We start from the raw sequence: 60136 nt of genomic DNA, 5'->3' as shown, positions 1-60136 counted from the left end.
ACCCACCCCACCCCACCCCCACGCAGGGTTTGCCCAACATTGGCGCACGGCTAGACCTCCTAGTTTCTCCTCACCTTAACCTTTCTGTGGATTCACTTCACTCCACGGCAGGTGGACCAGCCCATACAAAGATATATCTCTGACATGATTCAAAGTCTGTCATGGATAGTGATAAAACTGAGAAACAGTAAGAGAGAGAGAACACCTGTAGTATGATGATCATGTTGACTGGTGAAGTGGAGATTTGGCACCGAAGCCTCGGCACATTCCTTTGAACTACAGCTCTCTTGGCAGGACATAACAGACAACTGATGTAACTCACTCTTCGGAGAAAAGAAAAGTGAGCCCTTCGCAGAGACCAGACCAGCCTGCTGTTTATCTGTAGCTGACCTGAAGGGGTAGTCAGAAATATGTATATAAAAAAACAAAACAAGAAAAGCTCAAATATGCAGCCAATTTCCATAAAAACTCACCAGTTACTCAGAAAAATATTTTATTGAACATTTACTAGAATAGAAACAGAGGATCTAGTTATCCACCGTGGATTGTGCCGCAGAGACGTCTACATCTCAGTCATCCAAAAGCAAAGTTTCCTGTCGCCGCCGATCACGCAGAGCGGAAGCGTCCGGTGCCAGCTGAGGCCCGATCCTACCGGTGCTGATCCGATCATCACTGGCTGTAACAACATCGATATGTGACATGAGACCGGAGCTGTAAAGAACATTAAAAAGATAATGATCTGAACTGTGAAAAGCATCTGACTGACCTGTGGGTGGCCAAGATGGTGGATGAGTAACTGACTACTGATTTTTCCTGGACAACCAGTGGTGGCGAAGAGGTTTTCATTGGCGCGAGACCACCTGAAGAGGAGAATAACATCCGCTTGAATGTCATCACATGCTGTAAAACTGCTTGAATATAATATCAACGGTTAAAGCTAATGATTTTCAGACTTGTACCCGTTGACAACTTAGAAAGATGAATCGGTTTCCTTACTTGAATAACCGTGCTTTATCTATGTGCGCTGGCCTTTTTTCTTGCGGGTAACTGCAAACAGTGAGAACAAGGTTTAGACATATCGCATATCGATACATCGAGCAGCATCAATAACGTACATCCTCCCTCTCCTCACCTGGAACGAGTGATGTCCCAGATGAGCCAGTCGTTGCCCGCCACAGCGCCGACTTTGATGGTGTTGGTGAGGCACCAGTCGGCCGACATGAGCGGCGACTGTCCGCAGTCCAGAGACAGAATGGCCTGCTGGGTGACCAGGTCGTAGAAGCGAATTGTCCCCTTCTTCTCCGCCACCATTAGCTTGGAGAGGAGAGACGGGTCACTTCAACCAGCAGCTGCACGTTTCCTACTGTTCATCCAACTATTTTCAACAACCGCTTATTGTCTAAGGACTAGAGCCTGCCTCAGCATGTAATGGTGGAGAAAGAGAGCGATCATCAAAGGCAGCGCTAACGGCATCGAGATTCTTCAACAGAAGTGCTTGTCAAAAGGTTGGAAGAGTATCTGAAACAGCCTGCCCCCAAACCTTTCCAGCGCCTGGCCAGGTGTGTGGAGGTGAGACAGGAGAGTAGGCAGGGTGTGAATGGACTGTAACATTATGAATACCGTCGTCGTCATCATCATTGTCGTCCCCATTTAAACCATTTGAGGATATTTCACAGCAAAATGTGTATTATGTTTGGCTTATTTGAGCAGTCGCAGCAACATCAAGTACGTTTGATAACAATCAGGACGTCCGAGCTGAGCGAGGAGCATGGGAGGGTAATTACACAAAGCCCACCAACCACCTCGCAAAAGGTGAGGTCACATCCGCTCCATAACGACCTTCTCTCCTGTCCCAATAATGAAAAAGTTATCTGCAACCAAATCCACTGTCCTGACATCTACTGGCTACTTGGCCTGAGCTATAAACACATGCAGACGCCTAACCTCACACCTGACTGTGTTATCGTCATACTGCTGGTGCATGTACAGGGGTTTGCATGTGGACAACCGACCCAAGAGAGTTTGATCTCATCGTATCAGCATGTACCTAAAAAAAAAACCAAATCCTTCCTACCTTGAAGACCTCCTCTGGGTGCCAGCACACGCTGATGCCCGGAGAGCGCAGTCTGAGAGTGGTGCTTTCATTCCCATCCAGGTTCCACACCCTGTTGAGAAAAAAAAAAAAAAAAAAAAAAGGTTAAAACGAGTATTAAAAATGAACAATAAGATACAGCACAGTTGACGAGGCAGGGCAGAACCTTGTGCGTCTCTTACTAACTAACATCAGGCTTTGTGAAGTTAACCATTTCATTAGATGCTGAAAGTTCTGTGAGAATTCACTGCAAAAAGCCTCTCTGGCCGTCTCATTACCGCGACGGGGTAACAAACACAGGACTTTTAATCAGTTCTAATTAGTAATGTTACAGACTGATTCTCCTCGATATGTGAACCGCTCTTGGCCCAAAAATCCGAAACGTCTTAATTAACAACAAAGATAGGGTTTTAGAGCAGACTTCTAAAAATAGCACTGGATTTTGAGTCACCCCTCAGATGCTTACATAATAGCTGAAAAAGAAAATTCACCTCCCCAAAGATTTCTTTCAATGCAAAACATGATGACGTAGTTCCTTCTCCAGAAAGCTTTTGTGTGGTAAATATAAGGTTGCATGTTTCTTCGTTACCGTATGCCAATATATTCTTTTTAAAAAAAAAAGAAAAGAGTTGTTTCTTCTTCTGGTTCTGTTTGCTGCAGAATTCATCCTCAACTTTTCCCCCCGAGTTTGTGGCTCAATGCGAGACACGTGTCTAACGGGCTTTTATGGCGCACAACGGGGGCAATGATAGACGGCGTGTTTTCATCCAAGTTCATGTTTGCTCCTGATTTCTCCAACTGCTGCAAGTTGTGCACAAGTGATGTACGGGGTCTTCAAGCTTTTCCAGGGAAAACGGGTTCTTTTCTCAGATCTGGGCCCTGAGCTGTGAAGACAGACAGACTTATGCTGGATTCCTCTTACAGGGAAAACGCCAGCTTCGCATTACATTGAGCTATGATAGCAGGGGCAGAAGGGGGGAGGAGGAGGAGGAGGAGGTGGTGGGGGGGGGGACATCACCCTCGCCTGACTCGGCGTTACGCTCCACTCACATTACAGCAAATGTTTCGCTGTGGGCGGCCCGCTGCCATTCATTTTCTGTGGAGTACAGAGAGGGCAGCAGAACGCACGTCAGTTGAGGAAGAGCAGGGGAGAGAAGTTGAACAGTATCCTACTTTATGCAAATGAAACAGAGAGGTCATGCAAGCAAACGCAGACCGAGAAATCAAACATTGTGTGAGGATTATGACCGATCTTCATTAAAATAATAGCCAATTCTGCAGCTAAATAAGACATGTGATAGCAAACGCAGCTGAGAAACACCACGGATGTAATGAATCACTTGGACGAAGGGAGCTGCGGTTCCTGAGACCTGGATCTATGGTTAACCACATCTGAACGATCCCTGAACTAGAAGAAAAGGTGGGGATGGGGGAGCAGGGGCAGGGGGTGGGAGGCTACAAGTGTTTCTGGGAATATAAAACAAACGCTTGTGAAGCATGGGAAGGCGCTGACTGATGAGGTCATGCAGAAGACATCATCTAATAAAGCCCAAAAAGTACCTCCAAAGACCATCTAAATGTCAAGTGTGTTGTTGGAGAGATTGATGTCCTCAGTGGTGCGGTGTAGGGGAGGATATGCCCCGTCTCAGATGAAGACCTCAGTAAACACTCAACTTTTCCTGCCTCGTCTCCCCTGCAGCAGGATAGAGCCCTGTCGAAACTCTGGGCTTCTTTCCTTTGCCCATGTGCAGACTCAGCCAGAGCCTCCACCATGGAGCATGAGTGGGGCTGAGAGGGGGGAGGGGGGGTAGAAAAACCCCCAGACCACATCAGGAAAACAACGACTAAACCCTATTCTTTAAGACCACTAGCCAAGCGGAGCTCAATTGCACGCTACACCACCAACGGCCAAACTTTGGTCAACCACTCTGCCCTTCAAATGGAGAGCACCGGCTCCCCAAAAAAACATAAACTTTGCCGAAAGAGGTGAAAGACATGAGACACGAAAACACACGTGACCGCCTCTGATAAAACACTGTATAATTGCATAACGCTATATCAAGCAATAACACTCCGCGTCCATGTACAACAGAGTTGAAAAGGACATCTGAAGTCCCGTATTGTGTTATCTAAGTGGGAAAACATCAAGGCCGCAGCGTTACGGTTTGTCAGTGTTTCCCGTACGTGGAGGAAACGGGAAATGCTGTTAGCGTTGTATGATCCGATTTACTGTAGAGAGCAGAGTAAATAATCGAAGGTGACTCTCTGGAGGGAGAGAACTGGAAGAGTCAAACAATACAATCCCATCCCGGTGCCTGGCAGGGTCGCCCTGGTGGAGGTGCACAATGTCTGCATCAGCATGTATCCAAACAGGACCTGCTCAAGATTTAATTTAGATTTGAAACACTAACATTATCTTTTGCAATTTTACTGTTGAGAGAGTTATTGAAAACCGTTTCATATGTTTTTTGGAGCTAGTTTCCTCCCATACATCTGGTGAGTTCAGGGATCCCCTTATAATGCCTCACAGAGATATGCATTTAAAATGAAAAGTGCCTCCTTGTACCTCAAAGGAGACGTCTATAGCTGCTGGGGTGGGTATGTGGAGTAGCTGAACTCATTTCAAGAAATAGAAATAATTTGATTTCAAAAATATATTCAGATATTTCTGTTGAGGAGGAAAATGAAGACACAAATAATGTCACAAATAGGACTGCACAGTACATATCTCCCCGCCTGAGCCAGTTGTAACACCATGTGTTGCATCTGAGAGGACGGAGGAATAGTGCACAGTAAGCTTAAAGTGACAGATAAATGGTTGTAAAGGATAACTGAAAGTATATGGCTCAACTGTTTAAATAGACAGCTAAAACAAATAGCTAAATAGATATCTAAGAGTAATGGCCAAACAGTTGAAATAGAAAACTGCTTGAAATGTCTAAAAAGGGCTAAATTATTTAAATATGTCTAAGAGTAATGGAGAAATGGCTGAAAAGGATAATGCTACCTAAAATAATGGATAAAACTGCTAAAATGGATAAATGCTAAACCTAAAAACCAGTGTCTATATGCTTGAAATAGCTCAATGTAACTGATAAATGTTTAAATTAATAGCTAAATGTCATTTAAAAAAGGATAAATGGCTGAAACATCCCGCTTCTGCACACAAGGGGTAGTACCCCAAATGCAAGTTTTAACAAACCAACCTAAATAATTCAAATGCATGGAAAAAATATTGTATCAATAGCCCCATTTTTTATAACTAACAGTGTTAAATAACATCCAGTTGTTAATCCAGTCATAAGAACTTCTTCAGAACATGACGTTGGGTGGAGCTGATGAAGGGGATGAAGCTAACGGGGCTGTGGCGACAGGTCAGTCTATAAAAAGGTCAGGATGGATATGTTAGAAGCTTGGATGAGGAGATATAAAGCTGTTGTAATATATTTCCCTTACACAACACAAAAGATCAAGAAACGCAGATTATCAGCGAGAACAGAACAAACGCTCGAGACCATACATATAATGAAGCAGCCGTGGCAGGTGTGCGTTCTCCCGAGTTCATCGGCGAACTCAGTCAACCCCAAATCCCCTCAGGACCCTGCAGTGCTCCCTCGTGATCCCTAGGTGGCACATTTCCCCACAGACTCGCTCCCGTCTATACTGATACCACGAGCTGTTTAGACTACGCGAGCCAAATGTAAACTCCCCTGAGGAAGTGGAGTCTGGCTCCCCACCTCGATGCTGCAGCGTCAGGTTGCATGTTGGCAGCGGCAGAGTTCCCACAACTACAGGGGACAGTGATGACAAAGCTAAGCAAACTTATAGTAGAGGCACAGCTGCCAAACCTAACAGAGTGATGGAGAGGTCATGAGCCTATGCATGCAGACATACACTCCCCCCCCCCCCTTTCTGCGAGGACCAGTTTCTTCCTCTCATATCGAGCCTCAGTTTGTGTGGGCTGACTGGAAGGTCCTCTCCTGTTAACTTGATCTATCCCTTGTTCCGCCTCTGTCTTCCTCCCGCGTCCCATATTTTCTCAACATGACAGAATTTAAATCTTTCAGCAGATGGAGCGCACTCCTGTTTTCTCTGGCTGGTCAGTGGAGGGAGGGGAAGAGGAGAGTGGATGGGAGTGGAGGAGACTCATTCTCTCTGTGTGATCTCAGACGGCCTGATGTGGTAGGACAAGGGCACTGAGCAGGACACGACCATCAGAAAGCCAGTGACTATAAATTCCTAACAACTAGCTTGTCCCTCCAGTGAGGCTGTGGAATCTGCTGTCTGTGCACGATACAGTCGGTTATGATGGGGCTACATGGGCTGCATTCAAATGATTTTGAAAAAATGACAGCCCTGACTACAACCCATTACATTTAAAAAGAGATTAATCAGACAAATCAGCCTAAAGTGCATGAACTTTAACTGGTCGTAACAGTGACAACACAAAAATCATCTGTAATCGGAATCAGAAATGTTATTTTCTGATATGTCAAAGAAATTTACCAAATACAGAATCACAATGGTCGGATCTATTGACGTTACCACCACCTACGTTTCTCAAACAGCCTCAATGGGCAAAAACATAACACTTAAACTAACGTAGGAACAATTAATTACTTCAAGAATTATTTTGATAACAGACTAATCCAACCATTCTCTGGTTCTGGTTCCAGCTTCACCGATGTGATGATCTGTTGCTGTCACGTGACTTTCTTTGGTTTCAGACTGCTGAACAAGCCTTTTGAACATGCCACTTTGGACTCTGGGAAACTCTGTGATGCACATTTTTCTCTCAAACATTGGATAGAGAAAATAAAGATACATAATGAAAAGAATGACCAGTTGCAGCCCTACTCTTCACCTCACTGCAACTTTTGGTTTCAATCTGAAGTATCTATCTAGACATTTACTGCACATGAACAGTGTAAGAACAGGGCCCTGTACTGCAACACGGGTTTGCATGTTGCAAGAGAACCAGCCTGCCGATGTAGAGGGGGTTGTCCCTGCAGTGACCCTGGCTACTGACACACTTTTTCCCTCCTCTAGCATTAATTGAAAAGGAAAATTTGGGGACCTTATTATAGGTCCCCCTTAGAGAGGAAAATCTTTCTGCACCTAATTGGATTTCCATATTTAACCAATTAGCTAGGAAAGCTACAAAGCAGCTCTGTGCTTACGCACAGTCACACCGGAGCATGTTGTGCTTAGCATCAAGTTTCACTGTGGAAACACAGTCAGGACTTTCTGCACCATTAACAGAGAACAGAACTGAAAATCAGAAGCTGGGAACGAACGAACGAACGAACGAACACACACACACACACACACACACACACACACACACACACACACACACACACACACACACACACACATACATGCACACACACACACACACACACACACACGCACACAGAAACAAAACGGTTTGGACCTGCAAGTGTGGTCATCACTGACGGAAGCAATTTGTTTCCCCTCTGTGGGCTCGAACACCAAATGGTTAATGTAGCTGGTGTGTCCCTCCATCACCTAGGCAACGGTATAGAAAAACAATATGTAAAACAGCAAACACATGATCAATAAACATTATCCATAAAAATAGAACATTTTCCAGCAAACCCGGGTTCTGCACTCCGGCTGCAGCTCTGCTTTCTGTGTGCACGGCTACATTTGCTGTATCACTAAGTACCAAATGTCAGTGCTAAGTAGAGAAAGTTTGATGCCAACTGACAAGCGCAATTCTGGCCAATGTGCTCCAGATGTTGCACTACCTTGACTTCATGCCTATCCTGAAGATCAGAAGTCAGCAGGCGTAGCTTTCTGTCAGCTGCAGCAGTGCAAAATCTGCAAAGAGGAAAAGAAAGAGAAGATATGAAAATAAACAAAGAAAGAACATCAAAACAGAGTCAGACTGTACAGACCCAATGACAGACAACATCTTGTTCTGCATACATGCCTGCAACCGCCTAGACTGACACCTCTGGCTGAGAGTGTCAGTGTGTGTGGTAGAAACTTGGACGGCGATCAGTGGAAACGCTGCCAGGGAGATTCTAATTGCAAGCTAAGATAAACAGGGAGAAAAACAAGATTCCTCACGCCATTTACGCATGTCTCTGTTCAAAAACCTGTGCAGAGCCAGGCAGAGGACTTTCCCTCTAATCAGTCCTCGTATACACCAGTGCCTGCAATTATTCACACAATTACACTAACTCACTTATGACAAGAAAAACACACACATATCACCAGAATAAACAGACAGCGGTTCACACATTTTCAGTCGCAGGCACAGATGGATTTGGCATGATGTCACTACAAACACCCTTAACGTGCTTCGGGGTATTACTGCTACAGTAGATTAGATTATATTAGGACGGGCCTTTTGTAACCCTACAAATTAGTGTTGTACTTTGGACTGAAGCATGGAACACATTCTGCCTGTTTTTGCTTTTGTTTTCTATAGTTTAATGTCGAAGCCATTTTCTTGACTGACCGCCAATAACCCTGCATTATATATAAAGGCACCATCAAAAGGGGAAACTACTGAACTTCACCAGTGAATTTTAGGTTTGCTGTTTTAAATCACAGTGATTATTGTTTTTGCACAAGACAGAAATGAGAGGCAAAAATGTCTCCTGCAAAAAAAAAAAACCCTCCACAGAGACCTGAAAACACAAACTGAATGCAAATTTTGTGTGAAACAGGAGAACGTTTTAGGCAGAGGGAACATCTTTAAGTGTGGAACTCTCTCAATTGCTTCAACATCTGAATTTTGAAGCCTGACAGATTGTTTTCTTCTCCGAAACATCTTCCATTGCAAGTTCCATTAGCCGTGAGCCTAATGATTTTTACAATGTTTTCGTTTTTTGCTGCACATTCTGGGGAAATATGCTCTGTTGCTTTCTTACTGAGAGTTCAATGAGAATATGACAAGCAGCAGCCAGCAGCCTGTTGTCTTAGCTTAGCATAAAGGCTAGAAAAAGGGGAACCAGTGGGCATTGGCCCTGTCAGAATTTCTTAAATATGGCTTCGAGCACCTCACTATCATGTTTATGAAATATGAGTGTAAAAACGGCAAATTGTGGTTTTATGGGGAGTTATGCGGTGCAACTTTCTTAGCGACCACTGGCTAGGCACAGTTACTTCCTGCAGTCTCCCCTAGTGGCCTGGCAACCACTACCACGACAACAAGACTCCAGGCAAATTAACGTGTTTCCCAAAAAAGTTGGGGTACACAGTTAGCGCAGGGGTTACGTTCTTGGCCGCCGTCTCGGAGAGGGTTTGATTACCAGTAGTTGTATTTTCAGCTTGGTTTGGCGTTCCACCAAACACTGGTTGTGTAAATGGGTTGGAGGCCAGTGAACTGCCCTCAACCATGTCACGACATGAGTGACCCCTAATGGCCGGTCAAGGCACCTGCACAATGGTGTCTGGACTTCAGGGGGACAAAATAACCCCCCCCCCCCACATGTGAAACCCTCCCGGTGACACCCATAAACATACATTAACTCATCAGTTTCTGGCTTCACAGCTCCAGCTGTTTTTGGACAGAAAGAAAAGTCCCTGCTGTTGTTCCACATCATCTTCTTGTTTTTGTTTTTTTTAAAAACCAAAATACTTTCAAACATCCGATGTAACATTTTCTTTCCACAACAGTTCTACTCTCCTTGTTAGCTTGAGTTTTCCATTTCTAAACTAATTTGCCCTGAGAATCACTGTGATTGGTCAGTCACTGCGCAGGCAGGACATGTGTGCAAAACCAGTGAACAAAATGTAATTAAATAAGGCTGTTATTTGTCAGATGGGGTAGACTTCTTGTCTTTGCCATCACTCATGAGTCATGACACAGCAGACTTTTCTGATGAGCAGGTTTTTTTTTTTGTTTTTTGTTTTGTTTGTTTGTTTTTTCAGTAATTCAAAAAAACAAGGAGAGAGACCTGAGGCAATGAGGTTATATGTTGTGTGCAGTACGTGTGATAGCAACTCAGCCGCCAGGCAAAGCTGGGATTTAAAATCCGTTCCGTGCAAACTGCAACATACATTTGGAAAAGCATATCATTTACTGATGGATGTCCATTTCAGTTTTGGCACAGTCACATGCAAGCAGGATTTTCAGTTTACCTGGTGATGCAACTTGCAATCACAGTCTACCTAGGGGCATCCGAGGTCATGATGCCCCAACATGAACTGCAGTGTCCCTGGCTTGAGTCCGACTTTGCATGTTGTTCCCATTTCTCTCCCCCTTCATTCCCTGTCATTACCTGTTCTCTCTCTACCTGTCATTCAGTGAGTTGTCCACTGTATAAAGTTTGTTTATTTGGGAGCATGTCAATTGTTATATGTGGTCTATGTAAGTTTCAACAGTCCTAAGATTTGTTCCCATTACAAGCTGATGTGGTGGTTGGTGGCAGCGCTGCAGCTCGAGCCCCCTTTCCTCCCCTCATCTCTCTCGCTCTCTCTGGGCCCCTGTTTGAGGCGAGCCTGTGAGAACGTTGTACTTTTCCTGGAAGGCACGGCTACGTGCAGATTGAAGGGAGGGATGGAACCAGAGTGGGTAGTCATCAGCGCAATAACATGTGCGCACGTCACAGGGCTGGCTCAAGGGGCCTGTGGAGTAAACCACAGAAGGCTGGGAATTATCGCTGCCTTTCCTTTTCAATTACAGAAAGCCTAAACACCTCTGGAGGGACCGCGGAACCTTCCCATCCCCTGCTCCAATTAGGAGGAAACTCTTGCTTTCTAACAATCTACAGTTAGGCTACTTCCCTCCTGTCCAAGGCCACCTGAAACAACTTGGCTCACATCCTGGCAGCTGCAGTGTGACAGTGATGACTACTTTCACACAGCGTGGCTGCTGAGCTTTCACTACAACTGCCTGTTGTTCTGGTCAGAAGAAGAATGTTTGCGAATAATTATCCTGTTGTGTTAAAAGATATGAATGTCAGGTTTCTGATGTGGAAGTTAAGCATGGCTTAAGACTTTCTAATCCTTTTCCAATGCTCTGATGACCTCTTATATAAGAGGCACTAGAGCTCCGGCTGTTCCACCATACACACCATCTTATGTTGAAATGCTAATAAGGTCATTAATTAAACTGATTAATTACTTAGCAAACACACTTCATATAATCTACGGATAGTTTAGCTGGTAGCGGGCGTGTCCATCGACTGTAGGGTTGATGGTTTGATGCCCAGCTCGTCCTATCTACATGTCAAAGTCAGCCTGAACCTTCAGTGGCTCCTGATGTATGTGTATGGGGGAAACAAACAGAAGTTGTATTGGACAAAAGCATCTGATTGTCAGATTATGCTGCCTCCATTTCTGTCACAGATGAGCTGATGTTGAAATGATGAAAACATGGAGTCATTTGAAAAGTCTTACAAGGTTCATTGTTGGTGGGAAGCTGCAACATGTGAGATGTGCCAGCTGAAACCCATGGCATTCAAGTTGATACTCAAGATACTCAAGTCCAGAAGACAATCAATCAATAGAACGGATAATGTTGATTTGGTAGCCTCCTGCTTTTAAACAGTTGTTCTCAAGTTGTCTTGTTTTGAGATCTTTTTAACTCTTACCTGACACTTAATAACTTCTGACACAAAGTAACCCTCTGATTAGTGCCATCTTTGGGCCAAAATTAAACCCCAAGTGCTACCATGAGTGCAGCTGTGGCAGTGCTGAAAACAAAGCAGCATTACCTGATAGTCGGTATCCTGTCCAGCCGGGATTCAGGGCTCCAGGCAAGAGCATCGACGCGTAAATCGTGATGGAAAACTCGAAGGACATTGAATTCAACTCCCTCAATCTCCATATCCTCCTCCTGTGGGAACAAGCGTGTCTTCATAAAGGATGGAAATCACAGTGCAACAGGTAAACCAGGTTGTGTGAAGCTGCACCTCTAACCTGGAAGAGGCAGGTGCCCACTACCACATACTGGTTTCCACCGTAGGCCAGGAGAGAGGCAGTGGTTCCAGAGCTGAAAGGACTGAACTCCACCACATGGACGTAGTCCTCGCATGCCACTGTGTAGCTGGGACTGCGGCTAGAGTCCTCCTGCATGTTGTGTGTTGTGGTTTGAGTGGCTTAAGATTAGAGCTTCAACTGTTCTATATCAGAATAAAAGAGGACAGAGGACAATTATTCAGTTGTATGCAGAACACAATTACACATTAGCTTGAGTTAAATTTGAGTAAAACAATATAAACTGCTTAGAGATTTTGTGACAATGGTTATATAGGTAGCCATTCCTTTATCTTGTGAATACTGAAAATCAATTAACATAATACAATTTCCAGATTTTCATATAGAGGCAATTAAGTATTTTGATTGTCAGGTCATTAATCTTCTGAATGAACCAAAAATAGATATTCCTGTTTGGCTGTTTTATCCAAAAACAGTTTGAATTCATTTTCTAAAAAATAACTACTAGTTCATTAAATGATGGAGGGCTTTCTCCATAATTTCAACCCCTAGCTTTAGCAGAGCCACAAGTACTGCTTTTTCTAAGTACGTAGACTATAGTGAAATAAGGAAATGTAGACATTTTACTATATAAATGCCCACACAAAACAATACTCAACTGAACCGGATTGTATAGTTTGAGGACTGGTGTCGATATATTCTCAAACGCAGCATAATGCTGACTGCTCATGACCATTTAAATGGAATTAAAATAATAAAATATATAATGAATTCAACATAAAATACTTCTTCAGCCTCTGAACAGTACAGTTAGACAGTTAAATCAGCCACTCTCACAATGTAAGCATTAGATTTGTCAGAGAACGCCAGACCAAACCTCGTTCAAATATTTACTTTTTTTAATATAACTTTGTATATACAGAGGAATACATACGTAATAGGGCATAATATGGGTATTTTTCCTAAACTATATTGGTCACCCATCAATTCGGCAAACAACAATCACACATAGCAGTGGTTTATTTGCTGTAAATTGAACTCTAGTTTAGAAATAGTCCCAATTTAACTACAGAGGGTACACCGATAGCCCCACAACACTACTTAATAACCTTGTGAAGTAAAGTTACACATGCCAAATATATGATGAGACTAACGACTTGTGAGATGCATAACTCTTAAAGTGTCACCTGTGAGTGACAGAGCTAAAACGTGACTACTACCTGGCTCAGATAAGAGTACACAGCAAGCTAGCAATTAGCCAAACAAAGTGTATCTAGCTTGACTTCTCCATTTACCGCTGCGACCGACAAATGAATAACTATCCCTTAGTTCTTACGGTATATTCCTATTCAGAATACAGTACTGAATGTTTTACTTTACCACCTTAATTTTAACTATTTCGATGAGTCAAAGCGTGCGCGCCTTTGGGATGTTTTCAACCTTCTTCCGGCTACGACATGGAACGTACCACTGGGTAGAGATGAAAAGGGGTGATTTCAAGCAACGTAAATGAAAACAACAAAATTACGTCGCAGTTTACAGGCATACGATTGAGTTTCAAAGTTTAACTGGTAATAATCAACACGTTCTAGTATATTACTCGGAAAACTAAATAAAAAGAAATGTAAGGGAAAAGTACTTTTAATCAGGCAGCCCCCCATTGTTGTATACTACAAGCTGATTGGCCAGGGGGCTGCAGACGTCATCGGCAATTTAAAATTTCAAAACATCTGCCTGTTGTCGTGGACGTGTTCAGTTGGAGACTGCTACAATATTAGAGGTTTGCACCATTAAATGAACATTATTTGTGATTTATTGTAGCCAAATACTTAGTAAACACTTATTTATATATATGCATGTAGTGGGAGCTGACAAAAAGACACGAGTCGTATTTTTGGAATAAATTGATTGTAAGTTGACTCAGCAGTACACGCTTGGTTTTCTTTTCAAGGAGAAAACTATGTCATATAGTACTTTTGAATTCACTTTGAAGTCTAATAACTTTATTTTACACCTTCAAATTTACATTTTTATGATTAAAGTCTGTTTTCTGCAGTAAATCCTTATTTTTTCAGGTAAAATTGAAACCTGAATCATGTAAAGTGGTTATCTTTGTTTTAGGTCATGTAATTCAACCATTTTCCTTTTGTGCTGTTTTAGGGAACAATGGAGGCTTTAGGAGACCGTCTGAAGCTTATGGTGAAAACTGTCAGGAGAGAGTGCCACAGGGTTTTACAGTCCGAGAGGACCACCATTCATGGAGCTGATGGCATGCTGATGGTGCTGCAGCTGGCCATTGCAGAAGTGAACAAGCAGGTAACAATTACTTTGCTTTATTCAAACCACCCTCTATTCAGTTAAATACAAAATATTTTATTTGCCTCTCAAGGAGCAATTAGTGGCAAAAAGTTTGCAAACGCAAATGCACACAAACAATTAATTAACACACATAAAAACTGTCTAAAAATACAAATATGATAATGTGAGGAAAGAGCTGAAATACACCGTGTTAACTGCAATGGAAAATCTGTAGCAAGCCAACAATATCCAACACCACAAAGGCACATTATGTTAGTGCAAGTTAATTCATCACTCAAGACAAGGGTAAACCAACTATTTCTTGTGCTGTGGAAATTGATAATCTTACTTGCCTTTTTGGGGACTTATTATCTGGGAATACATCTGTTTTTTTGTCACTCAATTGTCTCTAATTCGTTTGGCAAACGGACATGAACATGGAGAAGTCAAAATACTTTCAATAAAAAAAAGCAATAAAGCATTGAGAACATTCAGATTTACAGCAGCAGTGTTCTTGCTGTAAATCATATGGTGGCCTAAATACAAGGCTGTACATGCCCGATTCACATCATCATGGCATAGTTGAATTGAACCATCAGGCTGACTGTCATCACATCTATAACTGATGACATTACCACTGGTTTCCGGCTGAGACCGCTCATGGCCTGTTTTTGGGCTGCAGGAGAAGGTCTTTCTGCATTTGAACTGATTGGTTCCAGGCCGTCAGTAATTATGGCTGTTCCTTAAACTGTTTTCTCTCTTCCTGTGACAGCATGGTAGAGAGTTCAAAGTGGCTCTGAGTGATGTCCTGATGGCCTGGAAACACTTACTGTTAGGCAAACTCCACCTGCCACCCCCCAACTCTGCACGCTTGGAGAACTATGATCTCATCCTGGAGGCATACGAATCCTTCCTGAAACGCTCCAACACCGTGGACCTGGTTGATATCCTCTTCATGTACAAACAGCTGAGGATCGTAGACTCCGATCCAGAAGAGCTCGTGAGCCCGGTGAGCAGGAGCTGGTTGAAATCAGACTGATGATGTTGATTGTGGATGGTCAGATTGCCTACTGAGTTAGGGATAAGACCAATTAATTTATCTCTAATATTTTTTTTCTATTCTTTTGCCAAGACCCAGCTGTTTGAGCTCCTATCAGGAAACATGGAGGTCTCAGAGTTGCCAGACTCCTCAGTCCCGTCAACGCCATCTAGTAAAGACAGGCCATGCAGCTCACAGGTAGGCCCAGTCCTGCTCTCATGCATTAATAAAAGGTGTAACTTATATCATAAACTCCCATAAAGAAATCCCCTATTTCCACTTTAACCTCTACATTCATATAAAGTGTTTTTAGTAATAAGAAAAGCTGTTTCTCCTGCTGGCAATAATCCATGCATTTACTTTTCCAGTCTTCAGCTTAATTTCTGTCTGGAATCCATCCTGCTCTTATTGACAGGAACTCTATATCATATCACTCAGATTTAAGAGTGCAATGTGAATTCAATTACCAGGCAGATGTTTAAAACACTGCACAATGTGGGGCTGGACAAGTGCTTCTGTAACGGACTCTCTTTCCTCCACTCTTCTGTCACTTGCAAATTTATGAGTTTTTAGTGGAGGCTTGCTGCTGCACTACCAGTTAGGATGATGTAATTTTTGGAGTTTAATACAGGCTGTCAGCTGCTGTTTTTAGCAGTTTTACTCCGGCAGTAAAGCTACTGTCCCTTTTGGTAGCTGATAAACACAACCTGGACTGGCCAAAAGTTTTATCATAGGAATTCTTTGACACTTAGGGAAATGTGTTCATCTGAGAGATGCATGAGAAAATCATTACCACACTCGTATCTGTCCATTTAAATATAAGGCTACAGCCGGCTGCTAGTTAGCTGAGCACAAAGACTCGAAAAAGGGGGAAACTGCTAGCTTAGCTCTGTCTGAAGGTAATACAATCCACCTACTTGCACCACCAGCTCACTGATTAACGCATATCTTGATTTTTAATTAAATTGATTAAACAAATGAGATATAACTTGTTGTCACAGCTTTAGAAGGGCTGGTTGGCAAATTCTGTTACCTTTTGAGAGAGCCACACTAGCTAAGCTAAGCTAACCAGCTGCTGGATATAACCTTTTATATAACTGACAGATGTAAGTGGTATTAATTTTCCCATCTAACTCTCAACAAGAAAGTGATAACTCAATAATGTGTATTCTGTGTATTTTAATAGATGAAAATGGCAGTCAGACGGGTTTTCTGCTCCTATCTGAATCTGCTTGTCAACACCAAGAATGACATGGCCTTGGCACTAACCCTTGACGTCCCCAGTCGCACACTTGGACGACAGGCATTCACCGACATCAAGCACGCTGCACATAACAGCAACACTTCTCTCTTCTTGGTAAGAAACTTCCACACTCAGCATGTCCTCGGGCTTGAGTAATGATGTTTTCGTGCATTACATAACAAGTAAACCAAAACTATGACTTTTTAAATTGGAGTAATCCTCTCTGGTGCAACATTTAGGTCTTCTTTTTTTCATGCTTCTTGCAGGCTGTGACATCTTTTGTGAGGGCCATCCAGCTCGGAGGGAAGGGCTACGCTCCAGCTGAGTCTGACCCACTGAGGAAACATGTCAAAGGCCTGTCTGACTTTGTCCAGTTTCTAGACAACCTGGAAGAAATACTGGGGGAGATTCCTGACCCAAGGTACACAATACAGCTTAATCCAGACTTCCACTCGCTCCCTGTCTTACTGTTGCTTTTGAAGTAAAGCCTCCCCGCTTGTGACAGAATCAGCTGTTCTTGTTGGGAGGCCCGGGATGTGCTCCATTCATCACTGAATTTAAGGAATGAATTGTAAATTCTTGATGGATTCAAGTTCAGTTTTTGACTTCAAATCCAATTTGAATCGAAGTAGGAAAGTAGGTGATAAAGAGTTGCAATTCATCAATTTCATCAACGGGAATAGAACTGAACTAAGAGGAAAACAAAAGACTGTGTTGTACGATATACAGTATATTTTCATGTGATGTAGATATTAATCATTAAATGCATAACAGGGATAGTTTGACTTATTGGGAAATTGGGCATATTCATTTTCTTGCCAAGAGTTAAAGGAGAAGATTGATATCTCTCTCACACCTGTCTGTTGAGTATGAAGCTATAGCTAGCAACCAGTTAGCTTAGCCTAGTATAAAGACTGGAAACAGGAGGAAACAGCTAGCCTGGCTGTGTCCAAAGCTAACCAATTTGCCTACTAGCACCTCCTAATGTTGCTCATTAATATATCTCTCATTATTTTTGATTGGCAGAGCCAGCTGCATTAATATGACCCTGAGGGCTTTAAAAATCTTCCATCTGATGGAAACAATTGCTGATGTTCTGAGAGAGTCTGATGGAATGAATTTATTTGTTTTTTCCTTGGATAGTCTCTACAGCTGTTTGTTTGTGGCCCCGGTCCTGAAGTGCTTTGGAAGATTTACATCATTATGTGTCTGAAGCTGTCCAGACCAGCATTAGACAGCAACTTTGGATCACCATGCGGTATTTCTAGGAACTCATTCAGGACCGGTCCATTTGGTGAACCGATTCCTCGACCTAATGCAGGAGACCATCAAGCCACTTAGAGCTGTTGCAGTCTTCCAGTATGTAGTCCTGCCATAACTATTCAGAATTCGAAAACCACACTAAGTTACAGTTTTGTGGTTTTTAATGGCGCACCGAATGGTTTTCACTAAACATTTCCACTTCTTCTGAATGATAAAACCTTATTTTCTGATAAAATCAAGTATGAATAAAGGAATTGGAATTTCATTTAAACTTTAAAAACTAAATACTAACCAACATGTAGAGCATGTTTCCCTATTTATGGCTGAATTTGAAATAATGTTCAGGCAACAGGCGGAGCTCTGTGGCACCAAAGAATAAGATATATCAGGCTTTAGATACACAGGAAGTAAGATCACACAGACATACCCTTTAAGTTTAGAATGACTGTATCCTTTAGGCTTTTTGAATTGAGAAATTGATGTTGAAATAAAATCATCTTAATAGTTACAGCAGTTTTTTTCCTTTCTATCTATAATGAGGGATAAAACACTAATTTGTAGTAGATGATCCCAAACATTCTGGTAAGAACAATTATCTGTCATTTTCCATTCCAAGTAATGCATCCTTACAAAATTACAAAAATTTAATTTAACTGTGGCTTCATACATTTCCAGAGAAATCGCCCCAAGCCGAGGAGGGGAATAGATTCCCAGAAAAGTCAAGTACGATTGGGTATCTGCCAATGACTGAAGTCAAATACAGTGAAACTCGGGGGGGATTTACGATTTGAGTGGAATTTTCTTTGAATTGTTTCATGTCTTCCTGCAATTCAAGTTCAGGTTAAACTCTGCTTCCTCTGTGGTTGAAGCCGATTTCAATGCTCATTAATTGAATTACATTTCAGAAAGCTGAACTGAGCTCAGCAGCTCAACTGAGCCCTGCTGCTGCTGTTCATATTTACAGTCGGTGTATCAGCCTTGCAGGCACCTGTGCACTGAAATAATACCTGTGATCATGAAATCCACCTGTCCCGCTGCAGCTTGTTAGTATCCCCTTGAAATCCCTGTAATGACTCCCATCTAAGCTTCTCATGATAACATTTGGATTGCTAAAGCATGGTCATCTTTGCTACATCAAAGCATGTCCTTGTTAAATAACTTGTTCCCCTCACTTTGATGAATTATCATCAAACCTCGAGCTCCACAGATCATTCTCCATACCATTACAGATTATTTTGGATGTCAAGGCCCTTGGCACCACAACAAAAGTGGTTATCAGAAATGATTTAGCCGGTCAATCATGTGAAGGTTGAGCTTTTTGAGGTGAAGCCGTTGGAAGGCAGTCCCAGTAGCGACGTTAGCTTCACTCAGCCGAGCCATAACAACACATTGTGATGTTTGTGTAGTAGTGGATTCGGCTCTCGCTGCTCTTCTGAGGGTTCTCAGTTCATGCGGGCTGATGAGAGCGCTCCACGTCTGATGAGACACTGATGAACCCGGCCAACATGTGTCTTTCAACAGGCAGTGCCTTTACGCTCTCAGCGGAGTACTGTATTTCCTCATACAAACACCTTCTATGGAGAGTTCAGGGCCCCTTGTTCGGTGAACATCTGTTTTCCCAAATGATTCTGTTACTGAGCCCAGGCTCGCTCACATCAGAGCTGGGTCAGGGTTGGACCACCGCCTCTCCACCTTACTGCGATCTTTTCTAACGTGCTTTAGTGCACTTGACTGTTAGAAACCTACAGAAGTGATATGTTGCTATGATTTTTGGACATGCGGCGGGGACAAGCGTGCAAGCATGGGTGAAAATCCCCACAAAGAAACTTTAAAAGAGGAAAATCCTGGAGTTTCTCTGCTGACAGTCCATTGGTGAGCACAGTGACAGTGCCCAGGGTGACTTTAACAGGGATTTGGAGCATATTTTCTGCTTCATAACTGTTAACATTGGCAAAGCTGCGTTACAGTGAAATAAAGCTCAACTGGATGTTAACACCAAAACAATTACTCTGAGCCCTTAAAGTCAGTGTCCAATTAATTGAAAGTGAAGCTGCAGTATATCTCTTGAAGACATTCACACTAAGGCCCTGGCTTTTCTGGGTTTTCAGTTTTAGGAGAGAGTTATTCATGTTGGCAAATATTGGCTGAACTTTTGAACACTATTAATTCCATCCAGATGAAAACCTGTGTGTGTGTTCTGCAGAAGAAAGAGTCGACTCCTTTCCAAAACAAATGCAGGTTTTTTTTTTCTCTCTCTCTCTCTACGTACGGCACAATGCAGCTCTCCCAGCAGATGTCAATGTGAGTGTCACTGTGTTTAATTTCAGTGCATGTGGAGCCAGGCTGGTGACCGCCATCAGGGCAGTGCTGGTGAAGGGACGCAGCAGTGGAGATGAGTTTTACGCTGCCGCCGAAGAGACGACAAAGGAGCTGAAGGAGAGGATCTGCCAGATACACCAGATCCAGAAACAGGCTGCTAACGGAAGCGGGACGGGGATAAGCCCTGCCAGGGTAAAACCTAACCTCTGCTCTGCAGCCACAGTTTTAGCTTTTGTGTCTCTAACTGAAGTCCATACATATATGCAGGAACCACTTCGTCTTCTGTCATAGTCAGCAAGTGATCGTCAGTGCACTGAATCTTAGTTGTGTTGCCATTCCTCTCCAGCCAAAAGCGTACGCAGTGAATCATGCCACGGCGTACGGAGGTCGGGACACTGTGAAGGTGCTGATGACGCTGCTGGACGAAGAAGCCCTGACTCCTCCGTGTCAGAACAAGGCGGACCTGCTGTCTGAGGAGCAGCCCGTCCTCAGTGGAGCCGAGGGGACATGTGTTCTAATGTTGTTCAGGTTGGTTACAGCATGCAGCACAAACTGGCCTCTGTTCTTCTGACAGAACAGTATATTTTTAGACATAACAGTTGTATTTAATGCTGTTATTTAGCAGAATGTGGATGACAATTCACTGGCCATCCTAGCACCATTGGCAGGCCACTATTTTAATTTGTCAAAATCAAATACTGTGGTTTATTACCAAAAAACCTGCAAAACCTCAGCTTTACTCCGTGTTTAGTGCTTATTAGCAAAAGTTAGCATGCTTATATGTGAAATTAATAAGTTACCATTTACCTGCTGTGGAGTACAACCTCACACAGCCACTGTAAACTTTTAATCTTGTTTACTAAACGTGATGCTTTAATAATTAGCCAATTGATCAAAAGAAAATGTATCTTATTTTCATTTCTTACTTTTTTATAATATCTGGTTGTTCCAGCTTTCCAAATGTACATGAATAATTGTTAATCCATTTTAGAAAAATGCAATGGGGGGGGGGGGGGGGGCGTCGCAGTAGCTCACCTGGTGGAGCACTTACCATGACGGCTCAGTCCTTATTGCAGTGGCCCGGGATTGAGCCCGACCTTAGGCCCTGTGCTGCATGTCCTCCCTTCTCTTTCTCCCCGACTCTCCTGCCTCTTTTTCACCACAGCTGTAATTAAGGAAGGAAAATTCACTTTAAAAAAAATTCCATGGTGCATTTACGTTTTCTATAATTTTATAGGCTAAACAATTAATCAGAAAAATAATCCAAGAGATGAATCGATAATGAAAGTGATGCTTAGTCGCAGCACTGTGTGGTAATTTGGCACAGCTGCAATTACAATCTTTTTCCATTCTAATGATGTTATACAGTGAACAAGTGAGTGCTCCCTGGTGCTTATAGATCATAATGGATTAAGAAATATATGCAGAATGATAACAGTATTGTTTTTTATTCTTTAACCATTTCAGTATTGACCAAAAAAAAAAAACCCATATAACCTCACTATGTTGCGCCATAATTTAACACCAGTGTACTATCCGTGCTCCATAGATCATAACAGACAATTCTAAAGGGTCTTAAATGCGCTTGTACACCTTGTAGGAGTCTAACACCAAGCAGTACTGATATTTCGCCATGAAAAAGTGATCACGCAGAGCTTTGAGTTAAGATTTGACCATGTTCACTACTACAAGGATTCAGTCAGTGGGAAAGCCCCTGAACTAGCAATTAGACCAACATGAGACTCTACAACTCTCCACTGAAACCATATGGAGGAAAATCCTCCCACACCACACTGGAACAATTTCTCTGGTCAAACGTCTGAAATAAAAATAATATAATAAAAAAAAATAGCCACTGGCTGTGGTCAGGAGGGAACCTACATTATGTCGGAGGTGGATGACATTGAATGGCTGATAGCCAATCTGTTGTAAAAGCCAAGCATCGGCTCAGTCTGACGTTAGTGAAAACATCTCTTACTTGTTGATTCTGACTGTGTAAAGCTGCGTCAAAGAGAGAATGCTGTTGGTTAGTGTGACCATGTAACCTCCTCGCTTTTTTAATTCATTAACCATGTCTTTGCTTTTCATTGTGGCTTGCTCCTCAGATCCCCTGAAGTGTCTACTGGATCTTCTCCAGAACCCTTAAAGAACCGAGTCCAGAGCCGGCTAGACCTGCTCAAACCCAAGGTAACGTGGGCCCCTCCATCCAAGAGCCCCAAATCCAAACCATCAGTTACTTCAAATTGAATCAGATGTACAAACATTGAAAATAATGTCTTTATATCCTGTAATTTCTCCCTGGTATTATATTATTTATTTGCTTAGCTGAAGCTCACATCTTAACTGAATTCCACCGTTCCCGTTTGCACAGCTGTGTTTTAGCTCTTAGCGTTGGTTTGAGGGTGCCGTTTAAATCCATGGCATAAAATGACTTATTCGTGGGGGATTCAAACCATTAACCAATCCTGATGTTTTCCTATTATTAGGACAGAACCATTTGCTTACAGTGCACAATGTAACATACTGTATATCTGATATCAATATCTCGTCTTCCTGCCTGTGAGCTCAGCTGGTCTTTTTATGTTACATGACATTGGCAGATTCTTCCTCTGCTGCCTGATAATTTTGAGTTTAAAGATGTTACTGTAAGTTTGCTTTTGTTGTTGTGGAATTTTAATGTGTGGAGAAAAGACAATTCAATTATCATAGCATACACTCAGCAAACATATGGGAAAGTAACTTTGTAAATTTACTCAGGTTCTTTACTTAAGTACAAGTACCTTAACATGGTACTGAGATATTTCCATGCCATGCTTCTATTCCACTACATAGCATGACAAATACTGGATTTTTAAGGCCGATAGCATTTACAATAGTGTTTTATATCATCATTTTTAAGAATTTTGACTTTCCAAGTTGCATAATAAGCAGGACATTTTACAGCAGGGCAAACAATAATTAGTTATAATAAGTCTGTAAGACCAAGTTGTGTTTTGTCCAAAAATATCAATTTTACTATGACATAAGACAAAGAAAAATGAAAGAAGTTATCCCATTTGAGAACCTGAAACTATTAAATTTGAAAAGGACAATTCCATTTATTTGAAGGATATAGTTTACAAGTTACTTTTTCCCATAATATCGACATATATTCCGCTATCTGTACCAATATATTCATCAGCTGTACATGTAAAAGTAAACTGCAGCACAGAAATGCCAAACTAGGTTTGAAGTGGTTTATAAACTGTCACCATTAGATAGTTTGGCCACCAGAGAGCACTGACAAGTTGAACCATGTTATGTCCTTCTCAGTGTGTACATTAGTCAAGGTTTTTAAAGAGGAACTCCACTGATTTTCCACATCAAAGTTTGTTTACAGGTCATGCAGAGTACTATTACCTGTCAAAGAAGCTGTACATAGTCTTCTGTGGCTGCAGACGAAGCTGTGTGAAATCTGATTAACAACCTCAACTGATGCCACTTGAGACTAGAGGGTTGTTGGCCCCTAGTAGCATATCACACCCAAATTTCTCACTGCACTATTAGAGTTGCATTGTGGGTAATGTAAGCACCAGGTTTTGACAGGAAGAAGAATGAAAGGGATAAAAAAGACTTATGTCTGTGATTCTGCTGCATCGATTATGACCCTTCTTATTTAAACTGTGTTATAGGATAATGGAATACTAAATCTCTTTATGCTGTTTTATATCAAAAATATTATTGGCTGATATATATAATTTATTTTAAAACGCTGCAATATCAATATCAGTATCAAATACCTAAAAAATCCAATGTCTGTCTAATATAACGGCTATAATGATGTTAACACATCGGTTATAATAATCAGTTATAATAATCCAATAATAAAATACTTATAATATTACACTGAAAGGAGCCATTGTGATACTTTAAATTCATTTTGCAGATAATACTTTCATCATTATACTTGAGTAAAATTTGAAGGCAGGACTTTCAGTTTATGACTGAGTGTTTTTACAGTGTGGTATTGCAACATTTACTTCAGCAAAGGATGTGATTCTTCCACCACTGCGTCCACTCCACAACTGCTGAGTCACCCCAAAAACACCAACAAGACCAGCTTTAGGTTTTAAGGCAGGACTGGTGTTTTAACATGAGGTAGCTCCGCTGTGTGAACTCCTTTTGAACATGTATGCTAAACACATTTTGTGAAATGGCTCCTTTATTTGATTGCGCTAGCAGATGTCATTTTAGCTCCCCACAATCTGGCTGCCTTCCTGTTTGAGTGCGCTGTAATGGTCCCTGGGCAGCTCACCGCTTCCTGAACTCGGTGAGCGGAAGCTTTCTGCATCAATTTCACTTTGAAGATGCCATATCAGTCGCGTAACTCGACTAGCAAGGGAAACTTGAAAGGTTATTGTTTCCTGTTGTCTGCTGAATGACTTTATCCCAACCTTCTCCAGCAGTTTCATCATGCACTGACGTCAACTGGCACACACAGATATGGACAGATTTAGTTTCTGCTTTTGGGACGTTTCCAAATCTTTTCCTCAGTGCCACAGATGATCCAAACAGAAAAAACTTTGAGTAAAGCTCTTAATGCCAATTTAGTGCTGCTCTTCTGTTATGTCAGAAATTATGTTTGTGAAGAGACACGTCTAATTACACAATAATGCCACAGAGTATACGTTTATTTCCTGAGTGACTCCATCATCCTCTGGTGATAATGGTAATGGTGCACCTGTTACTTGTTCTCACTTCTATCACCTGCGTGTGAGAACACATGTCAAAACACAAAGCTGCAGAAATTGCTTGCACCTGGTTTTGGAAGCACTATCAGGAATGTCTTGGTCAGGTGTCTCCAGCGTCGGGTCAGGCGGTGTGCGGGGGTTATTTCAGGACAGCCGTCTTCGGAGGAATGAGGGCCGTCTGACCACACGGTGCCACGTCGGGCTCCCACCTGTTGTAATTGGATTAGATGTTCTCCGTCAGTCATGGTTTGGCCGTGTTCACTCTTCTATCCCCTCCCATTGTTTCAGGGGCGTTCCAGATATGTTTTATTAGCATGCAACCAGGGCAGCATACATTTTTAGCTCCATTATTGAAGTGTGCCTCAGTCTTAGGGTTACTGTTGTTTTAGGTGCTCTTTTAAGAAGTTCTTTTGAAAAGCACAAAGGCTTTGATCCCTTTGTGCTTTACAGGCCCACCCAGCTTTGCTAGCTGTATTTTTTCCCTCAGATTTCTCCTCCCTACTGTGGCCCACTGGCCTGAAGGGTGAAATCCTTGGATTGTGATAATCCCAGGCAGGCGAAGATCAAACAGTGGATGAAAAGCCGTGGATCTGTGTGCCCCAGGGCCAGGATTGTAGTCTTCGGTATCATTCACTTCATTATAACTAACGAGGCTGTCTGAAAAGGCTTTTTAATGAGGTGCCGCACTACTGTCTTGCACATATAAATGTGATTAGATTGAAGGCAACAGTTCCTACTTTTTAAAGTGGTATAAAGTTGTGCTGATGCATGATTTGTCAACTTTTACCAATGACTAATGCACTCATCAGGTGGCTTGTAATCAGCATAAATAGTCGCGCTGTAAAAATACAGAGGGGTAAATTAGCTAATTACAGTAGAAGATGGATTGCCATGGACGTTGGTACAGATATTAATGGTCCCTAGATGGGTTATTACTGGATGGGTTGCCAAGAGTTTTGGCACAGATGGGCAAAATTCCTGTTTGTTAACCTGAAAAACAAATTATCTTCTCACCATTGTCAGCTGTATTTGTGTTTGCTAATTAGCAAGTAAGGCCTCACAGAGCAGCTAGCATGGCTGTAAACATTTGGTGCTTCGCTCTGTCCTGTTGAGCAGTTGAAAATGTGCAGGAGTGGGAAAGCACTTATTGAAATTTTGGTTTGAGTGAAGGATTTTTTTCCCCTTTGTTTCAAAACACCAAAGTAAAAGCCAGAAAGTATGCTTTTTTTTTTTTTTTTTTTTTTAAAAAAGGCAGAAACTTAGTCCACCTGCTGAGATATTAATACTCATCATCAACCATGTCCCCATATCCTATCAGCTGGATCAAAGGGTTTTTTTCTGTTTATTCCAGGCCAGAGACAGAGTCATTCGATCCCAGTTTGCCTGCACATACAAAGATGAAGAGCTGCCGCTCAACCGTGTGCTGGAGTTCCCAAGTACCAGCCAGATTCCCACCTGTGTGCACCCAGCACCTAAACTCAAAACCGCTCCAGCTGTGGAGGAGGAGTGCAGCTCTGGTGTGGAGAGGACAGCCACAGGTACAGACTCAACCTTCATTTCTGGAAATCCTACAGGTACTTTTTGTTCTCTACTGCACGCAGAGAAAAGCTCAAAATGTCAACACAAGCCGTGCAGCGTTCTCTTTCTGCTGGGATATATTTCTGTTTCCTCTGACGCCACACAGCTGGACTGAGGCCCAGGCACACCTTCTCAGCTCCAGCCATGAACCCTTCCCAGTCCCAGCCCTGGGACTGGTACTTACCATTAGCCATTAAATGAATCCCCATTCTATAAAACCTGCACACCCCCACATCTGTAGTAAAAACCAAAAACGCACACACACACTCACACAGACCTTTTGCCCATTTCCCCTTCTGTCTTTTGTTCCGTGGGAATTCAGGCTTGGCTCCATCAGGTTACATGACAAATGTTAAATTTCAGCTTCATAGAATAAACACACGGCCTGCTCCGACTAGCAGCTAACGTCAGCAATTTCGTCACAACATTTTCCTTTTTTCTCCCACCAGTTTTTCACACTTGCTTTTGTTTTGTTTCAATCTTTCCAGCCAAGCCAACCTCTGAATGTCCAAATAAGGAGCAGAGTGGTAGACAACAGGGGGCTGCTCTTGAGCCAAGAAGTGGAAATGCCCAAAGCAGAGGTGCAGGCCCTGGCAATAGAAAGAAAACTGGCATTCAGGTACAGAACAAAGGCAGCAAGAGGAAGCAGGTGGATTCTGACCAACATGGAGAATCAGAGAACCAGCCTCCAGAGAAGAAACGGCCCACTAGTGTCTCAGTCAAAATGCCTGGTAAGAATGTCAATAAGGCCTCGAGTAAGAAGAAGCTGATCGCTGGACAAGGAAAGCTAACCAGCTTTTTCAGAGTCTAATCATCATTTGACAGTATATAGAATGGAATTCAAACAAAGCAGCTGAATGTTGTGCAATAGTTTTCTTCTAGTTCCACTGATAACTGTTAATGCTGCAAATTTGATTTTTTTTTTTTTTTTTTAATTAATCAACTAAAACCCTGATTTTCCTATTTTACCAAGAGTTTGATGAGAAGTCTTCTCAAAGTGGGAGAAACAGCTAGCTTAGCTCCAGTATAGCTGTTTCCCACTAGTTAGTTTCTGTGCTAAACTAAGCTAACCGGCTGCTAGCATTAGCTTCATATTTAGCATACACATCAGGTTTTTGTTCAGACTAAACAAACAAGATAACAGATTTCAATTGGTAGCTTTAAAGATGATGATAGGGGGATTTTGTTACCCATTAAACAGAGCCAAATAGCCATTTCCCCCTATTTCCAGTCTTTATGCTAGCTAAGCTAATTGCCTGTTAGCGATAGTATCATTCTCTCATCTAACTCTTGACCATGAAAGTGAATAAGCATATTTCCCAAAATGTCCTTTATTTGTAAAGTCTATAAAATGTCAGAAAAGGGCAGAAAATAATTTCCAGACCCAATCGTGATATCTTTAAAATCACGTTTTGTCCTACCGAGAGTTCAAAACCTTAAGAAATCCCCTTTAAAGTTAACAGAAAATGCAGGAACTGGCACTGTTTGTAATTTCTGTTTGGTGAATGACTTTAATGATTCACTGATTATGAAAAATTGTTGTTTAATTTTCTATAAATCTGATTAATCATTTCTGCACTAGTTTAAGTGGCTCTTATGCTGTGTGGAAATCCGAGTGGCTACAACGTGAATGGATCAATTTGGTCAGTAAACTTACATCAAGATGAGGCTGATACGTCCTTTTTTGTGTTTTTGAAATGTGTTTCACCAGTAGCTGTACAGTCTATTTAACCTGTAAAATAACACAATGACTCTGTACATATGCAGGCTTTTCATTTTTAATAAATTTTTATTTTGTTTTACATATTTGCACTCTCTTATTTTTTTCAAGGAAATGCATTTCAGTGTTAACACAGGAGGAAAAATTTTTTACAGCACATTCAAGCAAGGGAAGCACCTTCCCAGCAGGGTCGGTACACTCTTCCTATCATACATCGCAGCACTAGGAGAAGGAAGAAAAAGAATACAGAGCATTAGTTAGTATAAACATCAAGGAATTTGAAATGGTTTAGTAAGAATTTTCTTAGAAGCAAGGGTTTTCCGGATACTTACTGTCGAGGTCAGTGTTTCTGCGATCTATTTTCAAACTGTACTCAGCAGGAGTGTGGCTCAAGATTCGTTCTGTGAGCAGAGGAAGGCTTCGGCTAAAGGCCGAGTTCAGCACATGAACACTGCGTCCCTTTTGCCTCATGTCCTGAAACAAAGTACTGATCAGTGATTACATAGATATCATAACACCGCACACACATTACCATACAGCACAATCTGAACCTTGGATCGTCAAGCAGCAAATTTTTTAAGATTATCTTTTCATGTGCAGCACAGGTGTTGGATCTGTCTTTTAGCAGCTGATCTAAGCCACATTAACCCCAAATGGAAGAAATGTGTTTCCCAGTTTTTACTATATCACAATGGCCCGTTTTCTTCCACCGCCCTGGTTTACTCTGACAGCTTTGTTCTCTCCGTCTCGGCTGCCTGCTCTCCATTACCACAGAGATAACCACCATGTTCATGACACACGGGAGACGCAGTCGCCAGATAAACTCTTTACACATAGCAACCAAACGTTTGAGGAAGCACAGCTATATGATCATTCTTCCCACTGTGATTCCAATAAATCTTTATAGGCTTGTGATCATTTGACCTTTTCAGCTAATAGTATTTCCCGGTTTTCCAACACTGCTGTAAAAGATTTCATAGATGTGTATGAAATATAGACAACATTAGACACGAGGCCAATTGAAAAGGGTCAAATGTTCAGGCACAGGATGGAGATAATGTGCTCTTTGTTGTTGTTGAACTATGGTTAGCTAAGGTTGTTTATAGAAAGAACTCTCATACAATGAATAGTTATGATGCATGACTGTCACTGGCAGAATAATACTGGCTGAATGACGGCAAACGGAGAATAGCCAGACAGTTTACTTGGGATAAATTGATATTAATCCAAATAACTGGTAAAATTGAATTGAATTAAGTTGTTTCAATCTAACAACACAATGACAAAAATATTACTTATTTACCTCTTGTGGCAACTAGCCATACAGAAAGTTTTAGTTTTGTTTGTCCAGGTTTTGAGATTTCTGTCTCTATCCCAATACAATGGAAGTTAATGGGTATTAATTTGTTATTCTACAATTAAATTAATCACTTACAGTTTGAGCAAATTTGTGCAATACTATAAATACAATACTACTACTGCAAATTTATAACAGAAAGCCTGAGTTAAAACCTGTAAATGTAGAGTTTGAAAGATGTGGGTTGCAAGTAAGATCTAATTAAACAGGTTATCCAGTTGCATCTTGATAAGCGTAGGAAAAATGCTGGGTTTGTGGACCTTGACCCATATTTTGGACAAAAACTCACAGAAATGAAACTCTCAGAGTACCTCCTATTGATCACACCAGAGCACATTATTATACAAATCACCTGTATTTTGGTTGGTGACTCCGTTGCCACCTTGCACCCTGAGAATGGGCATCTACAGAAAAGTAATTAGAGTGGTGTCATGTTTAACTAACCATAAGTAGCACTTAATGTTGTCGGCTCCAGTTGTTCCAAGGACACTATTTCTGGAGAAAGCCCCTGCTGAATTATTTTCAAAGCCATTTTTCAAAGCTGTGACCACCACCAATTAAAGTTTAGTTACTTACATTGTATTGGGATAAGAGGCTGAAATCTAAGACATGCTTACATGAAAAGCCTGGACAAAGCTAGATACAACTAGAGGTTTGTAAGAAAATATGTGTTTTGAACAATTCCACTTGCTATAATTTTCCCTTTATAAACTGTAACTAATGGCATTATAAACAGTTAGGAATCAGTTCCTTGTATTGCCAGGTTGTGAAAAATCCCTTTGGCTGACCAAATTACTACATGAACTAAACTTGGCAAACAAGCTGGCCTAATACTGGTCTATAAAAGCATTAGTAAAAAGCATTTTTCACTCATGAATAAAACTGCTAGCTACAGCTAGGAAACCCTTTATCATGGATGACTTATTCGATAGTTGTATTGGGTGAAACAACCCTTTAAACAGCTTAAAATTTCAAAAAGTCTTGTGTCACTTACCGAGACCATGATGATTTTAGGGTTCCCATCTTCATCCCTGTCGTTGTTGTCTACCACGAGGCGTCGTCTGTACACGGGAGGAACCATGCCATGCTCAGTCATGGGTTCGTCGACCAGTAACGAACCCAGGCCATCTTGCTCTATTACCCCATCTTCTACTTTAGTTGCAGGCATGGCTGCAGTTACCAAGTGGCTGCTCAGCTCAGAGAACAGCACCAGAGTAAAGAGGACCGAGTGGACAGAGATCATGGTATCTTCAATGTTTAGCTCTACAGACTGTGACTGGTCTTGCCTCACCTAATGACTGTTGAGACCGCGCTCTCAGCTGCTTTATATACTGAGGCAGTGATTTTGCTTGCAACTTATAATTGTTAAACATAAAAACATCATGTCATGAGGTCACAGCAAATGTGCTGTGCTTCCATTAACAGATGTTCCTTTGTAAAGAAACAGGTGAATAGCTTTATTTTGTCTGTTTAGAAGTGTGATGAATTCAAATGGCCAAAAGAGGGGAAATATAGTAGGTAGTAATTCCCTCCACATCACAGAGTGGGGTCAAGAAGATTCACAGGGGGTGAAAGGGCAGGAATTGATTGTGAATCTCTTCTAACAAAATCCACATGCTGAAATGAACCCAGCAGGTGACAGGACAGAGACCCAATAAGTAGTTTTCTCTGAATGGCATCGGTGACTGTACGGAGACGAACTAAATCCTGTGATGGAGCTTTGACAAAGGTCAGTAAACATGTATGAAAACCTCCAAACTGAGACTAATGCCGACAAGCTTTTTGGAGGAAATTAGTCAGTTTAAAGGAATAGTTCAACATTTTCCGAAATATACGTCTGGTGAGAAGATTGATAGGATTCTCATGTCGGTAAATAGCTGTTTAATATCATTTTTGTAATTTTAACATTATCAATAACTAATAGATGAATTAATACCTGTACAAATGGTTATTTCTGTTCAATACATCCATGGTTATAGCAGGACTTGTTTTAGACTGCAATTATTGGGCTTTTGGATTCAGTTTCAAGGTAGCTACCACAAGGGGTTTACCTATTTTGAATGACACTTTTTCTCACACCTTTACTTTGAACTCACTTAACGGGACTCTAAGCACAATGTGGAGCCACACACACACACTATTATGTACACACAAAAATAGAAAACAGCAACACATGAAAAAAATAACAAGATAATCTATTAGTAGTTTTTGAGTACGTTTCTAACTTACCATCTGACAATATTGTTACCACATGTGTTGGTCATTTATTCACCTCTCTATTAGACTCTTGTTATGGTGATTGTTTGTACTGTGATCTAGATGGATATTTATTTTTTTACTTAATTTATTCATTTATAGATTGTTTTAATATGGGGCATGATATACTATTTGGATTTGTAGTAACCTACTTCATATCCCCATCATATATATGTTAACCTCCTGGAATAACTTCTTCATTATTATACAATCTGGAAAAATCTACACATTTTATATAAAAAATAAATCCCTATATTTGATTAATTGGGCTAAATTTGAAATAGACCTTATGGGTGACCTCAATCACAAAAAAAGATCTTTTTAAGGTAAAAGCAATCAACAAAAAAATAATATAAAAGGGTTTTAAAATGTATTCTAGTGACTCTCACTAAAGCCTCATAGCACTATATTCAATTGAGTTGACATATCCCAATATTCAATATTGAAGGAATAAATATCTGTGGCTAAAGGTGTAACAATTCGTTTAAAAGAGTCAAAGAAAGTTTAACTTGCAGTTTTGTTTTGGTCCTGGAGAAACGTTTGGTGGTCAGAGATGAAAGGCAGGCCGCACACAGAGGCTTTCCCGGTCAACAATGGCGCTCAATGACCTGAACGTTCCATGATGCGACTCCATGGTTTCCAGAGGCTTAGCGGCTAGCGGCTAACGGCTAGCGGCTAACGGCTAACGGCTACACACCTTCAGTAGCCAACTTCAGTTTCTCGCAGACACACACGAACTAACATTGACCATACTCAAGTGACATTAGGTAGGGAAATGTGTAGTAATATCTTCACGTACAGCGTCGAGTCGCTCCGTGTTTCCCCGCCCCCTACATTTCGCTTCCGCACCTGCAGCCAATTACAATAAATACCTTTGACTGACAATCTGCATTGACCAATAAAACCATAAGAGCTGAAACTAAAGGTATATTTTGTGTTTTTTATTTGAGCAAAACTCAATATTTGCCTGTAAAAATATTTAGAACTGAGTTACTATAAATTTTTACCACTTATTTACAAATGATCTTTTTCACGATTAACAATCTTAATCAGTCAGGTAACAATTTTTGCCTGAGTTCTAACTTCAGTAGCTTGTTCAGTAGCAAACTTTCAACCCCCTAGCTTTGGTCACTTCGCAAGCCAATCCAGCATCACCTTGAATTCCACTCCACCTTGGGAAGCGATTTACTCGTGTCCCCTAGAAATGAATGGGGTAGAATTTCCAATGAAGTTGAGCTCAGTGGGTCTTCACCAAAACTATACCCTCACGGAGCCACTGGCATGGATGTTGTTGATCTTCTTGTGTAACTCTCAGCAAGATACAAATAAGCAAAATGTCAAATTATTCATTCAAAGGATAACTTGATATCCCACAGCTCTGTGATCAAGCCTTTGGCAGAATTTGATTGATAAGCACCCACATCAAGGTGGCGATCGTCAGCTGATGGTAAAAGGTGGAAGCAAAGCAGAAACCGAAGGGCCGTCATGTTGACATAGCTCCTCACAGGCTTCTTCTCAGCTCCGAAAGCTTACCTTATTAACATCACAGGAGCCGTAGCGCATGGGATGGAGAACTGGGATATGAATAATAGCTATTGAACTCAGTTGAAGTGATTTTACTTGGAGCGGTCAGCCTTTATTTTGTAAGTATTATTGTTGGAGGGCGAGGACTTCTACTGAAGGACTGAACTTGTCCACAGGGGCAAGGCCGTTCCAGCAGAAGCACAACTGAACTTGTGAGCTTCGTGCTCTGTTGTTGTAACCTTTCTCGCTCTTTCTCTCTTACTGATAATGTCTCCCTCCCTTTTCCCACATTTCTCCTGATATAGGCTGTATCCATGAACTGATGTGGACAGTAGATGCACTGGAAATCGCTGCAACGCCACCTGATCCAAAACTTCTGGGCTCTGTCAACTTCCTTGGCAATTACTCTGAAGATTTAATGAACTCTGAGCTGTGGTGAAGGTCTTTATCTGGTAACTGTGATTTTTCCCTGGCCTGAATTTCTAAGAAATCATTACCATAATTCTCTAACAAAGAACATTAGCAAAAAAAAGCCAAGAGTCAAATAATCTTATGAGGACCAGATGTGATTCGGTGGGTATCCATGAACATTATTTACTAAATTGTCATGTTTCCAAAACACAGTTCGTCAAACCTTCAATTTATGCCAGTAAAGTTTATTCAACTACTGTGCTGTCGCTGATTTACAGTTGATCTTGTTTGTAAGTGTTCATAATTGCGTCCAGGTTAGATTCAGCGTCGTGCATGGTTTAAATTTTAAACTCGAGGAAGCTGCAGAGTAGTTATTTCATCAGCTCTGTCAGCTGCTTGCATCACTTGTCAGTCGCCGGTGCTGTATTTCAATCACACCGCCTACAGCTTTGTGCGAAAAGAGACCTCAGAAATCTAGGCCCTATGACATCAGTAGCAGCATTGTTTTATAATCCTCCAGGGGTCAGCACATTATTTCCCCCGTCCTGTATTAACACACTGCCTTTCATCACCAACACTCATCTTTTAATAGAAAAAAAAAAAAAAAAGACAAACACTGTCACAGCACAGAGGAAGCTTTGGTTCCAAGGACATTTGTTGCGCTGATGCTCCACGCATGATGCTTCGTGTCTATGTGTGTGTATTAAGTTGTGCCAGGGGCCGGCGTGCTGCATTCAGCAGAGATGCGGGTGCAAAAGGGGGGGGAGGTGGGCCGCATTTTGGGCAGGATTTTTTTGTTGCCCAGAGAACAGACCATGGTTTCCTGGAACAATGCAGCTGATGAGAGTCTCTCCAAGGAAAATAAGGCTCTGACATCATGGGTTCTTAAAGCACACAGCTGAGCCAACACTCTCTCCTGCTATAATCAAGCCTCAGTGAATTTCCACTGTCGACTGAAATTGAGAAAGAGGGAGAATCTCCTCCAATGGTTTCAACAATTTTTTTTTTTTTTTTTTTTTTTTTTTTACACATGCTTTAATCTAACTGCTAATTTTCCCGTTGTAGCACCAGGCTCACAGTGCACTTGCTAGACTCTTGTGTCTCTGTTTCCATTTACATCTGGCCCTGGCTCATGGTAACAATAAAATGTGACACAAGGCTACTTGTAAATTTGTCATGCTCAACTCATCACAAGCCAAGGCTGGATCCTAGCCGCAGGATCTGAGAATATTGGGGATCAGAGACAACAAATGCTAAATTGACAACAGCAAGGAGCAAAAGTTAAAACCCAGCACAGTGAAATCCTGTGTGTCCTGTTGAAAAAAAAATGAATGGTTGAAGACTGATGAAGCCTTGCAACCACTTTTCCTGTAAAACAACCAGTAGAATAAGTAGTAAAATTGGTGAGTGTAGTAAAACAGACCACAAGGTCATTCAAAAGACAATTGTGTGCTTAAGATGAGGAGTTGAAGAGTGTGGAGAGATTGTGTTTCAGGGCTCAGTCCAAACTCTGTGTCCTTAGATGCACTGGATCCTGAGTGCATGCTGATCAATGGGAAAGGATCGTGTTCTTTCCAGAACCATCCTGGTTCTTGAGGTTATTCAAACAGCTTTGTGTTGCACTTCTTGAGTCACCATGTAATCCAAAATTAGCACATATAAGAAGGTAAACAGAGCAATTTTAAGACATCCTGACGTTTGTATTTTATAATAATTACAACTGGATGATAGTGCACATCCGTATTCACTTTTATAATTGGCTTATTTGTTATGGCTTGGTTAGCCGCCACTGCCCGGGCCTCTCTGCACACAATTTCTCTCTGATTTATTTGAACTCTAAATCTTGCAAGCTTGCAGGCTGCAATTGAACCATTAGGGTGAGATAATTGATTCTGTATTAGTCATCAAGTGGGATGAAATAACATCCAGGATGGCCGGGATGATGAGGACTTTGCCAACCTCCCTGCTGCTCCACATTTTGATCTCTGCTGCGTGTCGGCCAGAGAGCCAATTTATCAGGGTTTGGTTGTTGTCCCATATACATCCGCTTAAAAACTGCTTACAGTGAGTGAGTGAGAGCTCGGCACTGTCACTGCGACCATCCTCCAAAGAGCTGAACATGCAGCTCTGGCCTCAGGGAGCACCACGCCCCGCTCTGTTTGCTTTGGCAGACCCCGCCACCTCTTAGGAAGTATCACTTTGTCATTCAGCACACCCAGCACGCTCAGTTTCATCCTGCACAGTGCACAAAGCCTCAGCTTGAGTTACGGCTTCATCTATAGCCGAAATGCCTTAAAAGATTTGTACATGCTTACGAGAGAGAAACCTCTGCTTTGTAATTATCTGCTGTTTATGTGTCTGAATCCACAGTGTTCCTCATAAAAGCTGTATAGAGTTTACCACTGTAATGTTGCATAATAGAGGGAGTAAAGCCTTTATAGGATGATGTTTCCCCAGAGGTTTTATGAGTGTATGTGCATGCTGTCTGAAAGAACTCTCCAGCCATTCCTGTGATGTTGACAAGTGGTTTATTCAGCAGGAATGGTGAACAATTTGTCAGTATTTTTTTTTTCTACAGAAGGCAATCGAGCACCATAAATAACAGCGCTGTGATCAAACAGTTCCTCGGACAGTGAGCTTTAGGAAATTACATTTTCTTATTTAACACCTCGCGGAGTCGTGAATGTCTCACACACTCAGACCCACATTTTAGGCTTTATTAATTATTTCACACAAGTGACAAACAGAAATATTTGAATGATTCATAGTCATACGATTTGAAGTTGGTTGCTGAAGCTTTCTTCATGGTTGTTCCAAAAATTCCAGATACACCGAGGGACTTTTGTCTGGCTCACTTTACTATCTATTACACAAGCTGTATTTCAGGTACCAGAGACAGTGTGTGAAGGGCGTATTTGTAGCTGCAGTGCAGTTCAGACAGGGATGGCATCAATCGCTATTTAATGATCTGATCGTAGGTTTAGTTTGTGACTTAATAATGCTGAGTGAGGTTTTTCTTCTCATCAAAAAGTCTTTGGTTTGTACTGTATATCTGAAGATCTGGGAGGACCAGTGATGTCTTCCAGCCAGCTTCTTTTTCATTTCAGTCGCCAGGTCGACTGATAAGAGAATTAGAAAGGAATAGACACCAAAGCATGTACGCAAATTCCCATTTTAAAACCTTGATCATTATAGATAAAAACACACCTTTAAAATAACAAATGTTTTGGACAAAATAAATTAAACTCCTGGCTTATTCTTAAAGCGAGACTAGGTAACTTTTGAAAGACGAAAGAACAAAATCTTTCTGTTGCAAATGAAATGTTAAATTCATAAGAAATAAAATGCACTTTAATACACTCAGGGGTTTCGTCGTCAGAGCCTTATTTGGTCTGGTATGACCAGTAGCTAATGCAGGCTAATGTTAGCAAACTTAAAGCAGTAGTTTAAAGTGTTTGGAAATACCATTTCATGCAAACAATTAGATGGGAATATTGATAATGCTGTCATATCTGTAAGCAAAGAAGCCAGAAACCAGTTAGCTTAGCTTAGCATAAAGATTGGAAACAGGAGGAAGTCACTAGCTTGGCTCAACAATTAAAAAACACATGATTGTAAAAACACTGAGGTGTAAAAGAGGGAGGTGGATTTGATTTTGTTAACTTTGGATACAGCCAGGCTAGCAGATTCCTCCCATTTGTAGTTTTTGTGCTAAGCTAACTGGCTACCGCCTTATATTTAATGTATCGATCTTCTCATCTACTCAAAACAAGTTAGCTCATTTCAAACTACTCTTTTATGCTAGACAACACTGAGTACATTTGCTGACTTTGTAGCTCTTTGCTACTTGTGTGCCTGTTACTTAAATTTTAGCATGTTACAGATAACCATGACAACGTCTTTAAAGTATTTGACTAATGTCAATATTGGGTAATGACAGCAACTCCAATGTGTAATGATTGTCCTATAATTATCACTTGTGGCCACAGTGACCGCTTATCAGCAAAAGTTATTTAGTCTCGCTTTAAATGATTTTAATAGTCAATACCATGGCTTCCAGTGAGGTGCATGTACACACACATCTCAGGACAGACAAAAGCACACCATGACTTTTAACAATCTCAATACAATTGGAAGAATCACAGTTCACAGTACTTTTGTCAAGTTATTTGGCATAAGGGATCTATATTGAGAAAATAATTTAAAAACAGTAGAAAAAATAGCATTTTGCCTTCTTGGGACCACGACATGGTATTTTCTTATTTTTAATTCTCCATGCATTCACAGATTTCACACAGATACATTTACTCGCTTACACTACTACCTTATTGAAACAGCTTACAAATAAAAACACTATTAAAATGGTGGCCACAAGGCTGTGCAAAAGGGAAGACCTCCAATGTAAGCCCTGCCATCTGTCTGTCTTAGCCATCTCTTGCAAGTAACAAACTACAAAATAGCACCATTATACAGTGGATAGGATTCTTAATACAGTTTTGTTATATGAAACCATCATGTACAATGAATGATAGCAATGCATAGGTTAACATAAATGGGAGTACTGTTTGATTATACACAGGCAGAGGAGGCAGAGCCAGTTATGAGATGTCTTGGGCGGTTTGTGCGATAAAATGACTGTAAATCCGCTTGGAGGCTAGAACAAACAGCCATGACTGTCAGTCCTCATGCAAGGACTTCTCAGAACTGGCTTTTCGTTTGTGTATGTGTATGTCTGTGTGTGCCTGACCCTTGCTCACAGTTACACAACGCTCATTTACACTGGGTGCTTTGTATGTGTGTTCGTGTACTGCTATATGTGTGCCGTATCTCACATCTCCAGGAGGACTTGTCATTTTCGTTTGCAACATTTACCAAATCGTTTAATCTGTTTATTCCTCTGGTGGACTTTGCAATGGATTCTGTGGAGTTTTGTTATACTCTCGCCATCATGGCGGATAATGCAGTCCAAGTGACAACTGAAGTAGCAAAGTTCTCGGCCTCCCTAAACTAACAAAATATCACAGGCCAAGATCAATCAATCATTAAACTTCTCCATCTAAGTGACTATTGTTGAAGCCTCTCAGTCTTTTGCTTTTAACTTGGGTATTGACAGATTTGGGAACATTTTGTCAGTTCTTCACGAGAACAAGAAAATGATTTTACTCTAGTTGATCCTGGTGGGGTTTTTTTTGTTGTTGTTTTTTTGTTTTTTTTAAGAGCGCTTGTTTACTTGCAGTGACTAAACTTTAATGACTTGCGCTTCAACCTTGAACTCAGGCCTCCAACTCAGACTCAAATGTTGATCACTGTGTAACTGAATTGTTGACAAAAATCTGATTTGGCCACGGTGGTGACATGTGAAAAGGATACAGACGACAAACATTTCGCTTGATTGTCGCCATTTGATTTATTCCATTCACCAATGCCAAATGCACTTTGAATCCACCGAATGACCCATTTCTGACAACCAAACAAGCACCATGTGCAGACTGACCGAAAAAAAAATTTAATTCAGTTTGCTTCTGGGTAATTTGTTTCTCTAGTTTGCACAATCTTATATTTCTAGTACCTACTGTACTTCCCGTCTTCCTCAAAATCCCCTCTAATAGTACTTGATTTGTTGTTATAGAAGTGTTTGGATTGTAGACTCAGTCCTCAGGTTCTCAACACTTCCTGAGGCTTAGGGTGGATTTGGATTGGACTCAAACCTTCTAGCGACTCCATTTAGATATAAGAACCCTGCCTTCAGTCACTGAGAAGTAGGGATTTGACTCGGGCTCAAGGTAAAATAACTACAACAACGTTTAAAGTCTGATAATGAGCCGTCTGGTCTTTGTCCTTTAAAGCAAACCTTTTTTTACTCTTTTAAAAATATCCTCCGTAATGCATGGTGCATGAAAACAAATTCTGAAGGTAAGATAATCAGATTTTAACTCGGGTAGTAACTGTTAAATGTGACTGGTGATAAAAATATCCTGTCTTACCAGAGGAGTGAATCCACTCTCTCAGAGTAAAAAGATTTACCTCCGCAAAGTTCAGGGGACAGGATGGACCACTCATTCAAACACAGCCTGCGGCTCTCTGATTGGCTGAAGCCCAGATCCGTTCCCACCTTTCCTGGAGCCAGGGGATGCTGCAGCTCACACATGGAGGTATAATAAGCTCTTGTTCGTGTCTCAGCAGCTAAACTAGTCTGTTACATTGCATTAACAAAGAATTCCTCCCGATATGGAATGGTGCAGTGTATAAAATAATCACAAGATCCCTCATCAAACCCTTAAACACCACTTAGCTCTCAGGTTTCAATCATTTTGAAGAGCTTTTCGGACCATTGATAGCATCCTCTTTGTTTTGTTTTACAGTGAACCATTCCACAGGGGTACCAGGTAAGGCCACTCCCTTCTCTCTTCCCAAGTCGCTGGGCATTTGTCCATTCGCTCCATCCCTACATTCTGTAATTTCTGCCCCCCGTGTTGCCTCGACTTGAGTTTTTCTGATGCACTTCCTGCAATGAAAAGAAACACATACTTAGACACACAGCAGAGGTAGATCCCAGTTAACTGAACAAGCTTTAGGACTGAAAAACCTGTTAACAGTACAAAACCAACGCTCAGCACTCTTTAGCTTTCGGTAGCGCACCACGAAAGTTAACAACAGTTAACAGCTGACAAGTGAAACCTCCCACCCAGAAGCATGTAGCTTAGCTGATTCAATTTTAAACATTTTACATTGAAAAATAGTAGTAATTCACACAGCAATATCAGCGTTTACAGTGCGACACGATCGACAAATGAATGAACAAATGAGCGATGTGGAAACCACTGCACACCACACCAAACATGACATGCATGCTTCATCTCCAGACCTTTTGCATGCGTCAGTCTGTTATGGTGAGACGCCAGAATTTCAGCACATAATGTACAGTAGCAGAGTGGTGATTCTGCCAGGGGAGCGGGAGTGCCACTGGGTCTACCACAAAAACCACTTAGTTCCTTCTCTTGCTAATGGTTTTCTTTTTTGAGAGAAGGGTAAAAAGCACACGGTCGAATCTTAAAAGGATCACACACTCTCGCAGGTGGGCGACTCGAGGATGAAACAGCAGGGTCCGCATTTAGACCTCAGTTTCTTTATTTAGCCAAGAGATTAAGAGTTCAGAGCTGAGATTGGTTAACCGAATGTCTTCAGAATAACGCTTGTTCAGCTTTTATACTGGTGATATAATAATAAAATAATATAAATACAATGAGAAGCATGAAAAGCATCCATTTGCAACCCTACCTTAAAGGATGAGTGACTATGTCCAGGTAAAGGTCTCTGTGGGATGAAAAAGAAGCCACTTAAGTTGGATGTATTCATTTCCCTTGCTATACAATATACAGATAGTAAACCTCAGCCAAACAACCCCTTGAAATACAAGCTGACAATTTGAAAAATGCACTTAATAAGATGAGAAATTTGATACCACTCATGTCTGTATGCTGAATATTTATCATCAGCTGGTTAGCTTAGCTCAGTATAAAGACTGGATACAGCTAGCCTTGTTCTGTCAAACAGTGTCCAGCCAAGAAACCTCACACACAACCCCAGTAAAGACACAAATTGACGTTTTTGCATCTCAATTTTTGTATTGACTGAACAAAAAGGTTAAAAAAAATGTATATGTAATGTATAAATAACTTGACAAAAGTACTGTGAACTGTGATTCTTCCAATTGTATTGAGATTGTTAAAAGTCATGGTGTGCTTTTGTATGCCTGGTTCTGTTCAAATGTAACCAGCAGCCCTAAAGCTTGCTATGTAACATGTTTTATCTTATTTGTTTAATTCAGACACAATCTAAAAAAGTAAAAATAACAATTTGCGGATTTACGGAGTCTAGACTTTTTCTTGGCTGGGCACCAATTTGCGCAGAGCTAGGCTAGTTCTTTATGCTAAGCTAACCATTCGTTAGCTGTATTTTCAAAAATGCGAGTGCTATCAATCTTCAAATTTAACTCTCAGCACCAAGACAACATATATCATGCGTGCATTACTCAGACAAAAGCTACTAAAACATCAGTCCTATTCTGATGAATGAACCTTTTTTAAAGAGTGCATCTGTTCGGTGCTGTACTCACCTTCTTGTTTTTTGTCTTGTCTGGCTGCTGTGCCGTCCTGCGCTCTGTGCCCTTGTCCACTTTGTGCCCGGTACTAACCTTGGGTGCTCTCGGCATGTCTGTGTGGCGCTGTGCACGCACAGAGCGAGCTGCCTTGCTAGTCTTGGCAGGTGCACAGTACATCTCCAGGCGCCGCAGCTCACAGCTTTGGAAGCAGCATTCGTCAACAATGCCGCGTGACCGCCGTGCATTGGGGCCATAGCCTGTTGGTTTACCTGTTTGAGAAGGACAGCAAGAGGAGTTAGATAACTGAGGAGACAGAAGACGGTTTTGAAACACCACAGCTCCCATTTCAGGGTCATGAATGCCTTCAGTGGTTTTTGTCATTGTCGAGACAAACTGAGCATTAGCTTAAGAGCTCAACAGTGATCATCTAATCATAATTTAGCAACCTTAGGCACAGGACGCCTGTCAGGCTTTGGATTTCCACACATGTTGAAGCAACTGTTCAGTGGTAGTTTCTTTTTTGACCCTCTCTTAAAGCCAAAAATACTACAGCAAAAGTGAAATGAAAAGATTAATGGTGTGTTTATCTGCACGTTAGCATGCCCAGCTAACTAACTTTTCTCCTTGTAGTACAAAGCTAGTGGCTTTTATATTATTTTGTTGGGTTACAGGTTTTTTTAAAAAACCAAACATGTTGACAGCACATATTTCTACACTGTGGGGAAGCCAGTCTATATCAGAGTGTAGGCTAACGTTAGCTGCTCTGTCCTGCATTCCTGGATTTCAGAGAGCTTAGACTTGAGCTAAACCTGAGCAAAATTCATCAACTGAGCAGCCTTTTCTCTTGGAAGCTAAGCAGGTTTATGTACATACATTTTTTTTTAATCTCCTATTGTCAACTTTTTAAAATCTCCTAATGGAAGCCGACAAAATCAGCGACCACCAGCTAAAAAATCAAGCCTGCTTTTTTCTACTTCCCTCCAAACTCAAGGGCTCTTTTTTTTTTTTTTTAATTTACAAAATATTTCAAGTGGCAGATCTTCCCACATCATTGCAAACTGCATATGAACTGTGCGAGAATGGAAAGCTTGACAGGTGTAGCAACTAAGTGGCTTGGGGTTTAGCAAACAGTCGATTCAACTTCTATAAATCAGATTTTATTTTTTCCCCCTCACCAATGCCTCTATCTTTTAGCAGAGTTAATCAAACGAATTGTGGGTAGTGGCCAGACACTACGCTTGTAATAAAGCAGTGATAATGGCCAGGTCATTGGGTCTGATTCCTCTGATATATGAACAGCCTTAATGACATGGATTTCTTGCGTGTAAAATTTACAGCATATCACATTGCACACTATGGACCCTTTCTGGCAGCTGCTTCCCTGTAAAAAAGGTGGTCGCAGTCACCCAAACGCTGAGAATATCATGCTCAGCCATTTTGGCCCAGGTATCTTTTACACACAGGCTCGTCCAGTGAGGCCAAACCACAAGCCCTCTGGGCCCGATCAACCTGCAGAAACAGCCAGGCAGGCTTTGAGGCCACACCCCCGCTGGCTATGCCCCACTGTTCATTCACATTTTCATTTGGCAGAAGCCTGAGCACCCTGAAGACTCACTCAGAGAACATGGATGTTGAGGATGGAGGTATGATGCACCTTTTACGCCAAGGAATGACCATAAGGTAAAGACAGGAAGTCACGGCAAGCAGAGGTGCAGTGGGAATCCTGTTGTTGTAGTCTAATTTAAATGGGTAAAAGACTATTCAAAAGGTGTGACACTCAACTTTTTGACTCAATGGCCACATCAAGTTACCATGACGCCAATACTCGCTTCGCTCTTCAACTCCCTTACCCCCCCCAAAACCCTCCGTCTTTTGGTGGCCTTTAGAAAAACTCACCTTGAGCAATATAGCCCTGATGGGCTTTTCCCTGTTACCAAATGAAATAATAATAATTTAATATGGCATTTACAAGGAGGAAATGCCTTTCCCTCTCAGAGTTAATAGCTCTTGGCTCAGAAGGCTGCCAGTGCTGACAAAGTGCATTAACTTCTGCTCTGTCTGCCTTGTCCTGACAATGTTGTTTTGGACAAAAAGCAGCTTTCATTCAGAAACAGAAGCATCTTTCTCCCCGGACCCCCTGACACAAAGCAGAGGTGAAGCTAATGGAGGTGTGAATGGGAAGAATGAAAAGGGGGGGGTGGGGTGGGGGGGTGGGAACACAATACAGAGGCTTTCATGTTGCACATCAGGTAGAATGATGCTAAAAATACATTGCGCACCTGCATTATTTAGGGAACAGAGGAACTGGATTTACCCAGATCTCAGTCACCCAAAATAGATGTGTTAAATGAAATATCTAGATGACTAACACAAATCTTCATTTAGCTTTTTGACATCTGTATTTTAAAGAAATTCAAATTAGTTGACAGATACACATTTTCCACTGTGTTTTTCATGGTAATTCTTTTCTCTGGTTTCATTCATCTGAACAAACAAAATCTGCTATTTCTCCCCCGTGGTGTGTATCAGTGGGACCAGCCTTGGCAGTTATATTAACACCTGATGTCAAGAAATTTAGAGAAATATGACATTGAGCCCTGGCTGGCGATTATATAATGGCTGCTGAAAGCCAAAAGAGGGGCCGTGCCTCGTTGCCTGGTCTGCTCCAATCCCTCCCAATAAAGCCTTACAAATTAACGTCCGCTATTATTCTGAAAATAGCTTGCAACCCTGCTGCACAAACAGCTGGAAGGGAGAGAAAAATCAGCTGGCACCGGTTGTAACATGTAGGATAATCAGCTAGGGCAGGTTGGGGAAAAACACGCATACAATAATCAGGTCTAAAAGCTTTGGAAGGTTTTAAATACTTCAATTCCATGGATAGCTGCTGTAATCCCTCATAAACAAAGAGTTGTTTCCTCTGACTGTTGTTAAACAAAATAGGGTAAACAACCTTTTCTGCCAGTGCCTCTTGCCTCATGGCCTTCTGCTGTTTGAAATGCATGCTGGGAAGAGGATGCAGGGATCACACATGATGATGAAGGAAGGTTTTCGGGGTCATATCAGAAAGCATGTCTGTGTTCCAGCCAGTACAACCACGGTTGTCACCAAACATCAAGTACCAGTGGGTGTTTTTGGCTCCCTGGCCCCAAGGGGTAATAATGAGCCCATTATGGTTGGCGTACTTACTTGGTCAAGCAACACAAAGGTGAGATTTATGCTTCATCTGCAGAGTTTTCAAACTTTATTTTTCGGTTTTACAAGAGAAAAGACTTTAAGGATCAGGACTAACTGATTTATTTTGCAAAGGTACATCTGGTTAACCACCCCATCTCCATTAACGAGTAGCGCATAGCCACTTCCCTGAACTCTTTTATGGGACCTGGGAAACAGTCCCGAACAGGGCTGTATTTTTTTCACACCGTGCTGTTGTCTGTTTGAACACAGCCTTATGCTGCAGAAGTGGTTTGAAAAGTTTCTGTGGACATTTTGATATGTTCTGGCATATTTTCTTTTTTCCATAACTCTCGCTCGCTTTTGAAATAATTGGTATTTGCTGTGAATCCAAGCTGACTACAGCTGTCGTCCTCCACGAATGAGCAGGCTACAAACTTCACAGAACCACCTCTCAAGTGCTTGATACTATAAAAAGTACTCATTTAAATGATTTACATGAGATGTTAATCTGTCAGCATCCTTCTTAACAGAAAACTATGCAGGAGAATCAACTGCCTTCAACCTGTCAGGATTTAGTTTTTACTAAGTGTTTCATCCGATGCCACTGCATTGCTCTACCTAACATCTTTGGTTTGATTTTTGACAGGCTCAGCACACATAGTGTTCATTCCTCTTGCAATGGTTTTTTCCAGATCCCTACAGAAGCACAAGGGACTCTCCCTACAGAGACTCCTGGAGACCCAACTCTTTGTGAAAGCAGAGAAGGGTGAGTTTTCGTGACATTGAAGTTTTGTTTTTTGGTGTTTCTGCATCCAGATGCACCCAGCCAAGGTCCAAGCATTTACGGAATGACCTCAGCTCACGTCCCGCAAACAATTTAAGCGTTTCCTAGGATTTGACAAATTTAATCCGAAATTACAGCAACACTTTCAAGTGACACTTCATCTCTGCCCGCATTCTCGCTCTCCCTGGTCCCTTCAGGCAGTTTGTGGAGGAGGTGATCGCCTCTGACACAGGGAGGAGCACCTAGGAGCTGCTGGCTAGAATATATAGGCTACACACAGCCAAACGGGTTCCAAGACTGTTTCAGCCAGTTTCAGAAGGAAGTGGCCTGCCACCCTGTTGTGCATTACACCCTGGCCCTCCTTCACCAGAGGTTCCTGTGGTTTTGCATGCTGCTGCAGGCTTTGGTCAGTTTGTCCCTGGGGGTTCCTTCCACAGTCCGACGTCCAAACTGAACCCTAACCAGGAGACGGACACGGCCTTGCGGTGCGTTGCCTCTCATGTTCAGCCAAGCAGCTGTGTCCCCCCCGTCCAGGCATTCGTCAGACGCTGCCGCCACACCTTGCTCAGGGTTGACTGTGAGAAGCATCAAAGAGTGGCCAACCGGGGGCACTCAACAACACCCCAATACACACTCGATCAGCGGGTTTGGCCCATCGATGGCTCCAAGATTGGTCGGCCCATTCCCCATTTCCAAAGTCATTAATCCCCTGTCCCTTAAGGATCCATCCTAGTTTCCACATCTCCCACAAGAAATCTCTCTGCAGCCTGCAGATGTGCAGCCTCCCATGTGCATACATGCTCTGATTCTGCTGTCATTTCAGACCCTACCACTCCTCCCACCTGCCTCCTTTTCCCACCGGTAGACTCCCCCTGACCTGCTCTTCCTCCCCACTCACCTGCTTAATTGTTCCTCATTCTCTCATCAGATCACTGGTATATACACACCGGTCCGTTTCCACTTGTTCTCTGCCAGATTGTCTTTGTTCCATGCGCCTTAGCTTTCCAGCACTCTTCTCTTTGCCTGTCTGTTTTGATCCTTATCATGTTTTGGACCTAGCCTGTGTTTTTTTTGGATTGCGCCTCGGCCCGACCCTTTGTTTGCCTGCTTGGATTTTTGTATCTTCGTATTCTTCTAGGTAAAGACTCTATACTTTTCACATCTGCCTCCTGAGTCATGCTCTTGGGTCCCTTTTCTGAGAACCGTGACACCTCTAAGGAACGGCACTGGAGAGAGATGGCTGGATTCCCCCATTCCAGAGTGGTACAGAAAGCATCTGAGTTTTACAGCTTGGTCATGGTCAATAAAGAACAGTGGATTCTTGGAGCCGGCGCTCTGCTCTTCCTGCAAAGTGTCAGGCAGTTTACGGCTAGGCAGGGACTATAAGAGCTGCTAAAGTGCTGGAAACTACCCCTTTATCACTGGTACCACAAAGAGTTTATGGCATGAGTGAAGTGTTCCTCACATTACTGTGCAGTGACACTAAAATCTTATCCAAATGTATTCCAACCAGAATTCAAAGTGTGGCTCACAACATCATCAATATATATCAAAATAGATTTATTGAGGGTAGATTTTTGGCAAGACATTTTTGGGGGAAATTATTGAATTATATAAAAAGGAAAAGAACCAAAGGCTATTTTTAGTAAATGTATGGATGTTAATGTTCAATACCTTTGTTGGTTCTTAAATGAATTGGGTCAAAGTTATGTATAATAAATTCCTCCAGTAGGTTTTGTTAGTGAAACATTAGTGACAAATATTAGAAGATATTCAGGACATTTGTAAGTAAGGTTAATTTGGACAAAGTTGTTTCACATCATTGGGTCTTAAAACTCTGAACCGGTCCATAATTTTTCCTGATAAAAGGAAAACTTGAAGGCCTAAGGTTAATAAAGTCAATACAAGTGACAGTACTCAACAACATGTAGGATTCCTTGGTGGCCAGTTGGTATCTATCACAATATATCACATTATCAAGGGTGTTTGATCATCATATCTAATTTTGTTGGCAACTGAAACAATGAACTGGAGTTGAAGATATTTCATTGGGGGCCTAGACAGGGTTATTCCTGCTCACCGTATCTATTTTTGTGCAAACGTTGGCAGTAAAGTGAGAACAAGTGATCAACAATGTGCAGGATTCTTTGGTTTCTTCACAGCTGGAATGTGAAACGCAAGACAATTTAAGAGACAAGGTGAAGGTAAAGAAGAAAGAACGCCAAAAAAGTCCAGAATATCAACTATAAATCTTGGTGATCTCTCCACTCATGCAACCAGATATGTCCTCATTTTTCTTTGTAGAGGTCTGACATTATGTAATTGGATTAAACTGATGAAGAGTTTCAAAAGGTAAAGTAGTGTTTAGGCCCTGAGTGTCCTCAAATCCCTCGTGTCTCAACTTCACCTAATGCACAGATCTAAATCTGGAGGATGCCTGTCCGTCCTCTTCGTGAGATGCCTCTTTGTTCCACTGAGCAGTAATTCACAGAAGGGTCGGAGGTTTTTAACTTCAGGTCTTAATAGGAAAACGACACCTTTTTGCAGTGATGGAGAAGACACAGGAGGTCTTTCTTCAGATCTCAGCGCCTTCCGCTGTGTGTTCAAGTCCAGTGTAAAACTAGGGAGGGAGGGAAGGAGGGAGGGGATGGGGAGGGGGGGGGTGTCCTTATCATCCTGTAATCCACATAATCCCCTGCTGCTGAGGGACAAGGCCTAGCTATGTGTGTGTTTGAGTGCGTGCATGTGTGCGTGCATGCATGTGACGTGCTGTTTACACATTCTACCTCTCTCTCCGGCTCTAGTGGCTTTGAATAAAATTGACAGGGATGAATATTGAAGAGGAAGTCTCATCAATGGCTGCTAAAAGCAATTTTCCTCCCCTTTCCTTTCCACCTTCAATTCACATGCCATAAATACAAGCCAAAACACCTAAAAAAACAATTACCATGTTTCACATTTGGCTACTCTTTTTTTTTATAAGAACTTCATGTACCAGCAGTTAAGTCTTGGCCAAAACTGTTGGATTATTCCATCTTGTTGTAATTCATGAGAGTTTGGGTATCATTCATTTTTCAGAAATCAACAGTAAGATTATATATTTCATGCTCACTCTAGAATAAGTGAGAATATTTCAGCATGAACTAAAAGTGACTTAGGACATGGAGCTACTTAGCACTTACACTTAAGCCAAAAAAACTCCCATAACAGATCTGATTCATGGAATGAACATCCCAGTGAAATCACCCCACGGTCCTGCCTGCTAAAGCATTACAAAGACAACTGAGGATTTCTAGGTCAGGCTAATAATTGGAAAAACTGACTAAGGTTGTGGATTTTTTTTCTGTTTCTGAGACCGCAGTTTGTTTCATTACCTTAAAAAAAAAAAAAAAAAAAAAAAAAAAAGAAAAGAATTTCCACCAGCTAGTATTTAGCATTTCTGTCGGGGGTTGGAAATCTGCAGTCTTCAAATGCAAGTGTGCTACTTTACTGGTGACATGCGTAAGGTGGATTGGCAAAAGCACTCGCTGCACAGAAAGCCCACTGTCGTTGCAACACTGTCTTTGGACACATTATCAATCAGAGGGTTGCCAAGTTCAACATTACCAGACAGGAGGGGAAGAGTTCAGGGAAAGGAGCACGCCTCCTTTGGCCAGGCCGTTAACACTGCTGTGTCCTATAGACGACAGAACCCAAATGGATTCTCCAGATATTTTATGCAAACAGCCACTGGTACATGTGGCGACCGAAGGAGAGGAGGAGAAGAAAAAGGAATGACAGCGAGAATATGAGAGAGAAAGAGAAACCGAGGAAGACAGGGAACAGCATATTTTCCAAGGCACAGCACCCTGCTGCTCAAACCTCATCGTCTTTTCAGAAAAAGGATGGAGTGTTCGTGAAATACACCTCTTTTTCAACACAGGAAAATGTGGCATTGATAGATGGACGCTGTGCAGTTCAGTGACTGTTCAGTGTAAGGTAATGCGGGAAAGACAAATACGTTCCCCCTACCACAAAAGGGTCTGTTCCTGTTTAAGAAGTGTATCCTGCATCAGGATTCATGAGTTACATTGGCTTCTATTCAACACTTTCTCTCAAGATGAATATGGACAGTGGTGCTACACCTCTATAGCCTGGGAGAAACATTTATAAGTCTGTAGTATAAATCCGCTATCAGTAGCCAACACTTCGTCACATTCTCACATCATCCAATCTCTGGACACCCTCATACCTTGTCAAAATCTTAAACATTTCATCAGTTTTTGGCAACAGCTGGAGACACTTCCTGGGACCAATTCACAAACCTTCACACTGATATAAACATTACCCAAGGATCTGCTAGTGAGTTTGACTTTTAAGAAAAAGGTTGATGAAAATCTGTTAATATCACCGTCTTTAAAATCCAAGTCAAGTTAGTCTTGAAGAGTTGATTCTTCTATTGTTTAGAACCTTTGACTGCATGCTGAAGCTACCCAGAACCAAAATAATGACTGATGACTGCGGACAAATTGAGTTTACAAACAAAAATTTAAGGTCTGCATTTACTAAAATGTAATATTTGATCATGCTGCCCATAATCTTCCACTGCCTCTCAGCCTAAATGAAGAGAACATGGCCATTTGTACAAGAGAAGTGCTGCAGCAGAGAGAATCCAAAGACCAAAAAGTCTTAACTGGCAGAAAACTGGCAATCGAGCAGGCTGTCATGACCACTTCACAGCATGTGGGTGTTGCCAGGAGCATCTGGACGAACAAGACTCGCAGCTTTGCAGCAGCTTGGTGGCTCTCCAACAGCTCTCTGGCAAATGCTGCACAAAAAAGGCCCGATGTAGAGAATGATGTTGACTGGTCCTGGAAAAGCTGCATGCAGGGGTGGAGGAATTTGGCAGAAGGGTGGGGAGCAGCAGCAAGGTGCATGGTGACCCAACTGCCAGAGAGAACGCTGATATTGGATGATTCTGCAAAAAATCTCATTACGTTTAAAGACATTTTTGGGCCTTTCTATTCGGACGATTTAAGATAATTTATGAGTACAATGCCTTACCGTAACCAACAATAGTGTTGTGTTATGTAATGTTATATGTCATGCAACTGAAACACCTGGTTAATCTTAGGGGAAGGATTTGGGTTAGCTCTAATATTGGTGTGTGTGCCTGGAAACAACCTCTGCTATCACTTCCACACCTTTACTACAGCTACATATAGATTCTTTCTTAATTGGCACAAACAGTTGACACTGGGCTTGAACTGCGTGCCGCGAAATCATCCAATATAACTGTAACTCTAAGGCACACTGAGCTCTGCATGAACAAGAAGTGAGTGTGCAGGCAACAAACCTAAGAGCTCAGAATTAGGTGCATATTAGATAATTCTGCACCACAGATAGAAATTTTCCATCCAATGCGAGTGTAAAAAAAAAAAAAGTAGTGCACATTTAATGTTTGAATTGTTATAAACCACAACAAAGTATGTTCTATCTTTAACCATACCGTACACTGTCATGCAAAGACATCGTAGATAAATGTTGGTATTGGAAACATCGTCATCAAATGTAATCTGAGGTTTTACAGAATCGTCCAGTGTCAGCGTTCTTGTCTGGCAATAGTGTTGGTCAGTCACAGTCGCTGCGATGCAACATCATGCCTCTCTGCTGATACAGCCTTATACAACCAATCAATATCTCTCATTTAGCTCAAGAGAACAGCGTTAGATCACAACTTCAGCTCTTTCGTTAAAGCACGTCACTGTTGGTACCATCGCCATGTGCTAAAACCTGCATCAGGTCCCATATGCACAGGTGTCAACAGCAAAAATTTGGATGATGAAAAGATCATGAAGACATTCACATTGCGTGCCAAGATCATTTATAACTTATTAACCAACATTTCTTTGGAAAAACAACAAATTGGCAGCGGCCTCTGTTTATGAATTAGCTCCAGATAAGAGTGCTGTCTGTGAACACTAACAATCTGTGGTCCAGGTTTCAGCAATGCTAGCAGGGAGGCTCCAGGGAGCTTTGGTTCAGACTCAAATATCTCACCAACTACTGGATGGATTACCATTGGTTCACACATTCATGTTCCTCAGAGGATGGACCTTAAAGATTTTGTTGATCGGATCCCCTGAGTTTTCCTCATGCGCCACCCTGAGGTTTTGTGTGAAATGTCTCGACCAATATTAGATGGATTCAGATTAAATTTAAAACTATACAATATGTTAATTTTTTACTCCATTATCAGATCAAACATTTCCATTTGTCTAATACTTGTTTGTCCAGGTTTATGATCAACCACGAACAAAACTATTGACGTTCCCATCAACCTCTGCTTTACTTTCTGTTCAGTGCTAATTAGCAAGTTTAGCTCCAAGGACTGCTGTTTGCAACACAGCACAGTCTAATTTGTTATTATCTCACTAATAAAATGTACTCATACTATTTGGGGTTTTAATGGCTTTACATTTTCATGACGATACACTGGCAACTACTTCATTATTCCCACCGCTATACAGAGACTTGGATTCAAAGACTGGGCCCCTCCTGGCCCCTAATCCTCCATCAGTCACCAGGTTCTTGAGAAGGTGTATCTATGAACCATTCCAGGTTCAGGTTAAGGTGAAAGCAATCAATTACTGGAAAAGAGAGCGACTGCAAATGCACTATAGATGCTGCTGATTTCCAACAGAAATCTTATATCTTCTTCTTTCTGAAATTGGCAGCTGACAAAGTCTACCACATGTGGAAAATCTTTCATAACTTTGGGACTGAACCAGACCATTAATAATGGATTGTTATGTCAAAACTGCACAGGAGTCAGAAGCATGATCAATTATTAGAAAAGCTTTAAAAAAAAAAAAGCATTGTATCTCCACCAAGGACATTTGGTGAAAAGTGTCTTAATTGATGGATGTCAGCCAAAAAAATGTGAATAATGAGGTTATAAACTTCAGCCGTGGAGTGTTGGAGCCAGATATACTGCTAATGTACGGTCACACTGTCCGTCTCTGACAGAAAGATCAGGATACATGTCCTGAGAAACACTGGCTGCCGGTGGAACATTGCACCTAACCTCGGTAGCTCCATATATCCTGTGCTGCTCTGGGCTGGGTTGTACCCTTAATGGAAAAATTTGAGATTTAAATCCTGGATTCTTGGTGGAGGGTTTTCTTTGGGTAGCTTTCCCTTCTCTGGTGGAAAAAAGAAAAAACTTCACGGCAACATTTAGTTTCTACCCCTCCTTTTTCTCAGAGATAGTCAGCCAAATTCCACTTAAAGCCCTTTGCCCGTGGGCAAAACTGTGATCTGCCACCAATAATATAGTTACTTATCTTTATTCTATATTTCATTTAGGTGTCCTGTTCAAAATCTGGGCTTCAGTCCACAAATGAGAGTGGAACAAGGAAAGAAAAGGGATGAATGTGGACTTAGAGAGAAGATGTAACAGTGGAAGAGGAATGAATGAAGGAAGAAAGAGAACACTGATGCAAGGGAAAGTCAAGACAAGATGTCAAACTGGCTGCTTTTTTATTTATGAGCTCGCTGGAGGTGGAGAGCTCTGGGACAGATACAGCCAACCTTTATGAATAAATAAAAAGGTGCACTTACTGAAATAAAAGCCTCTCTCTCCACACACAAACTGCAGCGTGTCGACCAGCTCCGCCCCGCACAGGGTCTCTGGGCCCGCCCCTGTTGCCGTCGGAGTCAGGGTGAGGACACACAGCAGTAGTGAGAGGGTGTGGCTACAGGAGATACAGCACATCGCACTCTGCGCACAGGGAGAGAGGGGAGAGCTTTAACATTTTCACTGCTGTTCGAGGCAGAGCATCATCAAAGAGAGATTTACATTTAATCACAAATTCAAGCAAAAAAAAAAAAAAAAAAAAAAAGATGTCACTTTTAAAGTCTCTTTTCTTCACGCACTGCTGGCTGTTGAGCATTTCTGCTGTGACGCTGCATGTGGCTCAGCATCTTGCTCAATGGCACATCAGTAATAGCAGTTTTACACATTTTCCCACATAAGAATAAACCCAGTGAGCTTAAGGCTTCTTCTTCAACATCCAGCCTGTTTCCTCTGTAAAAGAGGAAAAGGGGGAAGAAAAGAGAAATAAAAGTGGCCGCTGCCACAGATGGTAAGTTTACAGGGTTTTGGAGGAAAACGTATTAAATTCAAACTTCCACTTGATGCCAGCGTCAAACAGGAGGCTGACCGGCTCTGATGCTCCGGAGCGCCTGTGCGCAACCGAGCAGAGCGCGTCCAAATTGGAAACACACTTTCCTCCTTATCATCTGGCTACTCAGCGCCTGTGTATGACCTAATCAGCCAACAACAGTCCACATTAATCAGGGAAATTTAAAAACCTATCTTTAATGAGCAGCTGCTAACGAGGATTCAGCATTGCCCCCCTGTGCCAAAACGCAGCTGTCAGCCCATTATTACGCACTAAACTAAACTCAAAGTGATTCAAAATTTAAAAAAGCAGAATAAAAGATGTTAGAAAAAAAGCGCCAGGGATCTTTCCGATCCAAAATGTGAGATGGAAAACGGCTCTCCCGCCAAACCCAGCGGAGGAAGCAGAGTGGGCCAAATATACATAATAAAGAGAGTAAACACGGGACATTATCCATCTACATCACAACCCCAGCCGCACGGTCCCGACGCCCAGAAGTATTTCATGTTAAGCTCCCCTCTCTCTTCACCCCGCAGCATCAGGTTAGATATTTAGCTCTTAATAATGCAGACTCAGCAGTAATTACTTTGAAAGTTGCAGAGCTGCATTAGAGCTTTCTGGTGAAAAAGAGCGCAGGGCGCACAGAGAGACCGAGGATGAAAAACCCATTCATCCGAGCAGAGAAAACTCATGCACAATGCATGTCAACATCTCCAAAAGAAAAGTCAATTAAAGCCAAATGGGGACATTCTGTCATTATCAACACAGCATGCAGGACAGCTGCTTCAATAACTGAATAAAAAGGATAAAAAAATCAGAGTAAATCCTCATTAAACGTGCATTACAAAGCTGTAAAAATATAAATAATTATTGTTTCAGTTTAAACTAGGTAAGGATGCTCTGTGCAAATAGTGAGCAAGTGAAGAACCAAGGTGAAATCTATAGTGTCAAAGGAAATCAGGTAAGTTACCTTGAAGACATCACATAAATGCCACTGAAAGGAAAGAGCGCTAGACATCCCCACGGGTCTCCGCAAGTCAAAGCCCGGCGAAAATGAACTTGTTTGAAGTCATTAAAAAACGGGGAGAAAAGAGGATGAGATGCGGGCAATGTCACATCTCAATATTCCGACTTTGTTCCATTGCGCAGGCTCGTTTTGGAGAAGTGAGATTTAGCGAACAGGAGACGGATTTAGAGAGAAAATCCCTCACATTTATCTACATTACACAGACATTTTCAACAGGAAACAGCTGGGGCAGCATTTGCCTCCTACTCGTCCTAAGTTATTCATTAAGGATTTTGGGCACATATTCAAATAACGTCATTTCTCTTTTTTTCTCAGAACGGGATTGAATTTTGATCTCTCTAAGACTTGGTTAGTAGTTCAGATCAAGATAGAAAAAGCGCCGCTGCCCCACCAGCAGCAGCTCAGCACTCATATAACACACCGTTTTATGCGCTGAAAGCTCATGGAGGAGAAGTTAAAGACAAGCTGGAGGTTATGATATGACTGTTGGTTGTTGTGCGTAATTTGGCACTGCGTAATCCAGCAGCCAGTCTATCCAAAGTCTGACCTGATCAAGGGTAAAATAAATCATTAAAAACACTTTTCCACTTAGTCAACAGTGTGCTACTAACACGAATATCTAATAAAAAGCTTAATAAAAAGATGAATACACGTGCAATGGAGTCAATGTGGAAGAAAAACTTATTGTAAAACAAAGCTAGAGATAACCAGAGAGACACATTGAAGGTCCTTCTTTCTAAACTCTTTGCCTCTGTGCAGGATTTGCTGCTTTTCTGCACACTGTCACTGTGATTTATTGTAATAAATCAGTCAGTGCTGTTGGTTTCCTCGGCTCATTCTCAGTCAATACAAGCAGGTTTGTCTGCAAATGACATCTGATGCTTCTGTGAACTGAGAGGCTGATGTGAAAAAAAGACTGGAAAAACAAAAACACATGGGGATTCATGGTGAAGAAGACATTACTTCATATTTTTCATATTTCATATTTCAGCCACCACTTTTGGAGCACACTACAGAGTGTGTGTCCAAAGTGTGTTCGCACTGTGACACGGGGGGGGGGGGGGGGGGGGGGAGAAAAAAAAAAGCAGCAATGACAGAGCAAAGCTTCACACGAGGCGAGGGCTTAAAGAGAGTTTTCAGCCAGGACGGGATATCAACACTGATCCAGTCACTAAACATGAGATCAGTGCTGTGACCCAATCATAAAACGGGACAGCAGCGCGCATCCCAGCATGCTCGGCCAGGGTGTGTAAGTGCATCACAAGCGAGGACGGATCCAAAGGGGACCGAGGGCTAGAGACACGCAACAGTTAGGGTTGTTGGGGTAAAGTGGGTCAAAACACAAGCACGATCAAATGTCCCCATGTGACACGGACGCCACTGAATCACACTCGTGGTACAGAGGCTGCAGGGCCCACTCCTATCTTAACTTAACTGAAATTTGTGGTTCCCAACATGAGCATCGGGACCCACGAAGGGGTCGCGAGTTAAAATCTGAAAGGTCACAAGACAGAGGCCACGGAAAATTAAGTTTATGGTCTCCGATTTTTTTTCAAATCTTTGCTTTTTTGTGTCAAAAAATTTCACACAATAATGTAAGAGGGGAAAACGTTGACTGAGCTAAGTCTCATAGTTTTACTAGGCTGTTAGTTGCTAGACAAAATTAATCAGCATCAATACAAAACATGTATTTTGCTTCTTTCTGATGCACAAATTTGTTTATTTATTTGCTTCATTTTTGTAAAAATATTGGATTAATTTCAGTTACGACCTGAGGAAAGTTGAGAACCACTGAGCTAAATGACTAACGCTGCCTAATCTCGTGGTTTTACATTAGAGAACAATTAGTCGGTTAAACGATTCGTCGGTCAACAGAAAAATTTACATCGCAATCCGTCATAATCCGCAACACCTCCGGTTGCCGCCGTAACAGCAAGTGCGGCCTAATACGACAGCAAACTCTTGTTGAGCAGCTGCTTTGTCAAAAAATATGATAGAAAAGCAACTTGTGTATGAGTTTGCAGTGCAGCCAAAAAATTCACCGAGTTTAAATAAAGACTTGCATTTAACAACATATCTGCATTCAAAAGAACCGGCTCTTTGGTTTCATTAATAGTTTTTCACGGCTTTCCAACGACGTCTACCTTCAGGTTTTACTGCCACGCATGCAGGTCCTTGACCTCAATCTGTGACCCGACTTATCGCCTTCTCAGGACTGCTGCTGGGAGACGAGATGTGCACCGGACCACGTCTACGTTCGCCTCCCCTGGTGGACTGCGTCACTGCCAGGAGCTGCTGATACAACGCGGAATATGATGATGATGCTCCTCTGATTAGAGGGACAAAGCTGCTTTCAGACCAGAGGATGACCTTGTTAGCATCAGATCAGGGACGTGGCTGGTCACTGACGCCCATAAGCCTCTCTGTCAGTAGCTGATCTTAGATGTGAAATTATCTCATCTTTCACTGCCTCTTGACATTAAAGCTCCCACAATGTAGCGTGTAAATGCTTCATCACAGATTTTCCTGTTATCACTGTAGCTGTGGTCTGGCAGTGTTCATATTGATGAAGGGCTTGTGCAGTACATCTGCTGATGCAGTAGTAGGAAGAAGAAGGGGGGTGGGGGGGTGGGGGTGGTGGAGGGTGGGTAGGTGGGTGGGGTGGGGGGGTGCGGGGGGGGGGCTGACCTTCCCTTGTTCGCGGTCTCTAATGCCCAATGCTCTGAACTGTCTTGGTGCCAGGTTTCTCTCCCTCTCTCCCTCCCTCGCTCTGACTCGCTTTTCTCTTCGGTCTTCTCTTCTTTTGAGCCCCCCACCACCATCACCATCTCCCCTCCCCCAACAACCCCCCCCCCCCACACACACACACACACACACAGCCTTGTCTAAGGAGACATCCGCCCCAGTGAACTCATTGACCAGGGAAAGGCTTGTTTTCACTCCCTTCTGGTGTAGGAAGGAGAAAGTGTTCGCTGCAAAAAATGTCCATCTCTGCAAGTCATTCTGATCAGGAGAGAATCTCAGAGTCACACATATTCTTTATCAGGAAGTGTTTAAAATACGTATCATATGGATAGTTTCACTCATTTGTAATGCATTCCCACTTTTTAAAGGTTTTCTTTCTCTAGTTTAGTGTTATTTTATAACTGGATTAGTGATCTGCCTTATTTAAACACAGTTATACTTACAAAAGACTATTATTGCAACAAATCTGGCAACAAGCAGAGTTGTATCACCCCATCTGGAACAACCTTCACATGTTAACAAAAAGCAAGACAAATTAAAGACTTGCAGAGATGGACACTTTTTGCAGCGTTAACAGCATCCCGTCTGGTCTCTCCTGCCAAACAAATGTCCAAGTCAGACGGATACACAGATACAGACAGCGGTGCAGAATGCAAATGAATGCAAGTGGATGAAAGTGAGAGGACGGAGGAATAATTAGAGTGGAAGAAAAACGAGATAAAGCTTTTGGTTTTTGCAAAAAAAAAAAAAAAAAAAAAAAAAAAGCCCGCGTGAACACCACAGCGGCGAGGGAGGATGGAGGGCTGTGTGTGGGGATTGCAGGGCTGGTACCCAAGATGGGAGGGAATGTGTGAGGCTGGGGATATGTCTGGGCACACACACAGGTTCACTTGAGGAAACACACACATGCAAGCGCACACACGTACACACACTTGATTAGGAGAGCAATCCTCCTCTATTCTCTTGATTAGTCTGAGGGTTTTCCAGCTCAGTGGGTTCTCTGTGTTATATTCCCTCCTCTATCCACTGACTAAAACAAAAAAGCTTTGCAAAAACAATGAAAGTGGGGTATCTATTGCAAGTGATTGTAGGGGTAATTTGTGATTTTTTTTTCTTTTCTTTTTTTAAATGTGTGTATTACTTTCCCAAAGCTTGGTGGTTATGCAGGGTAATGTGTGTGGCACTGTTGTCCATGCATTCAGAGCAGATATTGTTATCAAAGCCCTGTGCTGTGCCATACGCTGTTCATATGGAAGAAATAAAGGTTCGTCATGGAGCAAACGCAAGAAATGGGGCGCTTGTTTTAATACGCTATGTTTCCGTAGTAACACGCAGGGGTCACAGTATTTTGGCAAAAAGGTCAGGAAATTCCGTGGTGCCTGTTGATGATCAAAACCTACTTTTTCAAAAATATCTCTGGTACAGTTTAACTGTTTGTGATCGCTGAGGAACATGTTGGATGTGGCAGGGTATCACATCAGTTACAGGAAACTAAACCTCGAGGTTGAACGACAGATACATGAAAACAATAGAGACACATCCTGGTTGTGATTTACTATATGTTTTGTTGTTACCAGTCTATTCGGCTAATTTGATTGTGACTTGGTCTGTGTAGCTGAACATTGAACATTCATTTAAATCTAAACAATGCTTGCAAAAAAAAAAACCCCACTGCACATTACCTGCTCTACACTAGACAGACAGTTAGCTGCTAGCTGGTGAACATAGTTTCACATTAAGCAGCTGAAAAGTTACATATTTCCATCAGGAGTTGGTGGAGACCAAAACAAAGCTAAAACAAGAAGGAATATTGGACTTATATTCACCAGGTGGACACAAACACAACTCAAAGTGTATGCTAATGTTGCTCCATAAACAGGCAACTATTTGGGCAATAGCCAACACTGACCATAACACTTCTTCCACTGCTCCTGAAGATTTTGCGATTGCTACAAAGCTAATGTTAGCATTAACAGCTGTTCACTTACTAGTCTAGAAGAAATGCTGCCAGTTGAGCGTCAAACTTCTTTACTTTACTCGCCAAGAGCTGTCAACAGTGGTTCCTATTTTCCATTTCTCTTTCTCTTCTTTTTCTTCTACCGAAGCTACCATGCTAACCAGCTAGCTCGTGCCCAGCTGGATTGTTTAGTCACTTAATTAATATCACAGGAGCGGGAGTCACGTTAATCCGAACATCAGCACAGCTGTGCGGCCTCGTACCGTGTGATACTGCTTTTATACAAAAATTATACGAGTTATACCTTTTTACTTAAATAAGCAACAACAGATTATGATTTGTTTGTTTATTTCATCATTTATTTGGCTACGACAACACAAATACTTCCGCTACTGGACCGGCACTTAACTGTTGCTAAGCAACACGTAA

General features: G+C 41.8%; 4 protein-coding genes across 10 annotated transcripts; 1 reads left to right on the top strand and 3 right to left on the bottom strand.

Annotated features, from left to right (window-relative positions):
- Nucleotides 1-231: 231 nt before the first annotated feature.
- On the bottom strand, nt 232-26938 carry nup37 (nucleoporin 37). 6 transcript variants are annotated; one of them, XM_056368143.1, is made up of 12 exons: nt 26761-26938; nt 21227-21340; nt 11996-12198; nt 11791-11912; nt 7867-7939; nt 7530-7624; nt 2075-2165; nt 1133-1314; nt 997-1047; nt 767-860; nt 540-676; nt 232-390 (listed from the first exon to the last, which is right to left on the bottom strand). In XM_056368143.1, exons 3-11 carry the CDS (start codon nt 12149-12151, stop codon nt 563-565), a joined length of 978 nt encoding a protein of 325 aa, XP_056224118.1. In that variant the 5' UTR covers nt 12152-12198; nt 21227-21340; nt 26761-26938; the 3' UTR covers nt 232-390; nt 540-562. The 6 variants fall into 6 exon arrangements, with proteins under 6 accessions (XP_056224118.1, XP_056224115.1, XP_056224120.1 ...); XM_056368140.1 differs by lacking the exon at nt 232-390 and having other exon boundaries at nt 477-676; XM_056368145.1 differs by lacking the exons at nt 232-390; nt 21227-21340; nt 26761-26938 and adding an exon at nt 13482-13603 and having other exon boundaries at nt 477-676.
- Nucleotides 13752-28138, top strand: parpbp (PARP1 binding protein). Its single transcript, XM_056368139.1, has 11 exons — nt 13752-13793; nt 14174-14329; nt 15084-15320; nt 15444-15548; nt 16537-16707; nt 16860-17014; nt 20184-20367; nt 20522-20703; nt 22281-22362; nt 26257-26443; nt 26972-28138. The coding sequence occupies exons 2-11, from the start codon at nt 14180-14182 to the stop codon at nt 27292-27294; spliced, it is 1776 nt and encodes a 591-aa protein (XP_056224114.1). The 5' UTR covers nt 13752-13793; nt 14174-14179; the 3' UTR covers nt 27295-28138.
- Nucleotides 28139-28245: 107 nt separating this feature from the next.
- On the bottom strand, nt 28246-30864 carry pmch (pro-melanin-concentrating hormone). The gene is made up of 3 exons (XM_056368146.1): nt 30555-30864; nt 28536-28677; nt 28246-28425 (listed from the first exon to the last, which is right to left on the bottom strand). Exons 1-3 carry the CDS (start codon nt 30801-30803, stop codon nt 28364-28366), a joined length of 453 nt encoding a protein of 150 aa, XP_056224121.1. The 5' UTR covers nt 30804-30864; the 3' UTR covers nt 28246-28363.
- Nucleotides 30865-36262: 5398 nt separating this feature from the next.
- igf1 (insulin-like growth factor 1) lies at nt 36263-59887 on the bottom strand. Of its 2 annotated transcripts, none has more exons than XM_056367886.1 (5): nt 59739-59887; nt 53416-53575; nt 41868-42121; nt 41030-41065; nt 36263-40256 (listed from the first exon to the last, which is right to left on the bottom strand). In XM_056367886.1, exons 2-5 carry the CDS (start codon nt 53567-53569, stop codon nt 40197-40199), a joined length of 504 nt encoding a protein of 167 aa, XP_056223861.1. In that variant the 5' UTR covers nt 53570-53575; nt 59739-59887; the 3' UTR covers nt 36263-40196. The 2 variants fall into 2 exon arrangements, with proteins under 2 accessions (XP_056223861.1, XP_056223860.1); XM_056367885.1 differs by lacking the exon at nt 59739-59887 and adding an exon at nt 54949-55228.
- Nucleotides 59888-60136: the final 249 nt, after the last annotated feature.

This window comes from Seriola aureovittata, chromosome 22 (assembly GCF_021018895.1).
Source record: "Seriola aureovittata isolate HTS-2021-v1 ecotype China chromosome 22, ASM2101889v1, whole genome shotgun sequence".
NCBI lineage: Eukaryota > Metazoa > Chordata > Actinopteri > Carangiformes > Carangidae > Seriola > Seriola aureovittata.
Note: the sequence above shows the minus strand (reverse complement) of the source record. Positions and strands in the feature narration are given on the sequence as shown.

Bases quoted from the DNA above. Each gene is read 5' to 3' on its own strand.
- nup37 (XM_056368143.1), bottom strand. From the start codon at position 12,151: ATGCAGGAGGACTCTAGCCGCAGTCCCAGCTACACAGTGGCATGCGAG. The intron at 7,625-7,866 runs GTAGTGCAACAT...ACCGTTGCCTAG, and splicing joins AGGATAGGCATGAAGTCAAG to GTGATGGAGGGACACACCAG. The intron at 1,048-1,132 runs GTGAGGAGAGGG...CACTGTTTGCAG, and splicing joins TGGGACATCACTCGTTCCAG to TTACCCGCAAGAAAAAAGGC.
- parpbp (XM_056368139.1), top strand. From the start codon at position 14,180: ATGGAGGCTTTAGGAGACCGTCTGAAGCTTATGGTGAAAACTGTCAGG. The intron at 15,549-16,536 runs GTAGGCCCAGTC...GTATTTTAATAG, and splicing joins ACAGGCCATGCAGCTCACAG to ATGAAAATGGCAGTCAGACG. The intron at 17,015-20,183 runs GTACACAATACA...GTTTAATTTCAG, and splicing joins GGGGAGATTCCTGACCCAAG to TGCATGTGGAGCCAGGCTGG.
- pmch (XM_056368146.1), bottom strand. From the start codon at position 30,803: ATGATCTCTGTCCACTCGGTCCTCTTTACTCTGGTGCTGTTCTCTGAG. The intron at 28,678-30,554 runs GTAAGTGACACA...ACTTTGTTTCAG, and splicing joins CTAAAATCATCATGGTCTCG to GACATGAGGCAAAAGGGACG. The intron at 28,426-28,535 runs GTAAGTATCCGG...TCCTTCTCCTAG, and splicing joins CAGAAACACTGACCTCGACA to TGCTGCGATGTATGATAGGA.
- igf1 (XM_056367885.1), bottom strand. From the start codon at position 54,996: ATGTCTAGCGCTCTTTCCTTTCAGTGGCATTTATGTGATGTCTTCAAG. The intron at 53,576-54,948 runs GTAACTTACCTG...CCCTGTGCGCAG, and splicing joins ATTTATGTGATGTCTTCAAG to AGTGCGATGTGCTGTATCTC. The intron at 40,257-41,029 runs GTAGGGTTGCAA...TTTTCATTGCAG, and splicing joins ATAGTCACTCATCCTTTAAG to GAAGTGCATCAGAAAAACTC.